This window comes from Pristiophorus japonicus, chromosome 5, assembly GCF_044704955.1.
Source record: "Pristiophorus japonicus isolate sPriJap1 chromosome 5, sPriJap1.hap1, whole genome shotgun sequence".
Lineage (NCBI taxonomy): Eukaryota > Metazoa > Chordata > Chondrichthyes > Pristiophoridae > Pristiophorus > Pristiophorus japonicus.
In genome coordinates, this window is record NC_091981.1 from 3,452,624 (window position 1) to 3,524,712 (window position 72,089).

Consider the following 72,089-nt stretch of genomic DNA (forward strand, 5'->3'; position numbering starts at 1 on the left):
AGCAATGTGATAATGACCAGATAATCTGTTTTAGTGATGATGATTGAGGGATAAATATTGGCCCCAGGACACCGGGGAGAACTCCTCTGCTCTTCTTCAAAATAGTGCCATGGGATCTTTTACGTCCAGCTGAGAGCAGACGGGGCCTCAGTTTAATGTCTCATCCGAAAGAGCTGGAATTACACACATGTGCTTCCACAGAGAATTTGGCAACTCTGAATCATGTTTGGATAGTAACACTGGATCAAAACTGGAAACATTACACGGGATTCTGTAAAAACGGGATGTACATAGAAACATAGAAATTTACAGCGCAGAAGGAGGCCATTTCAGCCCATTGTGTCCGCGCCGGCCGACAAAGAGTCACACGGCCCTCGGTCAGCAGCCCTGAAGGTTACATATAAACCCATGAACAACGACGGAAAGATAAAGAGCACCCGGCCCAACCAGTCTGCCTCACACAACTGCAACACCCCTTACACTGAAACATTCTACACTCCACCACAACCGGAGCCATGTGATCTCCTGGGAGAGGCAAAAACCAGATAAAAACCCAGGCCAATTTAAGGAGAAAAAATCTGGAAAAATTCCTCTCCCACCCATCCAGGCGATCGACACTAGCCCAGGAGATCACCCTGGCCGTATTCGATTCCCTGCAGTACTTAACATTATATCTGCTCCGTCCAACAAAAGGTCATCCAGTCTAATCCCAATTACCAGCTCTAGGTCTGTAACCTGCAGGTTACTGCACTTTAAGTGCACATCCAACCATCTCTTAAAAGTGGTGAGGGTTTCTGCATCCACCACTCTTCCAGGCAGCGAGTTCCAGATCCCCACAACCCTCTGCGTAAAGAAGCCCCCCCTCAAATCCCCTCTAAACCTTCCACCAACCACCTTAAAACTATGCCCCCTCGTAAGAGACTCCTCCACCAATGGAAATAGACCCTCACTATCCACTGTGTCCAGGCCCCTCAATTTTTTGTACACCTCAATGAGGTCTCCTCTCACCCTCCTCTGTTCCACTGAGAACAAACCCAGCCTATCCAATCTGTCCTCATAACTAAGATTCTCCATTCCAGGCAACATCCTAGTAAATCTCCTCTGCACCCTCTCTAGTGCAATCACGTCCTTCCTATAATACGGCGACCAGAACTGCACGCAGTACTCCAGCTGTGGCCTGACCAAAGTATTATACAATTTAAGCATAACCTCCCTGCTCTTATATTCTATGCTTCAGTCAATAAAGGCAAGCATTCCGTATGCCTTCTTAACCACCTTATCCACATGGCCTGCTACTTTCAGGGATCTGTGGACAAGCACTCCAAGGTCCCTTTGTTCATCTACACTATTAAGTGGCCTACCGCTTAATGTGTATACCCTTTCCTTATTAGCCCTCTCAAAGTCATCACCTCACACTTCTCTGAATTAAATTCCATTTGCCACTGCTCTGCCGACCTGACCAGTAGATTGATAACCTCCTGCAGCCCATGACTTTCCTCTTCATTATCAACCACACAGCCAATTTTTGGGTCGTCTACAAACATCTTAATCATACTCCCTATATTCAAATCTAAATCATTGATATATACCACAAAAAGCAAGGGACCCAATACTGAGCCCTGCGGAACCCCACTGGAAACATCCTTCCAGTCACAAAAACATCCACCAATCATTACCCTTTGCTTCTTACCTCTAAGCCAATTTTGGTTCCAACTTGCCACTTTGCCCTATATCCCATGGGCTTTAACCTTCATGACCAGACTACCATGTGGAACCTTATCAAAAGCGTTGCTAAGTCCATATATACTATATCGTACGCACTACCCTCATCGACCCTCTTGGTTACCTCCTCAAAAATTTCAATCAGGTTAGCCAAACACGATCTTCCCTTAACAAATCCGTGCTGACTGTCCCTAATTAATCCTTGCCTTTCCAAATGTAGATTTATCTTGTCTTTCAGGATTTTTTCCAATAATTTTCCCACCACTGAGGTTAGGCTGACAGGCCTGTAATTACTCGGCCTATCCCTTTCTCCCTTCTTAAACAAGGGTACCACATTAGCAGTCCTTCAATCCTCCGGCACCATGCCCAGATCCAAAGAGGACTGGAAAATGATAGTCAAGGCCTCTGCTATTTCCTCTTTTACTTCGCTCAACAGCCTGGGATGCATTTCATCTGGGTCTGGGGACTTATCTACTTTCAAAGCTTCTAAACCCCTTAATACTTCTTCTCTCACTATATTTATTTCATCCAGAATATCACACTCCTCCTCGATAGCAGTATCTGCATTGCCCCTTTCCTTTGTGAAAACAGATACAAAGTATTCATTAAGAACCCGACCAACATCTTCCGCCTCCATACAAAGATTACCCTCATGGTCTCTAATAGGCCCTACCCTATCTTTAGTTACCCTCTTACTCTTAATATATTTATAGAACATCTTAGGGTTTACCTTAATTTTACTGGCCAAGAATTTTTCATGCTCTCTCTTAGCATTCCTAATATCCTTTTTAATTTTGCCTCTTAACTTTCTATATTCCTCTAAAGATTCAATAGTATTTAGCCGTTTCGTAATCCTCCCCTGTAAGTCCCTAGATATCCAGGGGGCTCTAGAATTATTTTACCCAGCCTTTTTCTTTAAGGGCATATGTTTGGCTTGAGCCTTCCAGATCTCCTCCTTGAATGCCTCCCACTGTTCCGACACTTATTTACCCACAAGTAGCTGTTTCCAGTCCACTGTGGCCAAATCACTCCTTAACTTAGCAAAATTAGTTTTACCCAATTCGGAACTTTTATTACAGGCCTATCCTTGTCCTTATCCATAACCAACTTGAACCTGACTGAATTATGATCACTGGACCCAAGTGCTCTCCCACTGATGCCCCTCCCCAAAACTAAATCCAAGACAGCCCCCTCTCGTGTTGGGCTTGCTACATACTGACTAAAAAAGTTCTCTTGAATGCATTTCAAGAATTCCGCACCCTCTATACCCTTCACACTAAATTTGTCCCAATCAATATTTAGATAGATAAAATCCCCTACTATTACTACCCAATGGCTTTTGGACTTCACAGCAATTTGCCTACATATTTGCTCCTTTATCTCCCTCCCACTGTTTGGGGCTCTATAATATATGCTCAGCAATGTGATTGCCCCTTTTTTTCAATTCGACCCATATGGCCTCATTTGATGATCCCTGTAACACATCATCCCTCCTCACCGCTGTAATAGTTTCTTTAATCAATACCGCGATCCCTCCCCCCCATCCTTTTTACCCCCCTCTCTATCCTGTCTAAAAATCCTGTAGCCAGGAATATTGACTTGCCAAACCTGCCCCTCTTTCAGCCATGTTTCTGTAATGGCTATAATGTCATACTCCCAAGTGTCTACCTGTGCTCTTAGCTAATCCGCTTTATTTGCTATACTCCTTGTGTTAAAGTATATACCATTCAGCACAGGAAGACCTCCTTGCTTACTACACACTAACCCTTGATTCCTCTGTGTTACAGATTCGCTTTCTAGATTCTTGCTATCCAATTTCTGCTTTACTTCCTTCCCTTTTGAATTTGTTCTCAGGTTCCCATCCCCCTGCCAAGCTAGTTTAAACTCTCCCCAACAGCACTAGCAAAACTCCCTGTGAGGATATTGGTCCCGGTGCTGTTGATGTGCAACCTGTCCAGTTTGTACAGGTCCCATCTCCCCCAGGAGCGGTCCCAATGCCTCAACAATTTAAAGCCCTTCCTCCTACACCAACTTTCCAGCCACATGTTCATCCTCTCTATCCTTCTATTCTTGTACTCATTAGCACATGGCACCAGTAGTAATCCAGAAATTATTATCTTTGAGGTCCTACCCTTTAATTTTCTTCCTAGTTCCCTGAATTCTTCCTGTAGGCCCTCATCCCTCATTTTACCTGTGTCGTTGGTCCCGATGTGGACCATGATCTCTAGCTGTTTACCCTCTCCCCACCAGGATGCCCTGCGTCCGCTCTGTGACATCCTTGACCCTGGCACCAGGGAGGCTGCAGAAATGCCTGTCTGTTCCCCTAACTATAGAATCCCCTATCACGAGGGCTCTTTTGTTCTTTGTCCCTCCCCCCTGTGCAGCCGAGCCACCCGTGGTGCCTTGGAATTGGCTCTGGCTGCACTCCCCAGAGGCACCATCGTCCTCACCGATACTCAGATGTGAATATCGTTTTGAAAGCGAGATGGACTCACGGGGGCACTCCTGCACTACCTGCCTAGCGTTCTTACTGCATCTGGTGGTCACCCACTTCCCCCTCTGCCTGCACACCTTTAAGCTGCGGGGTGACCACCTCCTGAAACGCGCTGTCCACGTAGCTCTCGGCCTCGCGGATGCACCGTATTGACTCCAGCCGCCGCTCAAACTCCGAAACAGGGAGCTCGAGCAGTTGAAGCTGGAGACACCTCCTGCGCACAGGGTTATCTAGGCTGCGCGAAGCGTCTAGGACCTCCCACATGCTGCAGGATGTGCACGCCACGGGACTGAGCTGCACTGCCATCCCTCTAGTTAGACTTATCTAGTTTAAAATCTTTTATATAAAAACATTTATCGGTAAATGAGCAAGAATATCGATCAACAGGCGGGAGCTGAAATAGTTTGGGAGTAGCCAAAGCATTGGCTTGGCTCAAAGTTCACTCTTGGCATAGAATCATAGAACAGTACAGCACAGGAAACCATTCGGCCCATCTGTGCCCACTCTTTCCCCATATCCCTGCAATTTATTCTCCTTCAAATATTTATTCAATTCTCTTTTGAAGGTGACTATTGAATCTGTATCCACCACCCTATCAGGCAGTGCCTTCCAAATCCTAACCATTCGTTGAGTAAGAAAATATTTCCTCACAATGCCTCTGGTTCTTTTGCCAAATCACCCTAAATCAGCCACAGGAAATAGTTTCTCTTTATTTACTCTATCTAGACCCCTCATGATTTTTAACACCTCTACGAAATCTCCTCTTGGCCTTCTCTTCTCCAAGAACAACCCCAGCTTCTCCAGTCGCTCCACATAACTGTATTCCCTCATCCCTGGAACCATTCTAGTAAATCTGCCAGATGCTGTTCCTCCACTTAGGGCGGTCTTGGGCCAGAGATTCCCAGGTGCCGGTGGGGATGTTACACTTTATCAAGGAAGCTTTGAGAGTGTCCTTGAAGCGTTTCTCCTGCCCACATCCGGCTCGCTTACCGTGTAGGAGTTCCAAGTAGAGCGCTTGCTTTGGGAGTCCCATGTCGGGCATGTGGACAATGTGGCCCGCCCAACGGAGCTGGTCGAGTGTGGTCAGTGCTTCGATGCTGGCCTGAGCGAGAACACTGACCCCGCCACACATCACTGCTCCTCAGTCATCAAAATCCATGGCTTGGCCTTGGACAACATGGACCATTTTCCATACTGCGGGAGTCTACCATCAGCAAGGGCAGACATCGATGACAAGGTCCACCACCTCCAGTGCGCCAGCACAGCCTTCGGTCGCCTGAGGAAGAGTGTTTGAAGACCAGGACCTCAAATCTGGCACCAAGCTTATGGTCTCCAGGCCAGTAGCGATACCTGCCCTCCTATATGGTTCAGTGACGTGGACTATATACAGCAGACACCTCAAAGCGCTGGAGCAGTAACACCAGCGCTGCCTCTGCAAGATCCTGCAAATCTACTGGGAGGACAACTGTACAGGGCTTTGGTGAGACCACATCAGTACTGTGCAGTCCTGGTCTCCATATCTCAGGAAGGACATACATATGCCTTAGAGACGGTGCAACGAAGGTTCACTAGATTGATCCCTGGGATGAGAGAGTTGACCTATGAGATCGAGTATACTCTCAAGAATGAGAGATGATCTCACTGAAGCGTAAGATTCTGAGGGGGATTGACAGGGTAGATGCTGAGAGGATGTTTCCCCCGGGCTGGGGAGTCTCGAACCAGGGGTCACAGTCTCAGGATAAGAGGTCGGCCATTTAACACTGAGATGAGGAGCAATTTCTTCACTCAGAGGGTTGTGGATATTTGGAATTCTCTGCCCCAGAGGGCTGTGGATGCTCAGCCGTTGAGTAGATTCAGATTTTTGAACTCTTCGGGAATTAAAGGATCGGGCGGGAAAATGGAGCTGAGGTCGAAGATCAGCCATGATCTTACTGAATGGTGGAGCAGGCTCGAGGGGCCGAATGGCCAGCTCCTGCTCCTAATTCTTATGTTTTTTTATAGCACATTATCACAGGGAAATTTTCATGATGTTGTTTGACATGTGTGAAGACTGCGTTCTTTGTTGACTATCTCCTTACTGTGTGTGTTACGAAGAGTATCAGCGAGAACTGAATGGCCTGAGATTTGAGGAGTCAGCAGGAAAGCAAAGGCGTTTGCTCCTGGCCCCGTGGTAAGCTTCCCACAAAGATCTCGCGATCTGTGTCGAGAACCTTCAATTCAATCCAACCGAGTTTAGTGGGGACTTCCTTGTACGAGCTGCCGTGACGTCAACAAGCTGTCTAAGCAGCTAATCACAACGCAGAATTCTCAGACCACGAACCAGGAAGTGAGTAAGCTGTTAAAATTCTAACCTTTTAAAAATGTTAAGAGCGCAAAACAAAGACTGGGACTCTTACACGGGGAGAAGGCAAACCTGGAATAAAGATGTACAAACTTTAAATATAATTTTTAAGTTTCTTAAAAATGTTAATTATTAAAATGGATCAATTTGACACTGCACAAAATTTAAATGAGTGTTTCGAGGCCACAACCTTTGTTTAGCAGTCAGTACACTGTTAAAATTCCAAGTACACTGAATCCCTTTGGGTCTAACTTTTAGTGGGGAATGTAACAGCGGGGTGAGCGCGGAGGAGCCGAAGGTTTCGGCAGTTTCCCCGATTACCCGTGTGTGGGGGAGGGGCACAGCGCGGCCAGTGTCAGATCTGTGAATGACGGGACCGCAACTTCAGGATTTCCACATGCGCCTGCTTCAGTGCTGCATCATTCTAAGATTCAATTAAAGGGTTTCAGCTAAAATTGAATGTGGACACCGCTGCAGGACCCAATGTCATTTAGCCCAGGGAGGCGTGGGAAATGGGGAGATCCCGAGAGCCACTGGCTTTCACATTCAATGGTACATTGCGATCCAGGTTGGGCCCATGGATTGGAGGGTGGTTCGTGCACCCTTTTAAAAAAAGGCAGGAAATTAGAACCTGGAAATTACAGACTTCAGTTTTGGGCACTGACCCGCAAAGGAGACTATATTGGCCAGTGTCAGCCGTGGCTCAGTAGGCAGTACACACATCTCTGAGTCAAAAGGTTGTGGGTTCAAGTCCCACTTCAGAAACTTGAGCACAAAAATCTAGGCTGACACTCCACTGAAATGCTGAGGGAGTGCCGCACTTTCGGAGGGGCGGTACTGAGGGAGTGCCGCACTGTCGGAGGGGCAGTACTGAGGGAGTGCCGCACTGTCAGAGGGGCAGTACTGAGGGAGCGCCGCACTGTCGGAAGGGCAGTACTGAGGGAGTGCCGCACTGTCGGAGGGGCAGTACTGAGGGAGTGCCGCACTGTCGGAGGGGCAGTACTGAGGGAGTGCCGCACTGTCGGAGGGGCAGTACTGAGGGAGTGCCGCACTGTCGGAGGGGCAGTACTGAGGGAGTGCCGCACTGTCGGAGCGGCAGTACTGACGGAGCGCCGCACTGTCGGAGCGGCAGTACTGAGGGAGCGCCGCACTGTCGGAGGGGCAGTACTGAGGGAGCGCCGCACTGTCGGAGGGGCAGTACTGAGGGAGTGCCGCACTGTCGGAGGGGCAGTACTGAGGGAGTGCCGCACTGTCGGAGCGGCAGTACTGACGGAGCGCCACACTGTTGGGAGGTGCCATCTTTCAGCTGAGATGTTAAACCAAGGTCCTATCTGCCCTCACAGGTGGATGCAAAAGATTTCGAAGAAGAGCAGGGGAGTTATCCCTAGTGGCCTGGGGCCAATCTTTATCCTTCACTCAACATAACAAAAAAAATTATCTGGTCATCACAGTGCTGTTTGTCAGAACATCTTTGCAGGTCGGGGCTATAAAAAGAGCTTGGAGACACTGCAGCTTCCAGCGCGAGCTGCTCCAGGTGTGCGATGGCTTCGAGGATGGCGAATGGGTGACGTCATCACGACCCAGATTACCATTGTGGGCAGGAACATCGGCGGTGCCCTGGTATAGCAGAGGAGCGGGAAGGTTGTGGCGGACTTGGGACGAGTGATCGGGGTGGAGGAGTGATGGGTGATTGTGGCGGAAATGCAGCGAGTGTTTATGGCGGAGGAGCGGAGAGAGTGTGGTGAATGAGTACGGGCCCAAGGGCAGTATGGGCCAGCCCACACTGCGATATGTGCGCACACTAGGTCCGTGAAAATCTCCAGTCATCCTGGTTAATCCTTGCCACTCCGTGTGACATGGTTTGCAACTGTCACCACATTAAATTCCAGACAGGCATATTCCACCCCCTCAATTGGAGCTCAAGACCGGAACATCGGGTCCTTCATTGAAACTCATGTGGAAGCAAATCATCCTCGTTCGAGAGACTGCCTCTGATGATGTTTGTCAGTGGTCATGAAAGGTGCTATATAAATGCAAGTATTTCTTTCTTGGAGCAGGTACAGTGCAGACTGATACCAACGCTTCAATGTCAGCCATGACTAAGTAGGCAGCACTCACCCAAGTCAGAAGGTTGTGGGTTCAAGTCCCACTCCGGAGACTTGAGCTCACAAATCTAGGCTGACACTCCCAGTGCAGTGCTGAGGGAGCACTGCACTGTCAGATGAGATATCAAACTGGTGCCGCCTGCTCTCAGGTGGATGTGAAAGATCCCACGGCACTAAAGAGCAGCAGGGGAGTTATCCCCAGCGTCCTGGGGCCAATCTTTATCCTTCAATCAATATCACCAGAAGATTATCGAGTCATTATCGTTGTTTGTGGGAGCTTGTTGTGCACAAATTGGCTGCCGCGTTTCCCACATTACAACAGTGTCAGTGTGAGCTGCGAGGATGCTCTGAGGCTGCAGAGTGACTTGGATAGGTTAGCTGAGTGGGCAAATGCATGGCAGATGGTATAATGTGGATAAATGTGAGGTTATCCATTTTGGTGGTAAAAGAGAGACAGACTTTTTAATCTGAATGGTGACAGATTAGGAAAAGGGGAGGTGCAACGAGACCTGGGTGTCATGGTACATCAGTCATTGAAGGTTGGCATGCAGGTACAGCAGGCGGTTAAGAAAGCAAATGGAATGTTGGCCTTCATAGCGAGGGGATTTGAGTACAGGGGTAGGGAGGTGTTACTACAGTTGTACAGGGCCTTGGTGAGGCCACACCTGGAGTATTGTGTACAGTTTTGGTCTCCTAACTTGAGGAAGGACGTTCTTGCTATTGAGGGACTGCAGCAAAGGTTCACCAGACTGATTCCCGGGATGGCGGGACTGACATATCAAGAAAGACTGGATCAACTGGACTTGTATTCACTGGAGTTCAGAAGAATGAGAGGGGATCTCATAGAAACGTTTGAAATTCTGACGGATTTAGACAGGTTAGATGCAGGAAGAATGTTCCCAATGTTGGGGAAGTCCAGAACCAGGGGTCATAGTCTAAGGATAAGGGGCAAGCCATTTAGGACCGAGATGAGGAGAAACTTCTTCACCCAGAGAGTGGTGAACCTGTGGAATTCTCTACCACAGAAAGTTGTTGAGGCCAATTCACTAAATATATTCAAAAAGGAGTTAGATGTAGTCCTTACTACTAGGGGGATCAAGGGGTATGGCAAGAAAGCAGGAATGGGGTACTAAAGTTGCATGTGCAGCCATGAACTCATTGAATGGCGGTGCAGGCTAAAAGGGCCGAATGGCCTACTCCTGCACCTATTTTCTATGTTTCAACTGAATTGTTCTCAAGAGATCAGGAAAGCACATATTGGTACATGGAAGTGTGATACTATCCAGTGAATCCTGCTCAAAGTGTAGACACAGATGTTATTGTAAAGCAAGGATCAGGTTTACAATAACCATCTTTCAATCAAATGATCAATAAAATATACTCACGTTAACCAAAGTTTCCCTCCACGTCTCACATTATCCTGACTTGGAAATAAACCACCGTTCCTTCATCGTCGCTAGGTCAAAACCCTGGAACTCCCTAACAGCACTGTGGGAGCACCTTCACCACACGGAGTTTTTAAAATATTCTTTGAGATGTGGGCGTCGCTGGCAAGGCCAGCATTTATTGCTCATTCCTAATTGCCCTCGAGAAGGCCTTGAGTCGCCGCCTTCAACTGCTACAGTCCATGTGGTGAAGGTCTTTGTAGCGGTTTAATACAACTCAGTGTCTTGCTAGACCATTTCAGAGTCAACCATTTTGCTGTGAGTCTGAGTTGCATAAGCGTACAGACCGGGTAAAGACAGCAGATTTCCTTCCCTAAAGGGCATTAAGTGAACCAAACGACAATCCAACAATTTTCAGTCACCATTACTTAATAAACTGAATTGAAATTCTCCAGCTGCATGTGGGATTTGAACTTGTGTCTCAGGGTCATTAGTCCTGTAACATAACCACTATGCTACCATACCTTTGACTGCAGCGGTTCAAGGCGGCATCTCACCACCACCGTCTCCCAGGCAATTAGGGACAGACAATAAATGCCGGCCTGGCCAGTGTCGCTCACATCCCAGAATGAATAAAAAATATATATAAATGAACGTTGCTATTGGAAGCAACCGATGGGAGGCTGGAAAGCTGGGGAATTTCATGCAGTTAGTCAGTAGCCTGCCCTTATTGAAAAAAGACTGAACATTTGACTTCAGTTACCATCTCATTTCCTTAACATTGTAAAATTGCTGAGATGTTGGCTGCAAGACAATGTTTGAGAAAGTTTAATAACCTAGACCAAGTCTGGCTTGTTTCAGGGAGACTAGCCCAACATATGTGGATCTAATTTAATTTATAATTGGGAAAAGTGTGTGGCACACTCAGATGAATGTCTGTGACATAGAAGCTGGCATTATTGCTGGACAGAAATAGATTTTGGCCTGTACTCCACTCATTCAGCATTTTTCTTATTTGGTGGTACACACAAACAAGTCGTGTCCGAGGATGCCCACTGGATCCATCCTCAGCTTGTTTCTAGTGGTGCCAAGAGTCCTCACATCTACCCATCTCCCTTCATGAATTTGAACTTTTTCATTAAACAGTAGAGAAGAAATTTTGACGCTCATCATTTAGATACTTTGGGTATTAGTAGAATGGATACAGAACAGCAGCTATCATGTGTGTCTGACTCTCATGCTGGAGCCCAAATCAGCAGGGAGTGGTGGGGGGTGGGAAGAGAGCAAAACAGAACTCAAACGATTGTGAATGAGAACTATGGCCCCTCTACTCTTCCTTATCCCCCAATCCCTGCCCTCTGATCTGGAGACCGACCAATTGTTGTGGCCCCTACTGCTGATAGGACAGACATCAACTACAAACCAAGAATCCATTGCTTCTCATTCTCCCCGGGAAGGTAGATGATTCAATGAACATCACAACCCTATTAGTGCCTGACACAAAGGACCATTTTCATGTCCCAGAGCCTCAGACTCTTCAGCCATGACAGGAATGTCCCAAGTGCAGCTCATGGGTCAAAGTCCACAGCACATGCAACTCGATCAGATTTCCACTCGTCACGGACTCTCTCATCTGAATTTTATGGGCCTGGAGATTTGAAGAGGTCTGTCTTAGCTCGGCTACCTTATTAGTAGCGAAAATTTCAAGTCACAATACCAAGATCAGTCCTGAGCAGCAACTTAAGAGTGATTGGAAACATGGCGTTAAGACCCTATACGTGGCCCATGTGGCTTCAGTCACACTAGGAGAGCCCTGAATTAGGGCATCGTAGCTGTCTTGATCCGTAGACATCCACATGCAAGTCTTTTGAGTCAAAGAGCCGGCAGGAGCAGAAATTCCTGCTTTGTCCCTCTTACTATCAAGTGCCAAGGCCAACAGCAGCACCCGAGCGGAAGCCAGTAAACCCAATGCCAAGATAGTTACATGTTGCCATTACAAACCAGAACATTTGAGAGTACAGGTTTAACAAGGAATCGACTCGATGCTTGTAAATATTTTGCTCAAGGAAAACCAGCTGACATTAACAATTACAATCAAGTAAAAAATGAATTTAATGTGATGGGCTTTTAAATATATCGAAGAATGTTTGCGAAAATCATGCAGCCAGTGCCCCTTTAAACAGGGCGCCAGTAAAAGATTCAGAACATAAATGAATCATCCTATGAAAAGTTGATGGGAATTTCCAACCATTTTTTATTCAATCAACTTATACATACTTGAAATTATGTAAGAGGAGACAAAATTCGTTAAACTACATATAAACTTAATATTGGTGCTCTAGTAATTAAGTCACTCACACAATAAATGAAATAAGTCCAGTTTAATTCTGTTTCTATAACCGCATATTTCCATGAAGCGTCCGCGTTGCAGGATACAATAGCTGTTGAGGGGAGGGGTGGAGGAGTGTCCTCTCGTTAAACTATTACAACCATTGCAGAAATGACACGTTCTACTTAGCCCTCCCAAAAAATCCCTAGGATGAAGCAATATTGATCAAACACATCTCATTTCACCTGCTTGCATTTTTCAGCGTATTAAAAGTAACTGCAAGTGGACTTTTGTCTAATTTCACATTTTTTATACAAAAGCTACACACAGTGTCACACTTCAGAATACAATTAAATCGATTATGAATTAGTGCTCTACACAATTACTTCAGGTTTCCTTTAAAAATCAGGAACGGCTATAGCATTGCCACTATAACTTAACACTACAGGACTATGTTAAAAGGAATATCATTGACTGGTCTACTCTACTTCAAAGCAAGCTACATCAGTACCATTACAGAGATTTTAAAAAAAATAATAAAAAAAGTTAACAGGCAAGGCTAGAGTTTTTAATAAGTTCCATCTCTTGATCCAATCTTGAACGTTCTTCGAAAGTAAGCAGCCATTTCCAAATCCATTCTCTGATACTCCGACCAAAAGGACCAGAACAAAATACTTTGACTGTTCCCATAGGAAACTCAGCTTTTTGTTAGTGTCAGGCACTTTCTGAGATACTAGCCCACCCCTCGAGCCCTCTCAGCAATTCTACAGGCCAATCACAATGCAAGTTCATTCAGACAGTACAACTGCAAAAAGAAAAGAAAACATTCTTAACTACAACAAAAAGTTAACAAGTTTAAAAATGTCCATTTAGTTAAACTTTGCCGAAAGATGCAAGCTTAAATTTGTAATGGTATAGCAATGGTGCAAAGTTAGTTAATATAATTAATAACTCTCCACCTGTTTAAATGATGTCCGTACCTATTATGCAGGTTATATTTACAAGTCTGTATCAAACCAGGCCAGCTGATTACTGTCGCCTGGGGGAAGCCCATCCATCAAGTCCTGGGCGTGTCCAAGGTCTGGCAGTCCGTCAACTGGGTACTCAGCACCAGGGTGGTGCCCACCCATATCGTGCTCCATCATCGGGTCAATGCCCATGGTGTCTTGCCCGTATCCGCCCGGGTGGTAAGAGCGAAAGCTAGGATCTAAATTCACCGAACGGTAGGGTAAGCAACAAAAAAAAAATGGGGAAATGGGTTAAGTGGGGGAGGGTATAGAAAGGGGAATAAAAGCAGTGAGAACAAATGTGAGGCAACAAATAAAACAGCAACTAGCAAAGTGTGAGAACACATTTCATATCCCCCCCCACCCCCAACTTTTGGCAGCCGTGCCAAGTTATAAAGCTTGAAAGGCCAAGGCAACGTTCATTACTCAACAGTTACTGCATTGTTCCAACAGAACGGACTTTTATTTTCTAAAGTGGCTGCACAGACACAAAGCATATTGTCAGCAGCATACCGGTGATTCAATAAACCATATCAGCTATACACGGAGGAGGCATGCAAGGTGAACGAGTCAAAGACCCACAATTATTCTTCAAATAGAAATCTGAAAACTGCTGTAGAAAAAGTCGAACGGACTTTGCTTAAGTCAGTAACCTCTCAAGCAGTTAGTCATTTCTGAAACTATTAGTTTCAAGTTCAAGGCTTTGCAGATTTATTAGGAATCTCGGGCTAGGAATCCACATTTGTGAAGATTAAACTTTTATTGAAAAAATAAGTCAGCGTCTTTCAAAAAAGATACAGCCATCTGCTCATGAACACCAATATCATTTCTTAAAAAAAAATAAGTTCTGCCCTTCTATCTTTCTTTAAAAAAAAGGAAGATTTAAAATTGAGGTTTCTAATGCAAGACTGGTAAGTCTTTCAGATTTCAGTTTTACCTAAATTATTCTATTTAGATTCTGCTATCAGATTACACATTGCCATTTTCATCTCACATTTTGCTCTCTAATTTCTCTTTTTTCATCCGCCGCCCTTAACTGCCCATGTGTCAGCTGAACTCAGTCTCTGCCCTTAAATGTTTTTAAAATGACCCTACTCCATCCACAGCATTTCTCCAATTTGGCTCCTATCTCCCACAATTTAGTACATTAAAAAATATTGCAGCCACCTGGAATCAGATCACCAATCTTCTAGCCTGGCAACACTGACCAAGACTACAATCTCTAAAAGGCTGCTGTAAAAAAAAACTAATCTTGTTCAAATAAAACTAATAATTTAAAGAATGCATATTGATAAATCAGCAGCATTTCTAGCAGCATAATTCTGCTGTCTTTAAACACAGAAAAACACTAAAGCTGTACACTGTTTTTCACAGGGCCAACAACCCCAGTATTGAAGCACTGACCACACTCGATTAGCTCTGTTGGGCGGACTACATCGTCCGCATGCTTGACACGAGATTCCCAAAGCAAGCGCTCTACTCGGAACTCCTACACGGCAAGCGAGCCCAAGGTGGGCAGAGGAAACGTTAGAAGGACACCCTCAAAGCCTCCTTGATAAAGTGCAACATCCCCGACACCTGGGAGTCCCTGGCCAAAGACCACCCTAAGTGGAGGAAGTGCATCCGGGAAGGCGCTGATCACCTCGAGTCTCATCGCCGAGAGCATGCAGAAAACCAAGCACAGACAACGGAAGGAGCGTGCGGTAAACCTGTCCCACCCACCCTTACCCTCAACCACTGTCTGTCCCACCTGTGACAGAGACTGTAATTCCCACATTGGACTGTTCAGTCACCTGAGAACTCACTCTTAGGAGTGGAAGCAAGTCTTCCTCGATTTCGAGGGACGGCCTATGATGATGGATCCAGGATTGGTCAAAAAAAAAAAATCCATGCATTTAAGTGCTGGGTCCTGCAAAATAAGGGGCAGTATGTACAGCTCCGCTCCCAGGATGTAACCTTGCTAGTGTTACGCTGAGTTAGAAACGCCAGACTACAAGGCTGCAAGCTTCCATCTCTGACCACTAGCGGGACTCTGCATTGGGAGTGAAGCCTCGCAAAATTACCCGCGGTGCGGCTCTTGATCTGCCATTGTTTCCTGGGCGTGGCGGTACATTTCATTTGGTTTTAAACTAAAATCGGCAGCCTGAGTGAGGTGCTGGCGTTATCTTCACGGTTGAACTGCAGGCCACACGAGTTTAGACATAACCACTTCGGGAAGAGGAGGAGGGAAAAGAGAAATTTCTAGCTGTGCTAGATTGAGATGGTCAGGCAGCTCATGCCAGTGTAGTAAATGGACAGATAGCAATTTGCTCAATTCCATTTCTCTGCACTGCCTGAATACCAACATTTCTAGTTATTGTTACGGGAACCAAACCCGGTATCAAAGAAACACCAACTGCTAGGACAAAGACGTACCATCCGGACGGTATCCAAGAGGTTCACCTTGGCCTCCCATGTCAATTCCAAGATCTCCGGTCTGTTTAAAGCAAAGTTTTGAAAAAGCCCATTATATTTGCCATTTCAGATAGAAACATAGAAAATAGGTGCAGGAGCAGGCCATTCAGCCCTTCTAGCCTGCACCGCCATTCAATGAGTTCATGGCTGAACATGAAACTTCAGTACCCCCTTCCTGCTTTCTCGCCATAACCCTTGATCCCCCGAGTAGTAAGGACTTCATCTAACTCCCTTTTGAATATATTTAGTGAATTGGCCTCAACTACTTTCTGTGGTAGAGAATTCCACAGGTTCACCACTCTCTGGGTGAAGAAGTTTCTCCTCATCTCGGTCCTAAATGGCTTACCCCTTATCCTCAGACTGTGACCCCTGGTTCTGGACTTCCCCAACATTGGGAACATTCTTTCTGCATCTAACCTGTCTAAACCCGTCAGAATTTTAAACGTTTCTATGAGGTCCCCTCTCATTCTTCTGAACTCCAGTGAATACAAGCCCAATTGATCCAATCTTTCTTGATAGGTCAGTCCCGCCATCCCGGGAATCAGTCTGGTGAACCTTCGCTGCACTCCCTCAATAGCAAGAATGTCCTTCCTCAAGTTAGGAGACCAAAACTGTACACAATACTCCAGGTGTGGCCTCACCAAGGCCCTGTACAACTGTAGCAACACCTCCCTGCCCCTGTATTCAAATCCCCTCGCTATGAAGGCCAACATGCCATTTGCTTTCTTAACCGCCTGCTGTACCTGCATGCCAACCTTCAATGACTGATGTACCATGACACCCAGGTCTCGTTGCACCTTCCCTTTTCCTAATCTGTCACCATTCAGATAATAGTCTGTCTCTCTGTTTTTACCACCAAAGTGGATAACCTCACATTTATCCACATTATACTTCATCTGCCATGCATTTGCCCACTCACCTAACCTATCCAAGTCACTCTGCAGCCTAATAGCATCCTCCTCGCAGCTCACACTGCCACCCAACTTAGTATCATCCGCAAATTTGGAGATACTGCATTTAATCCCCTCGTCTAAATCATTAATGTACAATGTAAACAGCTGGGGCCCCAGCACAGAACCTTGCGGCACTCCACTAGTCACTGCCTGCCATTCTGAAAAGTACCCGTTTACTCCTACTCTTTGCTTCCTGTCTGACAACCAGTTCTCAATCCACGTCAGCACACTACCCCCAATCCCATGTGCTTTAACTTTGCACATTAATCTCTTGTGTGGGACCTTGTCGAAAGCCTTCTGAAAGTCCAAATATACCACATCAACTGGTTCTCCTTTGTCCACTTTACTGGAAACATCCTCAAAAAATTCCAGAAGATTTGTCAAGCATGATTTCCCTTTCACAAATCCATGCTGACTTGGACCTATCATGTCACCATTTTCCAGATGCACTGCTATGACATCCTTAATAATTGATTCCATCATTTTACCCACTACTGAGGTCAGGCTGACCGGTCTATAATTCCCTGTTTTCTCTCTCCCTCCTTTTTTAAAAAGTGGGGTTACATTGGCTACCCTCCACTCCATAGGAACTGATCCAGAGTCAATGGAATGTTGGAAAATGACTGTCAATGCATCCGCTATTTCCAAGGCCACCTCCTTAAGTACTCTAGGATGCAGGCCATCAGGCCCTGGGGATTTATCTGCCTTCAATCCCATCAATTTCCCCAACACAATTTCCCGACTAATAAAGATTTCCCTCAGTTCCTCTTCCTTACTAGACCCTCTGACCCCTTTTATATCCGGAAGGTTGTTTGTATCCTCCTTAGTGAATACCGAACCAAAGTACTTGTTCAATTGATCCGCCATTTCTTTGTTCCCCGTTATGACTTCCCCTGATTCTGACTGCAGGGGACCTACGTTTGTCTTCACCAACCTTTTTCTCTTTACATACCTATAGAAACTTTTGCAATCCGCCTTAATGTTCCCTGCAAGCTTCTTCTCGTACTCCATTTTCCCTGTCCTAATCAAACCCTTTGTCCTCCTCTGCTGAGTTCTAAATTTCTCCCAGTCCCCAGGTTCGCTGCTATTTCTGGCCAATTTGTATGCCACTTCCTTGGCTTTAATACTATCCCTGATTTCCCTAGATAGCCACGGTTGAGCCACCTTCCCCTTTTTATTTTTACGCCAGACAGGAATGTACAATTGTTGTACTTCATCCATGCGGTCTCTAAATGTCTGCCATTGCCCATCCACAGTCAACCCCCTAAGTATCATTCGCCAATCTATCCTAGCCAATTCTCGCCTCATACCTTCAAAGTTACCCTTCTTTAAGTTCTGGACCATGGTCTCTGAATTTACTGTTTCATTCTCCATCCTAATGCAGAATTCCACCATATTATGGTCACTCTTCCCCAAGGGGCCTCGCACAATGAGATTGCTAATTAATCCTCTCTCATTACACAACACCCAGTCCAAGATGGCCTCCCCCCTAGTTGGTTCCTCAACATATTGGTCTAGAAAACCATCCCTTATGCACTCCAGGAAATCCTCCTCCACCGTATTGCTTCCAGTTTGGCTAGCCCAATCTATGTGCATATTAAAGTCACCCATTATAACTGCTACACCTTTATTGCATGCACCCCTAATTTCCTGTTTGATGCCCTCCCCAACATCCCTATTACTGTTTGGAGGTCTGTACACAACTCCTACTAACGTTTTTTGCCCTTTGGTGTTCTGCAGCTCTACCCATATAGATTCCACATCATCCAAGCTAATGTCTTTCCTAACTATTGCATTAATCTCCTCTTTAACCAGCAATGCTACCCCACCTCCTTTTCCTTTTATTCTATCCTTCCTGAATGTTGAATACCCCTGAATGTTGAGTTCCCAGCCCTGATCATCCTGGAGCCACGTCTCCGTAATCCCAATCACATCATATTTGTTAACATCTATTTGCACAATTAATTCATCCACCTTATTGCGGATACTCCTTGCATTAAGACACAAAGCCTTCAGGCTTGTTTTATTAACACCCTTTGTCCTTTTAGAATTTTGCTGTACAGTGGCCCTTTTTGTTCTTTGCCTTGGGTTTCTCTGCCCTACACTTTTCCTCATCTCCTTTCTGTCTTTTGCTTTTGGCTCCTTTTTGTTTCCCTCTGTCTCCCTGCATTGGTTCCCATCCCCCTGCCATATTAGTTTAAATCCTCCCCAACAGCACTAGCAAACACTCCCCCGAGGACATTGGTTCCAGTCCTGCCCAGGTGCAGACCGTCCGGTTTGTACTGGTCCCACCTCCCCCAGAACCGGTCCCAATGCCCCAGGAATTTGAATCCCTCCCCAAGCTTTTCTGTGCACACTCTCTCCTACAGATCAGCAGGAAAATAACCATTTCATAACATGGTAACTTTAATACCACAAAGCTAAATATTCTTCAGTAAAACGGGCGCAAGGTCTAGCGTGCAGTGTGTCCCTGCGAGCTCACCTCGTTCCACGCCATCGGCTCAGTCCTGAACAGGGAGCTCGTAAGCTCAACAGAGAGGCGCTTCTTATAATCCTGCGGTTTGTCTTCAGACATACGGAACAGCACTGCCGCTGCATAGGTAGCTGGAAAAACACAAATTGGACTTCATTACGGTTCATACTTTTATTCCATTCGACATATTCAACACAAGCCCCAAGTGTTAGTTCCAAAAAGATCTTAACACACACACACTCTTGGGAACAATCTGAACAAACACAAAGAAACCAGGGACAATGTGCATCCTGTGCAATAGGGAACCGCCAAAAATGAAAAGCAAGACACCCAATTTGGACCATAAAAACAAATATGATGGTTGGTAGGTTACTGCCTTGGGCTTGTACTGAAGAGCACCATGAATTTTATTTCCGTGCCATCAGTTTAGTCTATTGATGGTCACATAGAACAGTACAGCACAGGAGGCCATTCGGCCCATCGAGTCTGCGCCCGCTCTTTCGAAGAGCAATCCCGCCAGTCAGCCCCCCCCCCCGCTCTTTCCCCATGTCCCTGCAATTTTTTTCTCCTAAGTATTTATCCAATTCTCTTTCAAAGGCTGCTATTGATTCTGTCTCCACCACCCTATCAGGCAGCTCACTCCAAATCCTAACCGCTCTGCGTAAAGATGTTTTTCCTCATGTTGCTGCTGATTCTTTTGCCAATCACCTTAAATCCGTGCCCTCTGGTTATCGACCCCTCCGCCCGTAGGAACAGTTTCCCTTCATTTACTCTATCTAAACCCTTCATGATTTTAAAAACTTGTACAATGCCCATATCGACATCATTCAGAGAAATACGCTACGGTCCATCTCAACACTTTGTCAGCCCCACCCCAAGGTAACAAATTCACATTAAATTTGTGGGATTTTTGGTGTTTTGCAGATATTTTAGATGGTCTCCTTAATGGGCTTCAATCATTCCTTCTCAGACAGGCTTTGTTATACCATTAAATGTCTCAAGTCTCATTAACCACACAGCCATTTCTCCACAACCCAAGCTTGCTGTTTCACTATACTCACCGACACCCTCGTTTCTGGAGTGCAGCAGCTCTGTGAGAGGAGCTGTGGCTCCTTCAGCCTCGATAGCTTCAGCTGCTTCCTTATCCTGAGCCAGTTCACACAGCACACCAGCAGCAACCCGCTGGATATTCTCAATCGGAGAGTACAGCAGCTGCGGGAGAAAAGATCATAACTAAGCCCACGTGGGTTTTACATTTTATTAGAAAGCTCCAAGTGCATCCGGGAGGGCGCTGAGCACCTCGAGTCTCGTCGCCGAGAGCATGCAGAAATCAAGCGCGGGCAACGGAAGGAGCGTGCGGCAAACCAGTCCCACCCACCCTTTCCCTCAACCACTGTCTGTCCCACTTGTGACAGGTACTGTGGCTCTCGCACTGGGACTGTTCAGCCACCTAAGGACTCATTTTAAGAGTGAAAGCAAGTCTTCCTCGATTCCGAGGGACTGCCTATGACGATGATGATGATGACATCACTAATCATCAAGCGGCTCACGGACCCCTTTTTGCAGTAGGTGCTGAAGATTGTTTAAATGTGGTAGAAATGGTGACATCAGAAACCATTTCTAGCCATAAAGGTGCTGCCAGCTACAAGCAATTTCTTGCGATCTCGGTCTTTCCCAGAGATACAAGCACGCAACGTGTGACTGTCAATTTAACGCGATAGGCTGAAGGGGGGGGATCTTTTTGCACTAGAAAAACGCAGATTTCAGATTTGATGTCTCATCCATCTTTCGGATGAGACATTAAACCAAGGCTCAGTCTGTTCTCTCAGATGGACACAAAAGATCCCACAGCACTATTCGAAGAAGTCATCCTCAGTGTCCTGGCTAATATTTATCCTTCAAATAACATCACTAAAGTATAGATTACCTACTCATGATCACATTATTGTTTGTGGGAGCTTGCAGTGCACAAATTGGCCGCCACCTTTCCTACATTACAACAGTGACTAGATTTCAAAAGTACTTCATTGGCTGCAAAGCGCTTTGGGCCGCCCGAGGTCATGAAAGGTGCTATATAAATGCAAGCCTTTCTTTCCCAATTTCGGGGTTAGGGAAAATGAAGGGTTCATGCATACAAGCATAGCACTAGGGTAGATGTTTGTTGACACTTGGAATAAGTTACTGACTCATCTGATGAGTGCAGATTCACTGCAACAGTTCAAAAAAGTGCTGGAGCTCCTTGTGGCTGATATCCATTTTTAAAGGGTAATTGGGATGTTGGGTATGTACCTCATGGCACTGGAACAAACTGGCTTTGATCACCTTATATTCCAGGATTGCTGGTGGGAGGGAACATAGTTACAGGAGGAGGCTATTCAGCCCCTCGAGCCTGTCCGCCATTCAATGAGAGAATGGCTGATCTCCATTATACCCGGATCTGTGACCTAACTCCATATCCTTTGCCCCATATCCCCAAATATCTTTGGATAACAAAAATCGATCAAACTCAAATTTAAAATGAACTGATCTAGCATCAATTGCCATTTGCGGTAGTGTGTTCCAGGGAACACAGGCTCAGCTTAGCTACGTCATAGGTGTTTTGGGCAGGCTTGACAGAACAGCCGGTCAGTCTTTTACTGTCCATATCCCCAAGTACTAATGGGCAATTAGAAGATCGATACAAATTGTAACTAAATACATTTAACACGAGTCAGACATGGCAACTGCCCAAAGATTCAACCAGTTTATCCATACATAAGCTTTGCCATATAGACCAAGAGAAGTCATGAGTTCAATCGTCAGCCAAGCAGCTAGTTAGGAAAGGGGGAATGTAATGGGCCAAGGTACTCAACTCCTGACTGTCCTGCAGCAACACCCACTGGAGGAGTTGAAAGAAAGATTTGCATTTATATAGTGCCTTTCACGACCACTGGACGACCCAAAACGCTTTACAGCCAATGAAGTACTTTGTCAAGTGTAATACAGTGGGACATCAATAGAGGACAAAATCATGGGTCAGCTAGCATATGCATATCCTGTAACGGCCACTTGGGCAAGTGCCAGAGGGCGGCACCATCGCTAATCCAGGGAAGAGAGTAGGACAAGAAAACATGCAAAAGGAGGGAGAGAGAAAACAGGGAATTATAGACCGGTCAGCCTGACATCAGTCGTGGGTAAAATGATGGAATCAATTATTAAGGATGTCATAGCAGTGCATCTGGAAAATGGTGACATGATAGGTCCAAGTCAGCATGGATTTGTGAAAGGGAAATCATGCTTGACAAATCTTCTGGAATTTTTTGAGGATGTTTCCAGTAAAGTGGACAAAGGAGAACCAGTTGATGTGGTATATTTGGACTTTCAGAAGGCTTTCGACAAGGTCCCACACAAGAGATTAATGTGCAAAGTTAAAGCACATGGGATTGGGGGTAGTGTGCTGACGTGGATTGAGAACTGGTTGTCAGACAGGAAGCAAAGAGTAGGAGTAAATGGGTACTTTTCAGAATGGCAGGCAGTGACTAGTGGAGTGCCGCAAGGTTCTGTGCTGGGGCCCCAGCTGTTTACATTGTACATTAATGATTTAGACGAGGGGATTAAATGCAGTATCTCCAAATTTGCGGATGATACTAAGTTGGGTGGCAGTGTGAGCTGCGAGGAGGATGCTGTGAGGCTGCAGAGTGACTTGGATAGGTTAGGTGAGTGGGCAAATGCATGGCAGATGAAGTATAATGTGGATAAATGTGAGGTTATCCACTTTGGTGGTAAAAACAGAGAGACAGACTATTATCTGAATGGTGACAGATTAGGAAAAGGGAAGGTGCAACGAGACCTGGGTGTCATGGTACATCAGTCATTGAAGGTTAGCATGCAGGTACAGCAGGCGGTTAAGAAAGCAAATGGCATGTTGGCCTTCATAGCGAGGGGATTTGAATACAGGGGCAGGGAGGTGTTGCTACAGTTGTACAGGGCCTTGGTGAGGCCACACCTGGAGTATTGTGTACAGTTTTGGTCTCCTAACTTGAGGAAGGACATTCTTGCTATTGAGGGAGTGCAGCGAAGGTTCACCAGACTGATTCCCGGGATGGCGGGACTGACCTATCAAGAAAGATTGGATCAACTGGGCTTGTATTCACTGGAGTTCAGAAGAAACGTTTAAAATTCTGACGGGTTTAGACAGGTTAGATGCAGAAAGAATGTTCCCAATGTTGGGGAAGTCCAGAACCAGGGGTCACAGTCTGAGGATAAGGGGTAAGCCATTTAGGACCGAGATGAGGAGAAACTTCTTCACCCAGAGAGTGGTGAACCTGTGGAATTCTCTACCACAGAAAGTAGTTGAGGCCAATTCACTAAATATATTCAAAAGGGAGTTAGATGAAGTCCTTACTACTCGGGGGATCAAGGGTTATGGCGAGAAAGCAGGAAGGGGGTACTGAAGTTTCATGTTCAGCCATGAACTCATTGAATGGCGGTGCAGGCTCGAAGGGCTGAATGGCCTGCCCCTGCACCTATTTTCTATGTTTCTATGTTAAAATACACAAAAAATTACCTGGACAAACAGCGGAATGGTATTAAGTCCTCTAATGACAATCCTGTTGTGAACATCACGTGCAAGAATATGAAGGGCCCCAGTGCAGCCTTCCACAATCTCCTCCATTCGTACTCCCTCCTACCAAACAAAAATCACACAGGGGTTTAAACGCGGATTCCACAATATTTTTTGGAATATCCCATTACACATGCTCCAGGACAGGCTTACCACGAACTGCTGCTGTGTGCCTCCCATTGACGTGCGGCGCTGGGTGTCTTGGTGTGCTCTGACCAATAGTTGGACCAGCCTTGGAATGGCACCTTGCTCACGGAGTGGGGCATGGTTCGCTGGGCACAACGCCAGGTTACGGATGAGACCAACAGTAGCCTAAAGAGAGACCAAAGCCAAGGAAGACATTAAGTTCACAAACATGGTTAAGCGTGTGTGTGTGCTCAAGACTGATAATCTCATAAAATCTTCAGTATTAATTCAATAATACACTATTGTTTCAAGCACCACATCTCCAAAAGGTACAGCTTGTTATTTTCCGTCTCTAGCTGAAATTATGTAATAAATATGACGGCTGTGGGTCGTAACAAAAAAAAAACATTTAACTTTTATTATGGAACGTATGATGGAAACTGTCTCCTATTTCATGAAGAATCTCAGCTGAAGACTTGTTTGAAGTTACAATCGACTTTTTGCTATAAAAAAAACTTACTTCTATAACACGAGAAAAAATGGCTAAAGAACTGCTGGATCCAACCCCTTTCAGTCTCTCTGAGAATATAGTGAAGCAACCATGCAGGAAACCCCAGGTTTCAATCCATGCTCACCTGATCTTTGCTGGGCTGAGTGTCGGGGCCCTATATTTGGCTTCAGAGTCCGCAGGTTATGGGGACGTTTAAAGGCCTGGGACCACCATTAGTATTACAAATGAGCGATCATGCTGCTCAGGCACACGCAGACGCCGAGTGAGGAAAGGATCAGGTTCCGTTATAAATTCCTCGGCAGGTCAGATAGTCTAATACTTGCTGTCCTTACAAGTAGCGTTCCCTCTCGGCTGCCCAGCTGTCTGCCGGTCCCGCGATCCCCAGGACTGGCTTTTCCAGCGGTAAATTTTATGCACGCGCAAAACTTTGAATGGGCCGCGCACACCCTCAAAAAAAAGTTAGGGGGCAAGAATCTGCATATCTACGGACAGCAGTCATCCACACTACAAAAAAATTAGTATGCTACTTAGTCAACTTGGGACAAACGCAATGCCTTTTTTTAAATGAGGGGAAGAAAGGGGGACATGGGCTGCTGAAGTAGCATTTCCCAACTTCAAGCAGCAAACTTGGATTAAGAACGACAGTCCTCAGCAAGTCTAATACTTGCTAAGCGCTCTACTCGGAACTCCTTCATGGCAAGCGAGCCCCAGGTGGACAGAGGAAACGTTACAAGGACACCCTCAAAGCCTCCCTGATAAAGTGCAACATCCCCACTGACACCTGGGGGTCCCTGGCAAAAGACCACCCTAAGTGGAGGAAGTGCATCCGGGAGGGCGCTGAGCACCTCGAGTTTCATCGCCGAGAGTATGCAGAAACCAAGCGCAGGCAGCGGAAGGAGCGTGCGGTAAACCTTTCCCACCCTTTCCCTCAACGACCATCTGTCCCACCTGTTACAGGTACTATGTATTGGACTGTTGAGCCACTTAAGGACTCATTTTAAGAGTGGAGGCAAGTCTTCTTCGATTCCGAGGGACTGCCTATGATGATGATACTGTCCTTACAAGCAATGTTCCCCCTAGGCTGTGCAGCTGTCTGCCAATCCCACGATGCCAAGGACTGACTTTCCTAGCTGTGAATCTCAGTTCAAAAGGAAAACATGTTCTAGGGCATTACCTTAATCAGCGGCCAGTGGGACGGAGGGTGCAGGAGCTTAACCACTACAGGCAGCCCGTAGTGGAGACGTACAGCGTTTTGGGCCATCTCGGCATCTTGATGCCGGCTTGTCAAATGACGAAGGGCACAAATGGCGGGTTCGGTGATGTCCTCTCGGTCACCGGCTCGGAGGACGGTGCGCACCAGAGCCTCGATGCCACCAACCTGGCACACCATCATCTTGTTCTTGTAGTTATTGCAGGTCAGGTTAGAGAGGATCCCTGCCGCGCACGTCACAACATTAATATCGTCTGACCCCAGGAGCTGAACAAGGGTTCCCAGAAGACCTTCCATTCCCTCCTAGAAATCACAACACAAAACAGTATTTAAAAAATGCTTGAATTAATTTAGCAGGAATTCCCATCGCATGCGTGAACCATTACATAATGTAAACAAAACTGAGCAAAACAGCGGACGTCAAAATACTAAGCCAGTCCCTTTATATAGAGGATCCCCGATCCAATCATAACCAGTTCTGTTATCTGGTTTTAATGCTCTGAACAGCATGACTAATCCACTGCCAAATTTACCGTGGACAACAGCACATTTTTAGAAATCTAATTACTTGTGCAAAAAAAAAATGCATTAGTACACAGCCTATTTAAAAGCGGTCAACCATTCAGTTTAAAGAATTGTTACGTGGCTGAATAATCTGCATTTAGCACAGTGTATTCTCATGTTGGGTTTATCCCTGCACTTAAGTTAACAAACCTGCTTAGTAGCGGCATCGGACAGATTTCTCAGGGTCCAGAGACAGTTCTGAACAAGTCGCTGACTTGGGTCTGTGAGGTGCAGTCCAAGCGCCTGCATGCCACCTGAAAAGGAGCAGGAAAACCGTTTACAGGTTAACCAAAGTTCCCGGAAATCATAACATAGGAAATAGCAGGAAAACCGTTTACAGGTTAACCAAACTTCCTGGAAATCATAACATAGGAAACAGGAGCAGGAGTAAGCCATACTGCCCCTCGAGCCTGCTCCGCTATTTTATACTATCTGATCATAGACTCAGGTCCACTTCCCTGCCGGCTCTCCATAACTCCTTATCCCCCCCCAGCGGTTAAGAAACTATTTCTGTCTTAAAATTTATTCAATGACCCAGCTTCCACAGCTCTCTGAGGCAGAGAATTCCACAGATTTACAACCCTCAGAAGAAATTCCTCCTCATCTCAGTTTTAAATGGGTGGCCCCTTATTCTAAGATTATACCCCCTTGTTCTAGTCTCCCCCATCAGTGGAAACATTTTCTCTGCATCCACCTTATCGAGCCCCCACATAATCTTAAACGTTTCGATAAAATCACCTCTCAATCTTCTGAATTCCAATGACTAGAGGCCCAACCTACTCAACCTTTCCTCATCGGTTAACTCCCTTATCTCCGGAATCAACCTCCAAAGTATATCCTTTCGTAAAGATGGAAACCAAAACGGTACGCAGTATTCCGTGTGTGGCCTTGCAGATTTCCTTCCCTAAAGGCCTAGGGCAGGAACTCACCAGCTTCCACAATGGCGGGTTTGTTACTGGAGCAGACCGACAGCACTTTGAGCACACGGCTGGTTGTCCACAGCAACTTCTCGTAAGTGTAGGTCCTCATGATGTTCACAAGTGCCTGGGGCCCACCACTTGCCAGAATGATCAGCTGCAGAACAAACAGTCCTTTTAGTACAATTCAGGCTGACCCAGCTGCTTGTGTTATATATATATTTTTTTTCAATCACTCACTTTGCTTTCTTGGTTGCCATACGCCAATATCTGAAGGCAATCTGTTGTGATGGCCAGAAACTTGACATTGGTCTTGTTTAGCAAGGCGACCATTTTCTGCAGCCCACCAGCCAGACGCACTGCCATCTTCGCTCCTTCCTGGTGCAGCAACAGGTTGTGGAGAGTGGTTATGGCATAGAACAGAACAGAATCCACTGGCGACCTACAAAATTGTATGAAAATTATCCAGTCTGGTAAATATTCATCTAAATGCCATGAAATCAAGCATGAAGAAAATATTGGACTCTTCTATTAAAAGTATTGAAAAATACCCTATGAAAAGTTTTGTAAATTGACTTTTTTAAAATCCATTCACAGGATGTGGACATCGCTGGCAAGGCCTGCATTTATTGCCTGTCCCCAATTACCCTCGAGAAGGTGGTGGTGAGCCGCCTTATACAACTGAGTGGCTTTATTGCCCATTTCAGAGGGCAGTTAAGAGTCGACCACATTGCTGTGGGTCTGGAGTCACATATCGGCCAGACTGGGTAAGGGCGGCAGATTTCCTTCCCTAAAGGGACATCAGTGAACCAGATGGGTTTTTACAACAATCCTGTAGTTTACAACAATTATGGTCATGGTCACCATTACTGACACTGGCTTTTTATTCCGGATTTATTTAATTGAATTTAAATTCCCCAGCTGCCGTGGTGGGATTTGAACTTGTGTTTCCAGATCATTAGTCCAGGCCTCCGGATTACTGGCCCAGTAACGTAACCGCTATGCTACCGTACCCAGTTTATTTTCCTACTGAAGACTCAACCCATCATAAAACCAAGGTATCTAACATAACTAGAAAAATCAGCCACAAAGAGGTGCAGATCAAACAAACTGGTGGGGTGATTCTCTCTCTCCGCCGCCCCCCCCGCCCCGGTGCAGTAGCACGTGGCCTCTGCACATTAGTATGGAGGATCCCAGGCACATACCAGCAGTGGACCATTTCCACTGTGTAGTGCAATGGAGTTGCAAAGTTTAGTAGTGCTGTTGACAAATTTAGAATCGTCACCTGAGGGGACTAGAGGAACTTTGATAACACAGCAAACAATGTTCCCCTAAGTTTATTTTGTGGGATGTGTGGCCCCTTTAAGGGGCTGTGACCCATCCACAGTTCGCGCAAGTGGAAACTTTTATCACTGGAAAAGCCGGTCGCAGGCTGTGCGGGACCAGCAGAGAGCTGCGTGGAGGGAACACTGACAGTAAACCAAGAACTCAAAACAGTCGAAGAACACGCTAGGAAAAACTGCCACTGTCATAGTCAGGAGTCTTAACACCCACCCAAGCATTTTGACCAGGGCAGGAATGCCTCCGGATTTGAAGATAGCCAGCAAGCCTTCACGATGATGAGACAGGTTATGCAGAGTTCCAGCAGTGCAGCGTGCAGTCTCTACATCATTGGTATTCTGCATGGTACGGACGATAGCAGATACCATCTGAGGAGAACGCATAATGGCATGGCGGGAGGCTTCTTTTTTTGACAGCTGATGAACCATCACTGCAGCTTTGTTTACCACAACCTAGAACAGAAGCGGCGAAGAGAAAAGAAAATCAGTATACATACAGCAGAAATGGAGAGACCATGGCTATAAGCTTTACAATCCCATTATAGTTAATTATACAAGTTTACAAAAACAGTAGCAGCTTTCACCTCAATTAAAATTGCTAGTCAATAAATCCAGTGGTTGTGCATAAGAAATAGGAGGAGTCGGCCATCTGGCCCCTCGAGCCTGCTCCATCATACCTGATCTGATCCTGGCCTCAATTCCACTTCTCTGCCCGTTCCCCATAACTCTCAACTCCCTTATCATTCAAAAATCTGTCTATCTCCACCTTAAATATATTCAATGACGCAGCCTCCACAGCTCTCTGGGGTAGAGAATTCCCAAGATTCACGACTTAAGAAATTCCTACTCATCTTCATTTTAAATGGGCGACCCCTTATTCTGAAACTATGCCCTCAGCTCTAGATTCCCTCATGAGGGGAAACATCCTCTCTGCATCTACCTTGTTGAGCCCCCTCAAAATCTTATATTTCAATAAGATCACCTCTTCTAAACGCCAATGAGTAGAGGGCCCAACCCGCTCAACCTTTCCTCATAAGACAACCCCTTCACCTCAGGAATCAACCTCGTGATCCGTCTCTGACGCTAAATTAGTTCGATTGATAAATCTTGACAGTGACAAAGGACGATCGCTGAAGCCGACAACCAGTAACGCACATCAGAGAGGTTCCTCTACCTGGTCCTCGTCGTTGAGCAGTTTGGTCAGTTCTGGGATGGCACGAGTTGCCAGCTCCGCATCATCCTGATAGTTGATGAGGTTCACAACAGCGTGCTTCAGCATCTGTGAGGGCTCAGCCAGACGCTGCACGTTGGTTGGGTGAGCTGCATCAAATTGGGTCGACGGGATCTGCATGCCTTCATCCAGTGTTTCAGGAAACATAGCAGCACGAACGCGCTGAGCTCTAGTCATAGCATACTGGCCATCAATATCTGCTAAGCAGGGTAGAAGAAATGATTCAGGCCAAATGCAGAGATAAAAAGCATATAGCTAAATACAACGGTCTATTCATGAATGTTACTATGTTCAAGACTATATTTAGACTGCAATAGTGAATGAAAAGTATCACAGGTGGAGTCATTCCTCTACATATGTAAAACATCAGCCAGCACCTTAATGATTTCACAGCACAAGGCTATTAACTGCTAAAGTATTGCAATTTACCATCGGAGTCCAAATACAGAGTGGGTATAAAATTTTAAAAGCACTTAAAATCAGACACTTACCAGTTACTTGCTCTGGTGTGAAAGACTGGGAGAAACCTTGCTCCCATTCGTATAGCACATGACTGGTATCCACTTCTTCCTCCTCTGGGTTGCCCTTCCCGCTCAGTGAAGGAGCTGTAGTCGTGGCCCCAGAGTGAATGCCTGAATCCAAGTACGACTGCTGCTGCCAGTGACTGACCTGGGCTTTACGATCCGGCTCCATGGCCATGTCCAGCTCCATCAAATCAGCTGTTGCCCAGGGGGAAGAAAAAGGGAGATGTAAAGGGAGATGTAAAGTGAGCTTTTAAGATGCATTAATTTAGTCAACAGCATGCAGTCCCTGGTTCTTGCCTATCCGCCCATAAGCAGATGGAGCATCTCCAGCAATGACCTTTATACCCTGTCACTGCCTGTATTGACAAGACTGCTTGTCTGACAGCAGTCTTTGATAAGCCACAATTTCCTCCAAGATTGGAAGATGGGAAGATTGAAGCCATTGTCTTTGGCCCCGCTACAAATTCCGTTCACTTAATTCAACCCCCATCCCTGGCCACAGTCTGGAGCTAAACCAAACTGCTCACGAGCCTGATAACTTCCAAGCCCACATATTCCATTGCACAGACCTCCCAACTTCCCACTCCCTGGCATTGCCCAGCGCGTTTCCCCACCCCCCCCTCCCCTCGCCATCGATGCCTTTATCACTTCCAGACTCTGCTATTCCAATGCTCTCCTTCACAGCCTCTTATTTTCCACCCAGCATAAACTTCAGCCCGCATCCTGTCCCGCTCATCCATCACACCTTGCTGCCCAACTATAGATCCCAATCCCCCGCATCCCCCAATTTAAAATTCTCAACCAATAAGTCTTGCCTCTCCCCATTTGTGTAACCTCTTTTGGCTCTACAACCCCCTCTACAAACTCTGCCTTTTATGCTACCCCCTTCCATTGCCCCACTGTTGGCTGTGCCTTCAGCCGCCTGGGCCCCCCGCTCTGGAATTACCTCACTCTCCTTCTCCAAGGTCCTCCTTAAAACCCACCTCATTGAAAAAGCTTTTCTCCGATTATGGTTCTGCTATAAATGTAAGTTCTGATTTTCTTCTATTTTGGAAAATGGGGCACTAAAGATATTAGATTGTTGTATTTCTCATTTTAACAAGTTGTATTTATATAGCATCTTTAACATAGTAAAACATCCCAAGGCGATTCAGGAGCGTAATCAAATTATATATCTTGACACCAAGCCACAAAAGGAGTTATTTGGGCAGATGCTTGGTCAACAAGGTAGGTTTTAAGGAGCGACTTAAAGGAAAGAGGGGGAGGGAATGCTAGAGTTTAGGGCCATGGCAACTTAAAGCAATGGTTGAGTGATTAAAATCAGGGACGCTCAAGAGGCCAGAATTAGAGGCACGCAGGTATCTTGCCGGGGGGGGAGGGGGGGGTTGTGGAGCTGGAGATTGCAGAGATAGGGAGGGGTGATGCCATGGAGGGATTTGAAAACATGGATGAGAATCAAGGCGTTGGCCCAAGGCCATCTACACCACTTTCCCTGGACAAACCGCTTCCACATCTTCAAATAACATCACTAAAGCCGACACTACAAGGGATACCAATAGCTAAGCATCCCCCCCTGCATAATGAACTGAGTGTGGCACATTGTGATACTCTCCCAAGTGGGCATTCGTAGCAGTCCCATGAAACCTGTAAATCTAACACTGTAAAAAGCCAATGAATCTACTCCTCTTGCCCCAGATTCCTCTCCACGGATTAGAGGTCGGGAATGACTGCATGCGCCCGAAGCTGTATGACAAAATACTGAACAGAGACATTGGGTCTCAATTTAATTGAGAGAAAAACTTTCAACATTTGAGTAAAGTAACATTTTAGCTGTGTAACTTTTAACGTGCAACACTTGCGAAGATCAGTAAGCATTTTGAATGTAGGTGGGGTGCACAGACTGAAGCAACGTTTCTGCCTAGTCTGACCCAGTTTCCCAGGCAGCACAGCATTCTGACACACTCCAGGCTGCATCAGATCAGCCTAAAGATATTAATAACTACTCACCAGGGGGGGACATTATGCAAAAATAGAAATGTTCACTTTATATACACCAATAGTCACATGCAAACCTCAATGTGCTTTCTGCTGGATGAGTCAAGACCCACAGAGATAGGCTAAACATCTGGGGACAGATCAGCTGCTAAGGGAACAGCACTTAAGTTCCATACCTGAGGTAGTCATTGCTTCAGTTCAATTCAGCCTTAATGGTTGTTTAATCTCCAACACCTGAAATAAATAGAAGATAACCGATTAAACTCCAATAACATTAGCATTATACAATACTAAAGTCGTGAACTATATGCACAGCTAGGGTACAAACCAATCAATTATCACTTCAGGATACTATTCCATATCACCATCTTTTTTGCGTTTTAAGCTACATCAAGGAGAAATTCAGGAAACCATTCTTGAATATTTACCATTACTATAATGCACACAAATTGGTGTAAAGTTGCATTAGCAGCACTGCGCATGTTATGTCCTACAAATTATATTTTGATGCAAGTATATTAAAACTCCTGCCAATTCCACGGTCTAGAAGACTATACTTTGGGCAAAATGCCAAATTTGAGATTACCACATGCAGCAGGACGTCATCATCTTATTTCAAGCTCCAAAGTATACAATGGGGCCCCATAAGTCTCATCGCCGAGAGCATGCAGAAATCAAGCACAGGCAGCGGAAAGAGCGTGCTGCAAACCAGTCCCACCCACCCTTTCCTTCAACCACTGTCTGTCCCACCTGTGACAGAGACTGTAATTCCTGTATTGGACTGTTCAGCCACCTAAGGACTCATTTTTAGAGTGGAAGCAAGTCTTCTTCGATTCTGAGGGACTGCCTATAAGACTACTGTGCAGGAGCAGACATTCCCTTTATTCAATTCTTCTAAACTACTGTAATGTGAATTTGATGGTTGAGGTTTTGAAGCTACTACACAGTGCAGCATTTAGAATACATTGCTAAATGTACATCTTTATCAATGTAGCATAAATTTAAAAAACAAAGCTTTTGCTTACACAAGATATGTTCTGGAGGGGAAACTAGTGCAGTCTCAATGAAGACGCAGCATAATGCTTTGAAACAAATTTAGAATGCACTGCAGTCCCAGATTCCTACAAGGCAATAGAATTACAGAGCAGATCCAAGAACCGTCAAACTCCAGCAAAGCACGAAACTAGTCAGGCAGTGTGGGTGGATCCCACGTGTTATATCATTTGCTATTTGCCCGTCAAAGACTTGTATTTATATAGCACCTTTCACGACCACCGGACATCCCAAAGCACTTTACAGCCAATGAAGTACTTTTGGAGTGCAGTCACTGTTGTAATGTGGGAAACATAGCAGCCAATTTGCACACAGCAAGCTCCCACAAAGAGAAATGTGATAATGACCAGATAATCTGTTTTACTGATGTTGATTGAGGGATAAATATTGGCCCCCGAGACACCGGGGAGAACTCCCCTGCTCTGCTTTGAAATAGTGCCGTGGGATCTTTTACGTCCATCCGAGAGAGCAGACGGGGCCCGGGGTTTGGCACCTCATCCGAAAGACGGCACCTCCAACAGTGCAGCGGCTCCCTCAGCATTGCAGTGAAGTGCCAGCCTAGATTTTTGTGGTCAAGTCCCTGGTGTGATACTTCAACCCACAACCTTCTGACTCAGAGTGTTGCCCAGAGCCATGGCTGACAAAGGATGTATGGATAATGTTTCTCCTATTCCTGATCAGAATTACATTTGTAACTGCATCAAAGTAGCAGTGCAGCTACCAGACAGAGGGAGATACTAAACCAAAGTACATGCGTTTCAGCTGCATTTCCAATATAAAATGACAGAGCAGGAAACCGAAACCAGAAGTAGCCAATAAAATGGGCCCCGTCTGTCTCCATACACACAGAAAGCTATTTTTACTCCCATTAGTGTACAGATCTTCATTTCCTCTTTCTGTCCTTACTCCAACTGCCAAAGTACATGCACTTTGCTGAATTGCAAAAAAATGTATTTTAAATGGATCCCATTGCTGTAGAATCCACCCCACAATATAAAACAGGTTCGCTTCTACACCCACTCGATTCCGGACCAGCTCTGGAAACAGTTCTCCAATATAAACACCATTAGGATTCAGTTCCACACTCATAGTCCATGAGCAATTTCAGTCTAGCCATGCCAGCAGGCATTCTACTCAAACCAGCTAATAACAGGAAAAATTGTTGTTTTGCTTCAGTTCCCATACAATAGCATGCAGGCTGTATGATTTTAGTTGTCCCAAAGATTGCCCAGAAAATGTGAAACTAAAATTTCAAATAAAACCAGGTATGCAAAAACTACAGCCTGCATTAATCGGAGCAGAGATTGCCATTGCTGCTGAATGCACACCTCGAATTGCATGGATACCCATGGCAGATTAAGCTAGCTCTTGCATCAACAGTGAAGTCCAATCGAGGCTTGTTTTTTCTGAGGCAGGGAGGAAAATGAGAACAAAAGATTAGGCTCCAGTTAAATGCAGAGCCCACCGCCAACACAAATGGGTTTATGATGACGCTCCCAACAATTCATTTGCTCCCTTTAGCGAAACTTTAAGTAGCTTTACCTGCCTATCTCCAACAGCAATCTGTACCATGGTGAAACAAACGTGAACTATATTTCAGCATGAGCAAAGTGTAAAATCCACCATATTACACAACCCCAAACTCGGAGTAGGTTTGAAGTTCAGAGGCACTGCATTATTACTGGATATTTTTCTTTCGCAGTGTCACAGGACAAAGAATGAGGCAGCTGGAAGCAGTCACAAATCTGACTGGTCACTGCTTGGAGCATGCTCAAACTGACCTCGATTTAGCTGTGCGTGATAACTAGTTTGTTTTGCCTTAACTTGATGAAAGTTGACTTCAGTGACACAAGCTCTCCTTTACAGGAGCGCTCTGCTTTATTTTATGACAATCTTGCAGCACCTCACGACCACCTTCAAGAGCAATAAACACTGACCATGCCAGCAATGCCCACATCCCATGAACGAATAAGAAAAATGTCTATTGAAGGATTGTTCTAACAGAGCCAAGCAAAATTCTGAGTGTAAAAAGTCAGCTGTTTTACTCATAAGCTTACCTCTCTTCATATGGTCAATTCTTAAAAATAAAATGAAATCCATGCTTCCCCTTCAACAGAGACTGCCCGATATAGAAACACCAACAGAACAGCAGCCACTATGCTGAAGAAACTTGGCATTAGCTGTTTCAACAGTTGCAACTCCTCCCACGATGCCATTATTCACCAGTATAATGAATAACTTCAAGGTTCCAGAGCTTGAAACAGCACATGGGACAAAAAGTCAGCAACATCACTGTTTAAAAATAAATAGATTGAAGACTTGGATCTGTTTAAGAGGCAGTCAGACCATCATGGTAAATTTTAAAACGGAGCCGGAAGGCTTGCAGCAGTGGCAGGAGTTCCAGAGGCCATTGGGGGTGGGGGGGTGGGGGAAGAAAGACAGATAATCGTACTTTAAATGGTGCAAATAGCTACTTGCACTATCCGGAATAGCCGTGCGCTTAATAGGGACGAAGTAACATTTGTGGCATCTGCAAATGGTCAGCGCCATTTGTCCGATATAGGCGGCTGACCGAGAACAAGGGACTGTACTCAAATCCCTCGTGTGTTATTCACCTAGATTCAAAGAACCAACAAGAAACATATACTTACAACACGAGCATTAGGCACCATGTAGCACATGGTCAGATTTTAATATTGATCAATATGCACATGCGTCACATACCGAGCTGCTTTCACCCCATCAAACATTGCTTTTCTCTTTCGAAGCTGTGAACACCAGAGGGGGGCCAATAATCTCCTCCTCCTCCTCCTCCTCCTCTCCCCACCCACCCATTTTGTCCAAGCAACTACTTTTCACGAGAGCCTTCGCAGCAAACATTAGCAGGCTACACAATCCAAGAGGCACATTCCTCATGCACACTTTTCAGAAACTTTCTCTGGGTGGTGATCTAAAATAGAACCCTGGCTGATTTTCCCTTTAACTAGCCCGGACAACAGTAGGGCTAGGCATGCCACCAGCTGGAATTAGATTAAGTAAGTAGACTAGGAAACAATGCCTCCTGGTTCTCACATAGCTCAGTAAGACACCGAGCAAGCTTACTGATCTCAATTCAATTGGCATTAAACCCGAGTTGCCCCTGGAGGGAGCAGGACAAATGCAATAAGCTGCAACATGCAAATGTCTGCAATATAAGACTCATTATTTCAAATCTTCCCAACAAAACGACAGCACAACCTGGAATGGGGATGGGGGAGGACGTAGGAGAGGAAGGAGACTTGTCCGTTGGAGACATTAACCTATCTTTACACCTTTACCTGTACTTCCAGTGTATTTTATTTTCATGTCAATGGGAAGAAACACTACTACCCGAGAACAGCTATTAATTGAATATTTATTGAAAAATGGCCAGCATCGAGGTATTGACAGCCACGGGAAGACCCACTTTCCACACTCGCTTATCTCGGCCGACACAGATCTTATTGGAAGTAAATCCGTGGCAACACTACATTTCAGGAGACTTTTCCCATTTCTTTCATAGTGGTGTTGTGATGATGTCATTAAATTCCCTCAAGCCTATTCCGCCATGGCTGTATCTTAATTCATCTACCCGCCTTGGTTCTGTAACCTTTTAGATCATGCAGAGCAACAATATCAGTCTGAGTTTTGACACCCCAGCCTCAACAGCATTTTGAAGGAAGAGTTTTCCAGATTTTGACTTGCTGTAAGCAACACTACAAGCTAGCTCCAAAACAAGTACGAATGCCTCCGTTAGTTTGTGTGATTGAGACCCAGGCTGCAATGTAAATGCAGCTTAAATTTTACAGCATTATTCTCAACTGGAGTTAAACTTGTTTTTGGTTTCAGATACCTTTTTCCAAACAATCCATAAAGATTACACTCAATGTTCCCTTTATTTTTTTTTCCGGGTGTGCGTTTCTTCCTATTTAAATGCGGCTGAGCTGGCTGTGTGGGAACTGCAGAATGCTGTGCGACTACGCGGCTTAAAGGGAACATTGATGCCACTGGGGCGTTCACAGTGCAATCAAACAGAAAACCCAATTTACAAGAGCCCTTTTAAAAAAAACATTTGGCCGCAACCAGATATGGTACCATAGTGGTGATGTTACTGGAACAGTAATCCCGAGGCCCAGACTAATGATCCAGAGGCACGAGTTCAAATCCCACCACGGCAGCTGGGGAATTTGCATTCAGTTAATTAATAAATCTGGAATTAAAAAGCCAGTGTCAGTAATGGTGACCGTGAAACTACCGGATTGTTGTAAAAACCCATCTGGGTCACTAATGTCCTTTAGGGAAGGAAATCTGCCGCCCTTACCCGGTCTGGGCCGGTATGTGACTCCAGACCCACAGCAATGTGGTTGGCTCTTAACTGGCCTCTGAAATGGCAGGTCACCACCACCGTCTCAATGGGCAATAACTGCTGGCTTAGCCAGTGATGCCCACATCCCATGAACGAATAAATTTAAAAATAAAGGAATTTAACAAAACAAAAAGAACAAAGTCATAATATTACTGGTATCTGTAAGACATTCCATTTCTTGCGGTGCTCACCAGTCACGGAAGGCCTGAAGCGTACCGGTGGACACCGCATCCGCTCTATGGCCACATGGGTGCAGACAAGCCTGTGGAAGAGAGCAGGCTCACAGTCCTGCTTTTGATTAGATACTTCTAGACTTAACATCGAGTTCAACAATTTCAGACCATAACCTCTGCCGTTATTTTTTCACATGGCAGCTGTTAATTCTGCCATTCCCATTTACACCTCTTCTGGACTCACCATTTGTTCCTTTACTTGTCCCATTGCCATCTCCTTTTGCCTCGCAACATCATACCCTTTGTCACTTAATCTCTCCTGCCTTCCACCCTATCACAGACCTTCCCTTTTGTTCTTTCCTCCCCTGCATTTGCTTAAAATGTTACAGCTCTAACTTTTGCCAGTTCTGATAAAAGGTCATCGACCTGAAACGTCAACTCGGTTTCTCTCTCCACAGATGTTGCCTGACCTGCTGAGTGTTTCCAGCACTTTATTTTTATGTCAGTCCATCCTGCTGGGTATATATTTTTTTAAACCAGTTTCTGTTTTTATTGCATCCTTTCTGCCCACTCAATTAGCTGTAATCAGTCGTACCCATTCAGGAAGCAACTGCAGTTTAACGCACACCAACTTCTTCTGCCATTCTGCTTATGAAGAACAGATGAGCACTCAACAAGGCAAGGCACATCAGCAGGGTAGGAGTTAAATCCGAACAAAAGCTCAACAGGAAATGAATGCAAATATTCATTAACCATGGCACTCGCTGATGTCTGCCCCTGCGCAGGACAAAGGAACACATTAAATCATGATTAACAAGGATGTCCCGGAGGCCCATCATTTCACACCACATTTTAACCTAACACACAGACCAGCAGCCTGACACCAGCCTCAGACACATCAACCTGGGACTGTTGGAACTCACTTATGAAACGGTGAGATCCTTCGGGGACTGGAGAGAATAGAAAATGTTTTCTGGGTTTATAGGCAAAGATGTGGGACCAGAATATCTAGTATTTCAAAACTTCAGCTTTTAAAATGGGTTGTATATTTTGTTACACCCACGCAAATACAGCCACCTCCCAATGAATTTGCATGGCTCTACATCTTGGCAATCTGATTAGGAGGGCTGATTTTAGACGTGTGATCAGACATTGCTGAGCCAAGCCCTAGAAGCACGAAGTGTAAAAACACCTCCAGGATAGAACAGTCGATGTGAAGCTGACCGATCTGAGTTAGAATAGCAGTAGAGGGGGCTATAATTCAGTGTCCATGTCGAGAAGAGGGAACACAAATAAAGCCAGTGTTCCCACCCAAATTACCATGCGGCATGAACGTTATTATGTGGTCTCCCTGCAAGGTACAGATCAGGCTGCCACAGTGCAATAAAATAAGCTGCCAACTTCCACCGTCAAATCTTACAGCCACTTGGGAACCATTCAGCATAAACCCGAGACGTTCCAAGTTTATTACGCATCTTTACAAGACTTTTAATGATGGGCAGGGAAGTAGAGGAAGAAGGGTTTGGGAAAGGAGCTGTAAAGACTAGGATCAAGGCATCGAAAAGCTTTGCCAGAGGTGGACCGGGCTGGGGAAGAGTGTGGCTGTGGCAAGACTCTGGAGGATTTTAAATTAATACTGTCCATTGTTAATTCGGGGGAAAGTGTGTGCGTGTGTGGGGTGGGGGTGGGAGAAAGAGGTCTGGGGCTGCTGCAGTGTAGATCAGCAGGAGATAGATGCGTCAGAGCATTGGATGATTGAATTCATGGAGGGGAGATCAGGAGACCAGGAACGATAACGGAAGTCAAGACATGAGCAAGAGATTCAGTGACCGTGGGGCATGGCAGTCGTAGCAGAGATGGGTAATGTTGTGGTGGTAGAGGATAGGAATTCAGTTCTGGGTTGAAGAATTTCTTGGGGTGTCAACCAGTGTCTCAGTGGGTAGCACCCTCACCCAAGTAAGAAGGTTGTGGGGGTTCAAGTGCCATTCCAGAGACTTGAGCACAAAAGTCTAGGCTGACCCTCCCAGTAGTACTGAAGGAGTGCTGCACTGTCAGTGGTGCCTTCGGATGAGATGTTAAACCGAGGCCCCATTTGCTCTCAGGTGGATGTAAAAGATCCCAGCACTATTTCAAAAAAGTGAGTTATTCCTGGTGTCCTGGGGCCAATATTTATCCCTCAATCAACATCACTAAATCCAGATTATCTGGTCATTATCACATTGTTGTCTGTGGGAGCTTGCTGTGTGCAAATTGGCTGCATGTTTCCTACATTACAACAGTGACTACACGCGAAGTATTTCATCAGCTGTAAAGTGCTTTGGGTTGTCTGCCGGTCGTGAAAGGTGTTATATAAATGCAAGTCTTTCTTTAGTTGCAGTCTGGTTCAGAGTAGCCAGGATGGAGTCATCATAGGCAGTCCCTCAGAATCGAGGAAGACCTGCTTCCACTCCAAAAGTGAGTTCTCAGGTGACTGAACAGTCCAATACAGGAATTACAGTCTCTGTCACAGGTGGGACAGACAGCGGTTGAAGGAAAGGTTGGGTGGGGAGTCTGATTTGCCGCACGCTCCTTCCGCTGCCTGCGTTTGTTTTCTGCATGCTCTTGGCAATGAGACTCAAGGTGCTCAGCGCCCTCCCAGATGCTCTTCCTCCACTTAGGGTGGTCTTTGGCCAGGGATTCCCAGGTGTTGGTGGGGATGCTGCATTTTCTCAAGGAGGCTTTGAGGGTGTCCTTGAAACGTTTCCTCTGACCACCTGGGCCTCGCTTGCCGTGTAGGAGTTCAGAGTAGCCAGGATGGAGTATGTGTCATGGGTATGCAGTTTTTTTGGCAGGGGCCGAAATGGTAGCTTTGGCCTTCAGTGTCAGAGGATATAGTTGGCAAATGTGTCTTATTGAGCAGAAACCAGACTGAAGCGATTTCAACAGGAAGTTGTGGGAGGGATGAACTTGCAACGGAGAGGTGACACTCATATGTTCCAAAGACCTTTGGACAAGAAAGATCGATTAGAGAGTGCAGTTGTTGGAGGGGGCAGGCAGAATAAGGATGGGCTTTTGAGAAGGAAGCTGATGACCATTTTAAAAGGAACCTATATAATGTCAGAGGGGCCCAGCAACAATACTAGCAAAATTATAGTTGAGTGAAATGAGGAACCATCAGGCCCAGACAAGGGATCTCAGATTAGCTTGGGAAGTGAATAAAAGTGGACAAGATCAGGTTCAGTATGAATAAGGGATTGTGAGGTGGTCGGAGACTTTGGGGAGGGGGAAGAGGAGAGCAGCCTGGAGTTAGAAGGAAAGATACACTTGAGAACATGATCTCAGTCTTAGTTGTGGATACCAGATGCACACTATGTCTGTGGTCCTCAGACTTAAGTGCAAAACGGTGGGCACTGTAAGCAGGATTAACGACTAGGTTGGGGGACTTGATGGGGAAAGCAGAGTGGGGAGCTATGGGACAACTTGTACAGTTGTAGTCAGACAGGCTGGGGGCAGAGGAAGGGGAGTTGGGCACAAATTGGTGAAGGAGCCGAAGGGATAATTTTCCCACTGGCAAAAGGCAAGGATAATGGGAGTTGTAGGGCAAGGTTAAGGGAGGACAGCAAAACCAAAATGTGAAAGGAAAATTAACATGGCTGAAGTCACTAGGGATGATTAATCACAGGACACAAGCTGGAAAAAACATTTCACCATGGGACTTGGGGTGATGACAGTGACAAGGACTTTAAATAAAAGGTGGAAGAGATGGAAATAAGTGAGATTTCCAAAAGGAGATTTGAAAAGCACACTGCCCCACAGCAATTTGAGCTCAGAACCAACTATAAATTTGTCTGTTATTCAAATCACAAGAACTACACCAAGTAGCTCATCTCCAAAGCAAAATCACTGTTTAGCGAAGTCATTTCTGCTTTCAGTTCGTACAAAGCACTTACTGAACTCTCTAGATTTCTACCACAACTGATTTAGCTCACCAACACAGGATGCAATACAGACACACAAGACTTCCTACCACAGACCACAGGAAGAAATGCTGTTTACACCTCAATAAGTCTAACAGATTAATGTGCAGTGGCAGACTAAAACAGTGGACATGTATTTTACCTACCGTTAAGTAAATAAATTACTGCCCATGACAAAACCACAGAAAAGTGACAACCAGTTAACACTGCCCGATTTTCCTTACTTCAAATTTAGGTAGTAGGCGAATCGGAAGGAACCATTAAAATGCTCATTGTTCTTCACTCTTCCAAGTGCCATCAAGCACCTAAAAGAGCAGAGTTCTTCAGACAAAATAGGCCAAAAACACGAATTCTAGCTTCTACATCTCATCGGCAGAGATTCCACAGAAAATCTGTACCACCAAAAAAGGTAATGAGACAGGATTTTAGAAGACAGGGAGTCAGTTATATAATTCCATCTATATTTTGTCTGCACCCCATTCATGCTGGGGCACAGTTTGCACAGGTGTTTGAAACACTGGTACCTTACTCAGCCATTCTTACTGCAAGTCCAGACACCAAGAGCTGGCAAGCTTTCAACCGTGGCCAAGACCAATCCTGTCTACTTCCAACATCCAGAATTTGCACCTTCCAGCAGGCATTGCTACTCAATTTCCCTCCCCATACCAAAGGTCCTGATGAAAATTGTAGTCCTCCCACTGCCATTCAAAGATCAGCTAACTCAGTATGGACCAGGAATTGAATGAAGTGGGGATTTCCCAACTTCTCCTGGCTCTGTCACCAGCTTCAAAAGTTAGTCCAATATTCCTAATAATCCACACTTGAGAAACCAAGATGTATTTCACATGGGATATACAGCACAGAAACATTGGGCCCAACCAGTCCATGCTGGTGTTTATGCTCCACTCGAGCCTCCTCCCGTCTTTCCTCATCTAAATCTATCAGCATAACCCTCTGTTCCCTTCTCCCCCATTGGCTTGTCCAGCCTCCCCTTAAATACATCGATACTATTCACTTCAACCACTCCCTGTGGCAACGAGTTCCACATTCTCACCACTCTCTGGGTAAAGAAGTTTCTTCTGAATTCCCCATCAGATTTCTACTTTGAAAAACAGCAGTTAATAACCTGAATTTATGCGCTATTTGGGCACAGTTTATGTATTGCTTACCACATGGCCCTTGTGGCAAATCTATACTTTCAAAAAGACAGATCTAATTACTACGCACACCCGTCTTGGTTCAGCACATTAAAGCGGACTAGAACATTAAATTAAAGCAATTAAAACACAGTTAGACCAAAAGATTTGCTTCAGGACCTTACTTTTGAAGCTCAACCAAAGCCACAAAGGATGATTTCGGGTTTGGCATTTTACAAACATATCCAGTCAATTGGTAATTTCATCGCACATTAGACACTAAACCGTAATTCACAAAAAACTCAATAGCAGACCACTTTAACGTAAGTAACATTGATAAAAGATTGCCTTACATTCCTTATTTAATCCCTCGTTCAGCGCCACCCCTCCCCCCACCCCCCCCAACACAAAACTGCCATCATGCAATTCCCTCCCTAAAGATGCTATACACTCAGAAAAATCTGAAATAATTGAAAACACTGAATACAAGGATTGAGGTTCTCAAAGTTGACAAATGTTGAGATTGTTACATTTCGGTACTTAAGTACATAATGACACAAGCTCAAAAGTTCTCAATTTCAAAATGACTAATCACGCTGACCTCACTATCACCACAAGAACACGGTTTATACCAGCTATCACTATCCCGCCACCTCTGCTGATAGAGCCAGCCCACACCCTCTTTAGCCCTGGGACATTTCTCTTCACTTGGCTTTTTAAAGGTGATCAGGTTTGGATCTCGCCAGTCACCGAAACCATGTATCTGGTTTCACTTTGAGCAGTTGTGAATTCTGCAGCATAAAATCCCTTCACACCCATATGAGTCACCCTTCCCAAGACCAATTTATAGATTTAATTTCATGAACTCTAGTCACTCCCTCAGCAACAAATGTTAGTCAGCCATTCAAAATCACTGCCTACTTAGGCGGTCTTAGTCATAACTCCTACTCTTTGCTGCAGCTATGTATTCAAATTATATAAAAAGATGAAAAGCTTAGTTTCCAAAAGAAACTCCCAGCTAAAATGAGGTCTTACTTAAGAATATGCTAACACTATACTGATACTTCAGATTTCACCAATATCAAAAAAAAGTCACTACTATACTGAGTTAACTTTGACAAGTATTTGCTACAAGTACTCCGGCTTTCTGTACCGAACAATCACAAGTGCTCTAAAATTTGGGAATTCACCCCATCAACTCTCAGAAGGAAATGGCACAAGAGAGTTAGTTACATGCACAATAGTCTCAGGCCCACATCAGTCATCCTCAGGAAAGGAGGACATAGGAACTCCTGAGTTAAGCGTCCACTCGGTTTCCTGAAGGAATGAAACACCTAGTTAGTACTGACAACAGCAAACCTGTATGTCAATACCAGTCAGAAAATAGCCCCTTCACATTACAGCACTGCTGCCAAGATGGGAAAACCGAACAGACAAATATAAATGCAGGCTCTTTAACCAGATACAAACAATGTTCGACAACAGTACAACTGAAGTACAACTTACCCTGTGACACGGGCTTTTCTGTTACAGTAGAAAGTGAACTACTGTATTTCCAGAGTCACGCTACAATAGTCAAATCACTACTGTGGCAATGAATGAAAATCTAGACTAATGCAAACTGCACTTCTTCCAAGGTTCTTTGTTGCTTAGGCAAATATTTCAAAACTACGTCAAAAAGTGCTGTGCAGTCTACAAATGTAGCCAATCAGGTTACAGGAAACCAATTAATCTGAATCACATACTATGCTTGCAGCTCAGCCATGCCAAAGCAAGCCCAACTCGGGCCCCAGTGACCCAAAGATGAACTCTTGACAAAAAAAAAATACCAGATTAATTTCATTTTAGATGGTTTACTTTAGAATTTTGGGAAACGTTTCAGTTCAAACGGATTTCATATGAATGCACTATCCAATGCAAACCCCATAAAAACAAAGTCTTTTACAAACAGACATTGCACAAGTCAGTATATTTAATCTTGCCAAATACAGCTGGAGATCTACCATTAATGTGTGTTTTAGGTTCAATCCTACAAAAACGGCATCAGTTAGGCTATGGCTGCTGAACTGTTTTATGAAAGCAAAACCAAGGTTGATTATTATTGCATTTAGTGAATAAGTTAGGGCTCGCAAAATTAATCTCCGCTAACTTCTGCGATCAATGCACTAATTTTTGTGACAATATTTTTAACACGACAATAGCGCAAATTACGGTGATTTACAAAAACGGTCTCCTGTCAAACACTACCTAACGTTCGTGTTTCCAAGTTAAAAATATAAAATGATTTGATTCTACCCATTAATTAATCCTTTGATGCATGCAGTTGTTGTTACTGCTTCCCAGACATCCAACCCCTGGTGGAGGATGATGCAGGAACAGATGATAGGGAAATCAAAATGGAGGCCGCCAGTCAGGGAGCAACCTGATTTTTTGGGGGCGGGGGGGGGCGGAGGAGAAAGAGGTGGTATCTTTCCTGGTCAGGATGTCTGACAGAAAGATGCCTGGTCAGGTGAGGTGGGGCAGAGAGGCTGAATGTGGCAAAGTAGGGCAGAGAGCCATCCTTAAATAAGGGTGAGAGAGTGGAAAAAAAATACTGATGTCAAGCAAATAAAAAAATGAAATGCAGTTAACATGGACCAATATTCCAGAGAGAGCAATCAGAAGAAAAAAGGTAATTGTAAACTGAAGTATTACAGAGCAAAGCACTAAAAGGAGGACTTAAGTTTATTTTTTTTTTTAAATGGTTCATTGGATAGAAAGGTTACAGGTACTTGTATCTACAGGCAAACTGACTGCACAATAAACAGTTCAGTGAGAGTTTTTCTATAATACCATGTAATTAAAAATCAGTAACAAAACAAACTTGGATGCAGCAAATGCGATTAAAACCAATATTTACAGATTAACATTTTTATTCACGAGATTCTTTTTTTTTTAAATGTGTTTGGTAGCCCATTTGGGTATTTAGGGGAGAATGAAATGGTACATTGTATCACCTATCTATAATAGCAAGCTGTGGAAGTATTCACATAGTTTTCAAATGTGTAACAAGAATGATTTACTGCAGGTGCAAGAATTGCTCAACCCGCACAAATACACAATGCGAGCTCCTGTCCAATGCTGCATCAAAGCAATTGCAACATTGCCTGATTGGCAAGATGAGTTTTAAAAGGTTGGCTTGATTAATTAGTCTCATACTGATATACACAACCAGTTGTTGGAACCCCTGAAAACACACTTTTTTTTTAAAAAGTTACATTTTTAGTGTAGAGTCAGCAGTCATATAACTTACTAGGCCACAGCACAATGTCGAGCTGTCTATTACTCAGCATTGCTGACTCCATGTTATGCTAGACAAATACTCGTCTTAAACCCGTACCTGAAGTACAAGAGACTTAATTATGCCATCAGCAATCGCGAGACAGGCCTCCACAAACCCAGAGCGGAACAATACACACTGATCTCATTTCCTTAAGTGACAAGTGATATGACTACAATGCAAAAATAAACACCCAACAAGACTGGAATCGCAGTAACAAGCTGTACATTGCCCCGGCTAGGGAGAAGGCGTGGTACAGAAAGACCACAAGAAGGGAAATCAAAGTTAAAACAAACTGCTAAAGGGAAGAAAGAAAATCAGCAAAAGGATCTAGCAAATGAATGTGAATTAAACAGCTTTTCTTCCAAAGTCTCGTCCATTTTCCTTTCTTCCTCCTCCAAATTAATTACCATGGTTAAAATACTCAAACCACTTTAAGGAGTAGAGACACCCAGACTGAAATAGCATTATGGCGTTCTACTTTAAAAAAAGCCTTTTTTTTCCCAATACAAGACATCACAAAATTTCAACAATTGGAATAATTTCCTTTCCTCCTGAAGGCATTTATTCATCCTGGGCACGATTCTTCGAACAAGTGGCCATTCTTTACTCATCAACCCAGAGAGCTTGTAGGTTATGTCACTACAGGAATGATCCTGCCCTTGCCCAATATCCACACACACATTTCTAGCAGTAACAAGAGCAGGAAAGTCTAGCCCATTTTTTTCTAGATGCTTGGCCTGGGGATGGGCTGATGCCCGCTAACTCAGCAGACGAGGAATTAAAGTCAGACTTCCTTGGTCTCAGTTCCACACTGGATGTGCATTTCTCAACAGAGCCATCAGAGAAGCAGATCAATTTGTTTCAAGGGATTGAAAATAAATGCTAGGTTAGCACTTACAAAACCATCAGAAGTACCACTACAGATCTTATCTCTAACCTCTGCCAACCCTGCGAGATATCTGCACTCCTCCAATTCTGGTCTCTTGTGCATCCCTGCTTTTAAATCGCTCAACCATTAGCGGTCGTTCAGTTGCCGAGGCCCTAAGCTCTGGAATTCCCTCCCTAAACCTCTGTACCTCTCTTTCCTCCTTTAAGACACTCCTTAAAACCTACCTCCTTTTGGCCATCTGCCCCAATATCTCCTCATGGCTTGGTATCAAATTTTGTTTGATAACGATCCTGTGAAGCACCTTGGGACATTTTACTAAGTTGATATATATAATATAAAAACAAAATACTGTAGTGACCTACAACGATCAGCGACAGGTCGGGGCCATAAAAGGAGCGACGATCTGGTGCAGGAGGGCGATTGGATTGGATGTCACGATAACCCAGTGATGTCAATGATTGGAGCGTGGGCAGGTACAGCAAGAGCGGCGAGGTCGGGGCGAAAGATTGCACAGCGATGTGATCGGGGCCCAGAGACAGCACGGGCCAGCCCACATTGCGATATGTGTGCGCACTAGGTCTGTGCAGCAGAGCTGGTTTCCAGTCGTCCTGGTTAACTCTTGCCACTGGACCAAGACCTAGCTCTGTCAAGCCCGTGTGGTGGTTGGTGTGCAATGGCCACCACACGTTAAAAAAAATCCACGCACAGGCATCTTTCACCCTTCAGGATGTAGTTCAGGATCAGGAATATTAGGTCCTTCATTGAAACACCCATGAACTCATTGAACACATCCCCTTTTTGGCATGGAAGCAAATCATCCTCGATTCGAAGGACCACCTAAGATGATGATTGCTAAACACTCCTGATGGATGGAAAATATTTCATACAGATGAATCTGTTATATTAGGCTTTAATTGTACTTTTCATGCCACAGGTCACTTTATTGGAATGACTGGATGGTTCAATGGTCCTTTAAATTTGAGACCTGGGTTTGATTTCTGACCTGAACGATTCTTTCTCTTCCCCCTACTTTAGCAGCAATGACCAGACTTGTGAACATGGTTCCAAATCACAAAACATTCAATTTGCAATTTACTGCAACTCAGATGCAGCATGGTTTGTGGGAAATAGAGAAGTTATTTGTCCAATAGGAATGCTATTCAGAGTTATCGTTACTGTGCATCTGCCAGGTTAGAGCTGACCTGGGTGTGCTCAACAACAATATTGGATTCCCAAAGCAGAATTATGCTGCAATCACTGCAGTGACATCGCTGACCTCATGTACAGTTGAAAAACAAGCGACTGTATACCCCCTTAGTTGACAGTTAGCACAAAATGGCAAACATGTAGTAACATGGTAGGTTAGTATTATTAAAAATTAGCAATGCATCCAGTCACCATCTAGAAATGAGTCTGCCCACAGAACACATCATGCCAGTTAAACCAGAAATTGACTCGAGAAAGTTTGCAATACAGTTTTGCATATTCCCCATGAACTGAGTTTAGCCCGACAGCATACATACAAAAAAAGGCACCAAAACATATCGGGTATATTTAAGCAGCCATATTAAACATAGGCATGGGTACCCATCATGCTTGCAATCATTTGTCGGGGGATATTTTCAGCTTTACTTTGTTCTTTGCTACTCTGGAAAAGAAAATCTCAATAATTATCTGTGTCAGACATTGTGGTCGGCGCTACTCCACAGCAGCCGACTAGACATGCTTTTATAGGACAAGATAGATTTTTCCTCTGCATCTCTTTCCCACCCCACACACCACTCCTCCCTAAAACCACAAGGATATGCCAACGCTTCTGCACAGGGAGGAACATTATGACATATCACCCAACAGCTGGTTTCAGAGTATCAGAAGTACCACAGCACAGACATGTCCAACCTACAGCCCCTGAACCACAAGAGGCCCTCGTGCCCCAGACAACTTAGTTCCATTTGTTCTGAAACATTTATTTTCTGGTTCTCCTGACTCAATTTTGAAGTCCTAAACATTTGGAACGGGCTATTTCCAGTTCAATTGCCTCACTGGTGTTAAATTCTAAAATCAGAACAACCAAGAGCTGTTGGAATTGGCAAATTAATGGAACCATGAATTTAAACTTTGTAGTCCTTGAGGTTCCATGCTATGCACCCAAGGAGCCAACCAAGACAAAAGCTTGGACACCCAGCAGAGGTCATCCGCCTGCCAATGTGGAGGAGGAAAATATCTGGAGTAAACACCAATCAAGGTTATCACCAATACATGTATCCAATGCTCTGCAGTCAAAGAAATTACAAGCGAGTGCAATGGGCCGAATGGCAGCCTCCTGCACTGTATCATTCTATGGGTATACTGATCAATTAAGTCAATCACACCTGTAAGAGTATCCCAAATGAAGCTTCATTCATCACAATTGATGATCTGGGCATTTACAGGCATGTTATTTTGGTTCAGCACAACATGCAACTTTCCAGCGACTGGCAACCATGTCTCCCTCAGCAACTGGAGTCAGCCAGCAGACAAGAACCAACATCCTGCTTTAACACTACTGCGTTTCCCAGTCTTTAGAGCAGTTGAGAGCTATTCATTTGGGTCCCCCCACCACTCCCAACAAAGCAATTACGATGTACTACAAAAATAAAAATGTTTGGTATCCGACTATTTGCACCAGCTTCCAAAGCTAGCTGTCGTTACTCCTCCTTCACGCATATGGAACTCATTTGACCAACTTCAAAGGACCGGCAGTCACCACACACACCTCACCCAAACTGCTCTGCAGCTGCATGCCTTCCCATATGCCATACTGATTGCATTTCCAGAACCACGACTTTAAAGACAATCTTTTGCTGGTGTTGGCACCAGTTAGAAATTCTTTTAAATAAAGTAGGCATTGTGCAGAGACCAACGCTACAGCTTTTTATACATTGCAATGCAGAGAACCATTATTAAAATGAACCATGAAAGACGGTCATGGAGGAACTTGAAATCTATTTTTTTTTAAACTCTACTGTAAGGCAGCTCAGACTACAAAACGCAGCACATCGGAGCCCGATTCTATATATTTATTTTAAGTAATGCAGGAAAATCAAAGACGAAAAAGTGCACCAGGATTGAAATTAAATATTGAACATTGAGAATCGCTCCAATCGTGAAGTGAACACCATTCTTGCAGTTTCTCCAAAAGATCAAAAAGTTCAGCTTACAGTGAAGCCCATTGTCTCGGAATCGCTGCTCTAGATACAAGCAAAACATTCAGCTATCCTGTTTACACTACACCACACAGGGCTCCTGAAAACTAATCTAATTGCAATTAATTTGTTCAAATAATGAATTCTGGCACATACACACAGACTTCTTTTTACGTAACAGAGAAAAACAACAGTAAATGCTGGTTCATCGGCATCCGACAAGGAAATGTGTTAATGCTTTAGACACGTTCACTTAGCGTGATGCTCCTGTTCTGACAAAGGCCATCTACCTGAAACATTACACCTTCTTTGCATTTTTCAGATGCTGAAAGACTGGCTGTATAGTTACAGCATTGTTTTCTTTCTATTTGACTGATACCAATTCTCAGCCCCATAATCCAGATTCACATTAATATATTTCACGTTAAATACCATATAGCAGCCATGCACCATATTTTACATTGCTGACACATGCAAACAAGCTACTTTCCCATTACAAAGGGAAGCCAGGATGTAAAGCAAGCAAAATGCAGCCAATCTGCAAACCATTTACACTCCCCACCATCTCAAATGGGATCCTACTCAAAAACGCCACAGAGCCGCCTGACAATAAATGTTGGTCACTTACGCTGGTACAGCCAAATACTTTAATTTAGGCAAACACCATTACATCTTCCAAATATCGCAAAATACTTCAGTGAACCCTTTGGAACAGTTACAATGCCAACCCTTTAGAAAAAATGTTTTACTAGCTACAGAACATTCAGCACATTACAAAGGAATGAAATGAATATAAATACAGAACAGAGTTAATGGTGCAGCACCTGTGCAGAGAATCGGCAGGCTGAGGTTTCTGGTTTGGACTCGAGCGTTCTGATGACTGATCCAAATCTGAAGCATCAGTTTGTTGGTTCTCTCCACAAACGCTTGCTGACTTGGATGAGCATTTTCAGTTTTGAGCCTTTTTGCTTATAACCATATAAATACAAATTTGTGTTTGTTTTTTTTAAATGTAGAGAAATAGGGCAGTCATTTGGCGTACAGCAAGACTCCACAAGCAGCAATATGAATCACCAGTTAATCCACTTCTGATGTTGGTTGAGGGAATGTTGCCTTGGCAGCTACCATCCACCACAACAACCATAGGAACAGGCAGATGGGTACTGTTTCAGCATTTTCTACTAGAGTTCTGAAAAATGTACCCCTCAGTACGACACTGCAGTGTCAGTCTGGATATATTCCACCAGTTACATTCTAAAGACCACCAATAAGAAGATAAAACAAAATCTTGTCTGACTAAATCATACATTTTATAGTTCCCCATCTTCAAACTCAGTTAAAAATATTTATCTTTCTGCATTTACAACACAGAACTGACCACATAAATCCAGAGATCAGGTCTATCTGACAGCAGGCTGGAATCTTTTGTGTCCAATAAAGTAAAAATGAGCTATTTGCTTTAGCAGTCTCAGCTTGCCTGGTTGGGTGCAGGAGTTAAGTGGTAGGTATAAAAGTACCTAACACATACAAGACTTTTTCGAACTCCCTCCCTTCCCTAACTGCCCTTCCCCAAAGCCATTTGCTATTGCCGGCTGAGACTTATCAGAAGGTGTTTAGATTTTGTGAAAAACAACAGGCATGGTTAATCACTAACTGAACTCCAGTACAGCAACGTTTACTCTGTATTTAACAGAGCTCCTATAGCCCTTGTATTTCAGGCAGAAACACCAAAATATCTGAAACTCTGCTACACATTAACTGCCACTGTGAAAAACAAAGTAAAGAATTCTATTCATTTTTTTTTAAGCCATTGAACAATGTTCTTATTTAAGCAGAAGCTTGTTTTTTAAATATACAGTGCAGCTGTGTCTTAACATAAATTCACTCACATGCTAGTGGAAAATACATGACATGATACAGTACCAAGCATTTCCTACATTAAAACAGTGACTACACTTCAAAAAGTGCTTGGGGACATTCAGTGGTTGTGAAAGGCACTATAGAAATGCAAGTCTGTCTGACTGCCACACAGATTAAAACAGATCCACATGCCACTCAAGAATAGCTAACCTCAACTGGAGTAACAGCAACTTGCTTTCAGAGACCCTGCTTGCTATCCAACAGCCTACGCACAGGGAGTCAAGCTGCATTGTCAAATCCTTCTCTGCTCCTTCTATTGTTTAGCCTCTCAAACAGCCACTTGGGTACGGTACTGGGCAACATAGAATCACAGAGCACAGGAGGAGGTCATTCGGCCCATCGTGCCTGTGCTGGCTCTTTGAAAGAGCAATCCAATTACAGGTAACCCCACTCCCCTGCTCTTTCCCCATAGCCCCTGCAAATTTTTGCTTGAAGTATTTATCCAATTCTCTTTTGAAAGTTACTATTGAATCTTCTTCCATCGCCCTTTCAGGCAGCGTGTTCCAGATCACTACATTAAAACACTCGCACCTCCCCTCACCCCCAGTTTTTGCCAATGACCTTACATCTGTGTCCCCATCAACATATAGGCCAACTGGAGCCAGTGTTCAGGAAAGGAGAGAAAAGGGGATAAGCATCAGAATACTAACTTAACATCTTTCAATTCCTTGATGCTACCCAAACTTCTCCTGTTTGTTAGTGACGACAAAACAGTCACAATAAAACGTGATTTTCAAAACTGTACAAGATACACCAAAGGAATAAAAATCTGTGCAGCATCAAGTCTTCAGGTCAAACACGATATTAAAAGAACACAGCTTACACAATATTGATGACCATGCAGCTGAAGTCAAATAACTATTTTTGAATGGCGTACTTGCTTACATATTTAGTTTATATACATTTACTGGAAGCTCTTTCATTCAATCGAAAGTCCAAGACAGCCAAACAAGATGTGGTTTTAAATGACAAGCAATGGAAGTCAACATGCGTCACATTGCAACTCAGGTTAGCGATCAAAGAGCTTTTGGTATTACAGGTTCCTGTTGTCCAGTTTCTCGGCTACACACACACACACACCTTTTTACCAGCAACAGAAAAAACATTACATGACTGTGAAACATATATCCCAATTATTGACAGTGATCCATTCGCACCAACAGAACTTGGTTAGGCTAATATATATTCATAAGCATCGCCAAAATAAAGGCATTCTTTTCAATAATAGGATGAGACAAGACAGTCAGTAGCAGGTAACTGTTATCCAAGTTCCGATTCCTCAGAATCTCAGTGTCCCGAAACACAACAGTATACATTAAAAATTCATTATTACAAATTCTGAGATACGTTTATAATCACCTGGAACTACATGTAAAATAAATTAGCTACTAATAAGTCACTATAGATTGGACAATGAAAGTACCTATAAAGAAATACCAACATAGAAACTCAAGGCAAACGTAAACAGCTTTTAAGCTTAATCAATTGTTTACAAGTGAACGCCATACAAAACCAGATACTTAAAATGCTGACAGACCTTGAATCAACCACTGACCTTGTTACTAAAGGCAAATTTCAATTTAAATGGGGATGTTGGAATTTAAAAAAAATAAGTTTCAGGAATTGATTTCTGTGATTGCATCCATTTTCCAGAAAACTTGCACATTATAATGCAGTCAAGATACAAACAGTATTGCGCTAAAAAGCATTGTGTCACTGTTTATACAAGAAACAATTGGCCCAAACCGTTCCACGTTTTAATAATCTTAAATTAAATGCATATCCAAATTTAAGCCAAATTGTCTGGTGCAGCACATGATGCTCTCTCCCTTGCACTCAACTGCAAAGCAATAAAGCAAAGCACATCAAACTTCCCATTTATAGTTTATTAACAGTCACAAGGCTCTGGCTTCCACATGCCTCTCCTTTCCCAATTTCCGTTTCAAACTGGAACCAATGGCTCTTCAATAGAGGAAAACAAACTCGCAAACCATACAAACATTCAGAAACAAACTTCTCGTGTACACAGCATTGTATATTTGTAACTAGAGATTCGAAGACCCAAGATTTAAACATTGAATTCTCACATCTCAGATTGAAACCAATTTCTACAAATTTAGACGATTTTCGGGAAGGCCCTAAATACTAAAATTAGACACAAAACAACTCATAATTATTGCAGTCATGGTCAAATTAAACATCCATTTACTCGGAGCAAAAGATACCCGAAAAATATAAAATCCGAAAGAACACAAAAGAACCGCCCATATCAAGAGAAAGAATTAAAACTCCGAGAAAAAACACACTGCCTATCAAAATTTTGATATTTTGAAAGTTTAATCTCGCTTTTCTACATCAATTGTGGCTTGGACCCCAGCCCAAAACAGCTTTTTGTGCATTTGAAGCCGAATTCGTATCAGCTTATTTGCTCTTTTCCTTTTCAGGACAGAATGACCTCTTTACGCGCCCACTGCTTACACTATTTATCAGCAGAATATAAATCTATTGGCCTATCACTCAAACGATTTCATCCGTCAGCGAAAATCTTTTAAAATGCAAATCCCCGACTGCTCGATTACTCTCTACTCGTTTGATTGTTAATGAGGTAGTTTTGAAGTTTTGGCCCGCAGCAACAATCTCCTCTTCTAACTCCAGCCCGCTTAAGACCAAGGGAATAACTCAGCTCCTCTACTTTCCCCGGTATACCCGCTCCCCAACCAGGGTATACACACAAACCCCCTGCCCTCGGGTATATAGCCTCTCGCCCCGGGTATACACACAAACCCTCTCCCCCCGGGTATACACACAAACCCCTGCCCCCAGGTATATACCCTCCCCCCCCCGGGTATACACACAAACCCCCTGCCCCCAGGTATATACCCTCTCGCCCCCGGGTATACACACAAACCCCCCTGCCCTCGGGTATATACCCTCTCGCCCCGGGTATACACACAAACCCCCTGCTCCCGGGTATATACCCTCTCGCCCCCGGGTATACACACAAACCCCCTGCTCCCGGGTATATACCCTCTCGCCCCCGGGTATACACACAAACCTCCTGATCCCGGGAATATACCCTCTCGCCCCCGGGTATACACACAAACCTCCTGATCCCGGGAATATACCCTCCCCACCCCTCTGGGTATACACACAAACCCCCTACTCCCAGGTAAATACCGGCTTACCCACCCCGGGTATACACAACCCTCCCCACCCCCTCTGGGTATACACACAAGCCCCCTGCCCCCGGACATACACACAAACCCACTCCCCAGTCAGGGTATATACCCGCCCCCCAGCCCAGAGAACAACCCCGCTCCATTGTCACCCCCAGTATATACCTGTCACACCCCCCCCCCCCCCACCGGTCATATACACATCCCCAACCGGGTACACCCCCTCCCCCACACCACCACCTCAGGTATACACACACCCGCTTACCCTTCCCCCTCCAGCATATACACCCCCTCCCCCCCACATCGCCCCCTCATCTCTCTCCCCTCCTCCCCCACACGCTGTGTGCCACGTTACTCGACGATGAGCCGGTCCCCCTCCGGGGGCCCGGAACCGTTCTCCCCCCCGGGCCCCGCGCTTCCCCCCCCGGGCCCCGCGCTCACCCCCCTCACCCCCCCCCCCGGGCCCCGCGCTCCCCCCCCTCGGGCCCGCGCTCCCCCCTCACCCCCCCCCGGGCCCCGCGCTCACCCCCCTCACCCCCCCCGGACCCCGCGCTCCCCCCCTCACCCCCCCGGGCCCGCGCTCCCCCCCCGGCCCCGCTCTCTCTCTCACCCACCGCCGGCTGACGGACGGACGGACGCTCCCCACTCACGGGCTCCCCTCACACTCTCGGCGCCGCCCCGATGTTTTCCTGCTTCGGGCCTTGTCTCAGACTCCGGCGCGGTGGGTGGCTGAGTGTTGGGCGGGCTCTTTCCCTCTTTCCCTCCTTCTCTCCTTCGCTCTCTCTCCCTCACACGCGCTTTCTCTTTCTCTCCCTCCCCGCCACACCGACCAAAATGGCGCCCGCCAGCCGCGCCACCCCTTAAAGCGGCCGCCGCGCGGGGGTGCGCCTCCGCCAGCGACAAGTAGTGCGGCCGCTACCATTCCGACACCTGGCAGCGAAGAGAGGGGGGGAGCGGGCCCAACCAATCGCCTTCCCTTTTTTTCTTTTCACTCCTAAACAGGGCAGATGATCATCTGCGAGTTGAAGCTATATATGCAGAGAGGATTTGGGTTGGCTGTGTGTGTTTTTTTGTGTTTCTTTAAAGAGAAATTTCTATCTTTTTTTTGCACCCCCCCCCCACGCCTCTATCTTCTCCCCGTCCAAAGTCCCGGCACTCCGCGCAAGTATACGCTGGGGCGCTGCGGCCACAACACCTTGTCGAGCAGCTCAACAGGGCGCAATGCAACTTGTAAACTGCAGCCCCGGGCACAATGCAATTAGTAAACTGTAGCCTCGTGCATCATGCAACTTGTAAACTGCAGCCCAGGGCACAATTCAACTTGTAAACTGCAGCCCAGTACATCATGCAACTTGCAAACTGCAGCCCAGGGTACAAAGCAACTTGCAAACTACAGCCCAGTGCATCATGCAACTTGCAAACTGCAGCCCAGTGCATCATGCAACTTGCAAACTGCAGCCCAGTGCATCATGCAACTTGCAAATTGCAGCCCAGGGTACAAAGTATCTTGTAAACTGCAGCTCAGGACATCGTGCAACTTGTAAACTGCAGCCCAGGATACAATGCAACTTGTAAACTGTAGCCCAGGGTACAATGCAACTTGTAAACTGCAGCCCACTGCATCCTGCAACTTGTAAACTGCAGCCCAGGGTACAAAGCAACTTGCAAACTGCAGGCCATGCACAACAGGGCAAAAATCCTTGCGTTATTTGCACTTTTTTTTGCTCATTTCTCGGTTGGATTGTGTGTGTGATTTTCTGTTAAATTGGTACTTTAAACCTCTTCCACACACCTCCCCTCCCAGAAGTCTTTTTTGAGTTAGTTTAAAAAGTAAACAGTGAACTTCAAAGTCTTGAGTTTACTGCTTGTAACACAAAGGTGATAAGGATTGTGGAGTTGTGCAGAAAACTAAGCCCACACAATTCGTTTACATTTTGGGAAACTTGATAGTTCCTGGTTGCGTTTCAATATAAAGCGTAAATCCCATTGTACAGCCGTGTATGGATGAACAGTGAGTTCGCACTGAAATGCACGGAAATAGTCGTGTAAGAATTCAGTAAAAGGCATCCTGCACAGAGGAAGAATATTGCAGCAGGGCTGGAAACATATTTCTAGTGTTCAAATACTTGAGAAGTCACAGGCTGATTTGATTAATGAAAACAAAACCGATTTTTTTTTTTAAGAGTAGAACAATGCAATCCTTTATTTACAAATTTAATTTTGTACTCCCATGTCCTTCCCACACAGACTGCCTGACTGAAGCTGATAAGGAAACCAAACGTACAATAGTGAGTGACTTGTTTAGGTACTCCAGTGTTCATTGGTATGGTTGTATAAAAACTAGCTTCAAACTGCACAAAAATTCTACGGTAACAACAACAACAACAACTTGTATTTATATAGCGCCTTTAACACAGTAAAATATCCCAAGGTGCTTTATGGGAGTATTATGAGACAAAAAAAAATTGACACCGAGCCACAGAAGGAGATATTAAGGTAGATGACCAGATTGGTCAAAGAGGTAGGTTTTAAGGAGCATCTTAAAGGAGGAAAGAGAGGCGGAGAGGTTTAGGGAGGGAGTTCCAGAGCTTGGGGCCCAGGCAACAGAAGGCACAGCCACCAATGGTTGAGCGATTATAATCAGGGATGCTCAGGAGGGCAGAATTAGAGGAGCGCAGAGATCTCGGGGGGTTGTGGGGTTGGAGGAGATTACAGAGATAGGGAGGGGCGAGGGCATGGAGGGATTTGAAAACAAGGATGAGAATTTTGAAATCGAGGCGTTGCCGGACCGGGAGCCAATGTAGGCCAGCGAGCACAGGGGGTGATGGGTGAGCGGGACTCGGTGCGAATTCGGACACGGGGCACAGGGGGTGATGGGTGAGTGGGACTTGGTGCGAGTTAGGACATGGGTAGCAGAGCTTTGGATGAAAGTTTTGGTTTACTTAAATTGAACACAGTAACACTGAAATGGGGGCCCCATATGTAATATTTGAAACTTAGAACTCTGAATATGATTTTTTAATAATTTCACATTTATGAAAATAACATCTTGAAGGTTATTAATGGCCAATGTATACAATAATATTTCAAAGAAAGAACATGGATTTATATAGCGCCATTCACATCCTCCTCAGGACATCCAAAACACTCATCATCATCATAGGCAGTCCCTCGATGCGAGGATGACTTGCTTCCAGGCCAAAAAAGGATGAGTTCACAGGTGTTTCAATGAAGGACCTAATTTTCCAGATCCCGAACTACATCCTGAAGGGTGGAAGATGCCTGTGGGTGGATTTTTTTAACGTGGGGTGACCGTTGCACACCAGCCACCACACGGGCTTGACAGAGCGAGGTCTTGGTCCAGTGGCAAGGGTTAACCAGGACGACTGGAGACCTGCTCTGCTGCACGGACCTAGTATGCACACATATCGAGCTGGCCCGTGCTGCCCCTGGGCCCTCGCCTCTTCTGGGCCCTGAACTCACGCCTCTCCTGGGCCCCGATCACGTCCCTCTAACAATCTCTCGCCGCTCCTTCGCCCCGGCCTCGCCGCTCCTGCTGCACCTGCCCACGCTCCAATCACCGACCTGGACCTTGACGACGTCACTCTTCGCTGCCGTCGCCCTCCTGCACCAGCTCGCACCACGTTACACAGCCAATGAAGTACTATTTGAAGTGTAGTCACTGTTGTAAGGTAGCGAACGTGGCAGCCAATTTGTGTAGTGCATCTCCCACAAACAGAATTTCAATAAACTACGTTGTAAAACCAATTATGATATATTAATTCAGTGAATGGCTGACAGGTCAAAATAATAAAAGGTTAATTATGAGGAGTATGAGAGTTTAAGAATGAACCTGTGAGCTGCTGCATCTTTTGAATAAATGTCAGCTGGTGAACGAAAACATAAACCCACGTAGTTGTCAGCATATATCACAAATTTAACGGCATATTGAATAATCAATTATTCTCTTGATAAATGACAGAAATTGTAATTATTTCACTAAAGCAGTTCCAAACTGCAGTGATAAAGTATGAATTCTGTCAGAATTTACAGATCAGCTTTCGTGGCAAAGTACAGATTTTCATAAACAGAAACATATAATCCTTGCTGTCACTTTAAAGCGCCATTGTACGGCTGACTGCAAACATTGAGGCTGCTGAATGGCCAGCAGTGGTTTATGAGGCAGTAATTCAACTTGGGAGGTGAGATTATCGGAGTAATTGCGTGATCCCATGCTTCCGGCAACGTTTCGCACTTGAAGGGAGTTTGGGACGGGGACATGGCTGCAACACTGCACACAGGAACATAAGAAATAGGAGCAGGAGTCGGCCATTCGGCCCCTCGAGCCTGCTCCGCCATTCAATGAGATCATGGCTGATCTGATCCTGGCTTCAGCTCTTCATCATCATAGGCTGTCTCTCGGAATCGAGGAAGACTTGCTTCCACTCTAAAAGTGAGTTCTCAGGTGACTGAACAGTCCAATAAGGGAATTACAGTCTCTGTCACAGGTGGGACAGACAGTGGTTGAGGGAAGGGGAGGGTGGGACTGGTTTGCCGCACGCTCCTTCCGCTGCCTGCGCTTGGTTTCTGCATGCTCTCGCCGATGAGACTCGAGGTGCTCAGCGCCCTCCCGGATGCACTTCCTCCACTTAGGGCGGTCTTTGGCCAGGGACTCCCAGGTGTCGGTGGGAATATTGCATTTTATCAGGGAGGATTTGAGGGTATCCTTGTAACGTTTCCTCTGCCCACCTTGGGCTCACTTGCCATGTAGGAGTTCCAAGTAGAGCGCTTGCTTTGGGAGACTTGTGTCATGGATGCGAACAATGTGGCCTGCCCAGCGGAGCTGGTCGAGTGTGGTCAGTGCTTCGATGCTGGGGATGTTGGCCTGGTCGAGGACACTAATGTTGGTGCATCTGTCCTCCCAGAGGATTTGCAGGTTCCCTGCCCGCTCACCATCGCCCTTGACTCCCTTATCGTTCAAAGATCTGTCCATTTCCATCTTAAATATATTCAATGACCCAGCCTCCACAGCTCTCTGGGGCAGAGAATTCTACAGATTTACAACCCTCTGAGAGAAGAAATTCCTCCTCTGAATCTCTGAACCATGCTCCCATCGAGCGCAGCTCACCATTGGAGTGTGGGATCTTGACACAACCTGTCGTAAGCCATGAAAATGAATCTTAACAGGTTGGTTTCCAATTAGAATTTTTTTTGCAGCTTATTTATTTTTTTATTCGTTCGTGGGATGCGGACGTCACTTGCAAGGCCGGCATTTATTGCCCATCCCTAATTGCCCCTTGAGAAGGTGGTGGTGAGCCGCCTTCTTGAACCGCTGCAGTCCGTGTGGTGAAGGTGCTCCCTCAGTGCTGTTAGGGAGGGAGTTCCAGGATTGTGACCCAGCGACGATGAAGGAACAGCCGATATATTTCCAAGTCAGGATGGTGTGTGTTTATATTTTATTATTATTTCCTTCTCTTTCTCTGGGTCTCCTTACCTAAGGAAGGATATAATGCCATAGAAGGATTGCAACAAAGGTTCACCAGACTAATTCCAGGGATGGGGGGGATTGTCCTATGAGGAGAGATTGAGTAGACTAGGCCTATATTCTATAGAGTTTAGAGAATGAGAGGTGATCTCATTGAAACATACAAAATTCTTACAGGGCTTGGCAGGATAGATGCTGGGAGGATGTTTCCCCCGGGCTGGAGAGTCTAGAATCAGGGGTCACAGTCTCAGGATAAGGGGTCGGCCAATTAGGATTGAGATGAGGAAGAATTTCTTCACTCAGAGGGTGGTGAATCTTTGGAATTCACTACCTCAGAGGGCTGTGGATGCTGAATTGTCGAGTATATTCAAGACAGAGATCGATAGATTTTTTTGGATATTAAGGGAATCGAGGGATATGGGGATGGGGCAGGAAAGTGGAGTTGAGGTAGAAGATCAGCCATGATCTTATTGAATGGAGGAGCAGGCTAGAGGGGCCGAATGGCCGACTCCTGCTCCTAATTCTTATGTTCTCACCTCTTTGCTCCTGTAGTTTTCCACAATGCCACACGCTCTCTCTGGATGTGCTGGATGTTAGCTCCTGGGCATTGCCAATACCTGTACTACCCTTTCTCTGTTATGAGGTGTGTGACAACAAGGTAACTAGCCCTCTGATATTTCTTTTCAGAGGGAAGTGCTTGGACCTTGCTTGGCAGCTCCCAATGGAAGCATTGTCAAGATCTGGATCTCAACACGTGAGATAGTGAAGGAGTAAATTCAGACCCTAGCATTTCAAGGCAGAACCCAGCAGGTTGTGGGTTCAAATCCCTCTCCAGAAACTTGAGCACAAAAATCTAGGCTGACACTCGAGTGCAGTACTGAGGGAGTGCCGCACTGTCGGAGGGGCAGTACTGAGGGAGTGCTGCACTGTCGGAGGGACAGTACTAAGTGAGCACTGCACTGTCAGAGGGTCAATGCTGAGGGAGTGCTGCACTGTCGGAGATGCCATCCTTCAGATGAGATGTTAAACCGAGGCCCCGTCTGCACTCTCAGGTGGACGTTAAAGATCCCACGGCACTATTTCGAACAAGAACAGGGGAGTTCTCCCCAGTGTTCTTGGGCCAATATTTATCCCTCAATCAACATCAGTAAAACAGATTATCTGGTCATTATCACATTGCTGTTTTCGGGAGATTGCTGTGTGCAAATTGGCTGCTGCGTTTCCTACATTACAACAGTGACTACTCTCCAAAAAGTACTTCATTGGCTGTAAAGCGCTTTGGGATGTCCGGTGGTCGTGAAAGGCGCTATATAAATAAAAGTCTTTCTTTTCAGTGCTTCTGTCACTTAGTATTTCATATTTTATATATATAAATATGGATTTAATGTTTTGATAGTAGTTACCTCGTTTGATATGATGGGATACTGTTTAGTGATATAGGATTCAGAGACAAGGATGTATCTTGGACGGTATAGGATGCATGTGATCTAATGCATAGAACAACAACAACTTGTATTTATATAGCGCTTTTAACATTGTAAAATGGCCCCAGATGCTTCACAGGAGCATTATGAAACAAAAAGAATTTGGCACTGAGCCACATAAGGAGAAATTAGGGCAGGTGACCAAAAGTTTGGTCAAAGAGGTCGGTTTAAAAGGAGCGCCTTAAAGGAGGGTAAAGAGATAGAGCGATAGAGAGGTAGAGAGATTTAGGGAGGGAGTTCCAGAGCTTGGGGCCAAGGCAATAGTAGGCATGGCCACAAATAATTGAGCAATTATAATCAGGGATGCTCAAGAGGGCAGAATTAGAGGCGTGCAGATATCTCGGGGGGTTGCGGGGCTGGAGGAGATTACAGAGATAGGGAGGGGCGAGGGCCATGGAGGTATTTGAAAACAAGGATGAGAATTTTGCAATGGAGGCATTGCTTAACCGGCAGCCAATGTAGGTCAGCGAGCACAGGGGGTGATGGGTGAAAGGACCAGTGTATTAATTTACATCCAACTCTCCTTTCATTGAAGTCGCAATGCACAAAACATTTCTGCTGAACAGAGAAATTGTCATGCCTTACATTTTGAGCGACGTAAGAGACAGTGATCAGAAAGGAGCATCGCTGTACGTCTCAGAAAGTTGATCCTAACGATCGCTGGGTGCACAAAGGGACTTGGGGAAATTGGACACTGGAGCCAAAAGGCATGTTGCAGATTTCCCAACGTTCAGCCACACTGCAGCAACCCTAGCTCAACAAGGACCAGTGGGAGAGTCAAAGAAACACCTCAAGCATGGTACTCCGAATCGCAAGAGCAAAGCTCTCTAGTAAATTATATCTTCGAACAAACATAATCAATTGATTTCAAAACACATTGAGACATCTTGGGCCTGTGATCAGCTGATATAAGTGCAACTTATTTCTTCTTCTTTGAACCTGAGGATTTCTTTCTTATAATTAACAATAGAAATGTTTTTCTTCCTTTAAACCCCCCCCCGCCCAGCAGCTGTAGAATTTTTTTGGGAGGGGGAGGAGGGCAGAGAGGACCATTAATCACGTGAGATTGTGCCGGTGATTATTGCTAGAAGACTATTGATAATTATCAAATTGCAGATGTGTGAAAGGAGCAAATGAATCAGGTTTGTGTTGAAAAGATCGCCACAATAAATCAGAATGCTGAAGAACAGAAGCTGTGAAACGATAGTTATTTTCCTGCCAAGATGTTTCTACATCATTGTGAGGAAGTTGTAGCAGCTATGAAATAAATTGACATTTCTAAAAGAGTTTTTCCTTCATTCGGTTTTTTCACAGCGGGCATGTGTGAGTCAGAGTAAGATAGTTTATGTGGAAATAGAATTATTGATGCACGATGAATTTCACTAGTTCGTGCCCTGACTGGGTGTGATTTAAACATAAACCAATGAATAGTGCCCATATACAGAATTCTTATTGATGAAATGTGTATATTCTCTGGAAACTCACCAGTGTTCAAAGTCACATATTTTCATTTTAGAGTAATGTGAGTCTGTTACAATCCTTACTTACAATAACAGATGCACAATATCAATCATGTAACAGTAACCCGTCACTATAATACAGTGATTTTTCAACAGTAACGCACGCTGTTTATAACTCTTGCTGAACAGAATGCTGACTCTCTCAACATTGTTTCTTCCATTGCTCCCAAAGAAAGCTTGTATTTTGCATTAAGATACATTATGATTGGATCAAATTGCAGCAGTTAATTTAGGTTAATCCAGTGAAATGTTTTGTATTGGAATTTCTGCCCATCAATTCATATTAAATATGGTGAAATACAATTATTGCAAAACTGATTATTCATACATTTCATATTCAATTTGGGTAGATCTTGTTTAAGTACAGTGTAATCCTGAAACAAAATAACTAGATCTGTGCTGATTAGGTTTAAACTCCACTTTATGCTGATGACTGGGATAATAGTATCGACATTTTAACATCACTCAAGCATTTAATTTTTTTAGCACTACACGACTGCTGTGTCAGTACGGTAACTCTCCAGATATTGGGACTGTACCTTATACGGATGCATATTGTGGGCTTTTTCAAGAGCCATCGCAGTGAAATATTCCCCTTGCTATTTGTAGTGAAATTGTATCTGTGATCCTTTACGATTTTTCTATGGGCAGCACGGGGAGATTTTACTCTCAAGTTGAAAATATAGATGTGCAGCTGATGCTTGTGTTGCTAATACTCTATGAACAAATGCTGATTAAAAAAAAAACATATGCTTCCTTCCGTCTTAGGTAATATCAAAAAATTGTCTTTATATATTAACTCGGCCATTAACATCACAGCCCCACCCTGCTGCAGTGTTACAGAAATCTCCGAAGACACTAACATTCATTAGTCAAATAACTCCATTTTAAAACATCTAAAGTGTTTCTAAGACCACTGCGCTCGGAACAGAGTGCACAATCCGCACAAAAGGTGGCTTACCTCTCCGATCCCGTCTCCTTTATTTCTCCCTCACTCTTCTGCTGAAAGGTTCAAAGTGGTATCAGGCTTGTCATATATATATATATATATATTCTACAGCTCAAACCATTCTCACATTTGGAAAGATAACAGAATGCCTTTAGAACACGGGAAAAGAATATGTCTGACAAATGCTTTTGATCAAACTAATATTTAAAATTAAAATATAAGGCATGGACTATTTTTGCGTGTTATGTCTGAATAAAATTCTAAAAATGTACATAGACAGAAAACGTGCCTAATAAATACTCGCAAGAAAAATAAAGCTAGTTAACATGAATGAAAAGCACTAAAATGTGTTGACAAGGTCAAAACGTATCTCGCATATTTTATTCAAAATCAGGAAAAATTATATTTGCACAATAGAGAAAGTTCGAAAAAAAAATGCCAGTCTATGTGGCCTAATTAAACTGGGTAGGATATTAATTGTTTTTGGACTGCTTACTGTTATTTAAGGATAAAATAAGTTTTCCGCATCTCTACTTATTCCGTGAAGTAACTATTTTTACTCAGCATGGCAGCATAGATTCATGGACAGATGCAGAGTATACATTCATACGCATTTACACACACATCGAACTAAATGAACTACCCACATTCATGCAGTATATCCATATTGTATTGCTAAATACACATACGTATACACACCTATAAATTATTATTCATATTATACACACACACATTGCTTACTATTGAATGATTACAACTACCATTGAAAGACAAGTAATAAATAAATAATCAAACATCTTTCACAAATTGCACGATGACCACAATAATCTTATGCTTTATTGCGATACAATTGTACGCGCTGAATTGCTGCAGACAAACTAGTAGTTTTATGTATTTCTTAAGTCACTTAAGAAGCTACCCCTGGTGTTCTGTTGTGGTTCAAAAATCCTTTATTCCTGAAAAGCATGAATCATACTCTCATCGGGATGATTCTTGAAAAATCTTCCTTAATGTCGAGCGCAAAGGGACTTTATTTCATTAAGTATTGTTAAACCCTATATGTTTGTCCATTGTTGTCCAGAAGAACTCTCTGTACATAAATGTTTGTAGAAAGTCTTTGAATTGCTGGCTTTGTGACCTTCACATCGCGACTATTAATAAAATCCGCAGAGCTTCCTATTTAACTCTTTCAGCCCGGCAGTACTAGTTCTTGGCCAACACTGCCAAAAAAATAACGTTGGTTTTTTATTTTACTCCAGTCAGGTCATGTGTGAATTGGACCACATTTTGTGGTTCTATAAGAGTAAATATTGCAAACAGACAAAGAAACAGTTTCTGAAAGTTGTGCAACTGGAAACTTGCACGTTTAGAAAGCTGCCGAGCATTGATTGGGTAAAAAGCTCCCGTCTACACACAAAGAAGGAGACTGCGGCAGGCGACCAACGCCTTTATTCAGATAACCGAGAGCAGCCTTGGAAAAAGTAGCGTATGCGTCTATTATTCAGAAAGTGCTCGCGGGCTAGGCGCAAGTGATTAGAACATTGCGCATGCCGCCGATTCGAAATAAAACCGAGAAATAGCGTGTCAAGTGAGTCAACAAAGCAAAATAATAAGGTTTCGGATGGTGACAGGGGGTTAAGGCGTCTTTGAACGATTAACAGAAGTAAAGCGGGCAAGTTTCGTACTCTATTGTTTCGGGGGAAAAAATATTTTTTTTTTCTAGGTTGTCACCGAGTGCTGTAATTTTAAAGTTGTTAACGTCTGACTCTCACATTTCGAGACGGTTTGTGGCTTTAATCCTCGAGAAGATTGAAGCCATTCCACTCGCAAGGAAGATTAGATCCACAAAGGATTCTGGGACTGCAGATGTGGACTGCGACAAAAAGGTTTCAATGATTAGAACGAATATTTCAAAATCACACAAAAAATGGTCAAGAAAAACATTTCACTGCTGTCGCCCCCCCAGAAACCAAACGGCAATCCCGCAATTTATCGTCCTTTTTTTAACAAAATGCGTAGTTTTGTGTTTTTCAGGTCAATCCCAAAGTTAAGGCTCACTTACGAATCCAGAACACGCACTTGCATGAAATCGATAATTTCTGATCTTCTGGTTAGCAGGCGGCATGGTGAGCTATTGCGAGAGACTGCAGGCAACAGACACGTTCTTGTCAATCACAAAATGTATTTTGAACTAGCGAAAGTCTCCAGCATTTCTCTCAAGCAACAAACGCGTGTTTATAAAATCCCCGGCAATGGAAATGTGTGATTCATTCCATTCATCGATTCGAATTATCACACTTTCGGACGGAGAGAGAGGGGGCTGATCTGAATATAATCACATCTCTCTGGCTCTGTAGCCTCTATTTAGAGAAATTACGCAGCGGGTAAGTTCTTAAGAACATCCCTGCTGTGCAGAGTGAAAACCATGAACAAATCAAGGACAGAATTCATCTGTGTATATGTATTATCGACAATGAAAACCTCGCCTTTTTTCATTATATTGTGAATTCAGCACCATTCTTTTCCCACTCCCCTGCCCCCACCACCCCACCCCCCTCCAAAACCTTCGCCATCTTCCCTCTGTGCGCATATTAGAATAACATTCGCTCGGGCAGATTCAACCTGCGCCATCTTTGTTTCAATATTCTTTCACCCTCACTGTTGAAATCAGCAAAAGAGAAAACACAAATTTATCGAATAAAAGGGGAATCGGGAAGCCGGGCCACTTCACTGGCCCAATCTCTCCGGGTGAACAATTAAAAAAAAAAATGAACAAAGGGAAGAAAAAGGAAACACTACAATTTTTTTGAAGTCCTCTGGCAAATATAAGCTGGTGCAGACAATGCAGACTGATATATGCTTTTTGGAGTGGGTGAAACAGCAGCTGTAATCTAGTTAGGAGCGATAAGCTAATTAAAGTGGTAAAAACAAATTAATTTTCTGAAGCAGTTTGCTCTTTGAACTTCAGAGCCCAATACTTATTACGACGAAATATAAGTACAAATTTATTAATAACACACCGCAGCCAAACTGACACTAAGCTGTTGCATTCTGATTTTCGTTTGGGTAGTTTACGGTGCGTCAGCGCAGTAACCGACGTGTATTCGGGACAACAACAGACACCGCAGCCGGTAAATGGGGGAATGCGGTAACTGACTGCGTGTAGCCTTGCTGTGCTCGTGGCTGAGAGCAGAACCGATGCAACCCTTGCGGTACAACATGACACTCTTGACACAAAATGGGGGCTAGTTTGTGATAAAAAAAAATTCCACACGAGAGATTTTTTTCGAGAAAGATGACTGGTACTAAATCGACATGAAATCAAGCCGTTCAAAAAACAAAACTATTTAGCGAGCGGGTGAAACTGTGTTTCGGGGTTTGTTTGCTTTTAAAGCATCTCCTCGGCATTTTGTGCAAGCGATTGTGGTACAACTCGCTTCTTCGAAAAGACGTTCAGCCAGTTGGCAACCCCTGGTGCTTTCTCTGAACCTCTCTTTTTTTTTTCTCCGTGCTATTATCAGAAGATTAAGATCTTGGATGTGAGAGAGAGAGAGAAAAAAGCTTGTGGGACCGTGCAGCCCTGTCTCAGCGGGAAGAGCTTTAGGCACGGTTTGCCTGCCCAGACTGAGAATACATGAAAGGCTTCGGCTCTTGACGGGAGAAAGCTGGACTGGGGCAGAGATCCTGCTGCTCACCCGCTTGACATAAAGGGAGCCCAGCAGTTTGGCTTCCTTAGGTTTCAGTGACAGGCTTGCTATCCCTTCCCCCATGACTCTTCAGCAACCTGTAGATAAAATACCGTGCCAAGAACTCCCGGGAACACTGCCGCCCAGTTTAAACCCAACGGGAACTTGTGGCTCGCTTTGTAATGTCCACATTTATTAAAGAGACAATTTTGTTTGCGGTTAACATTTCAAACTATGTTAAAATAGAACAGCTTTATTTTTATGTCAGCGGTGGCTCAGTGGGCAGCACTCTCGCCTCTGAGTCAGAAGGTTGTGGGTTCAAGTCCCACTCCAGGGACTGGAGCACAAAAATCTAGGCTGACACTCCCAGTGCAGTACTGAGGGAGTGCCACACTGTCGTAGGGGCAGTACTGAGAGAGTGCTGCACTGTCGGAGGGGCAGTACTGAGGGAGTGCTGCACTGTCGGAGGGACAGTACTGAGGGAGTGCTGCACTGTCGGAGGGGCAATATTGAGAGTGCTGCACTGTCGGAGGGGCAGTACTGAGGGAGTGCTGCACTGTCGGAGGGGCAGTACTGAGAGAGTGCTGCACTGTCGGAGGGGCAGTACTGACAGAGCGCTGCACTGTCGGAGGGGTAGTACTCAGGGACTTCTGCACTGTCGGAGGGGCAGTGCTGAGGGAGTGCTGCACTATCGGAGGGGCAGTACTGAGGGAGTGCTGCATGTCGGAGGGGCAGTACTGAGGGAGTGCTGTACTGTCGGAGGGGCAATATTGAGAGCGCCGCACTGTCGGAGGGGCAGTGCTGAGAGAGTGCCGCACTGTCAGACGGGCAGTACTGAGGGAGCGTCGCACTGTTGGAGTGGCAGTACTGAGGGAGTGTCTCACTGTCGGAGGGGCAGTACTGTGGGAGAGCTGCACTGTCAGAGGTGCTGTCTTTTGGATGAGATGTTAAACCAAGGCCCCTGCTCTCTCAGGTGGATGTAAAAGATCCCATGGCACTATTTTGAAGAAGAGCAGGGGAGTTCTCCCCGGTGTCCCGGGCCAATATTAATCCCTCAATTAACATAACAAGAAACAGATTATCGGGCCATTATCACCTTGCTGAGTGTGGGAGCTTCCTGTGCACAAATTGTCTGCCGCTTTTACCACATTACAACAGTGATCACACTTCCAAAGTACGTCATTGGCTGTGAAGCGCTTTGAGACATCCGGTGGTCGTGAAAGGCGCTATAGAAATGCTTGCCACCACAAAAGAGGCAAGACTCTCACCCGGAGATAAGGGAGCGCTGGGCAGAAAATGAAAGGAGAAGGATAACAGGCGACTCAAACGTTTTCTGCGACCTTAAACGTTGTTTCTGTTGAGTCACGAACCTTGTGTGAAACCTTCTGAAAAGATTACAGTTGTGAGGTAAGTGAATGGGAATGTCGAGGGGTGTTGGTGGAAGTAATGCTGGAAACAGTCTCACAGTGTAGTAGTGAGTAAACTGATGACACATCACATGCCTGAACTCTCCGCTGATAACCGCACGTCAAAGGCAGCCGCTCTCTCTGATTGGACAGCGGCCTTGAAGGACCGTGTTAGATTCCCCACTGCATGACCTTGAGAGTTGAAGCACCTTGATAGGAAGGATGGGCCCTCGGTGGGTGGCACACTTTCGGAAGCTCGATGAACGTTTCTGCATTTCTGTGGCAGATTTGCCAAGTCCTGCTGCCCTTGAAAACCTCAAGGCCAACAAATAGATAAAGAAAGACTTGCATTTCTATAGCGCCTTTCACCACCACCGGACGTCACAAAGCGCTTGATAGCCAATGAAGTACTTTTGAAGTGTAGTCACTGTTGTAATGTGGGAAACGCGGCAGGCAAATTGCGCACAGCAAGCTCCCACACACAGCAATGCGATATAGACCAGATAATCTGTTTTAGTGATGTTGATTGAGGGATAAATATTGGCCCAGGACACCGGGGAGAACTCCCCTGCTCTTCTTCCAAATAGTGCCGTGGGATCTTTTACATCCACCTGAGAGAGCAGACAGGGCCTCGGTTTAACGTCTCATCTGGAATACGGCACCTCCGACAGTGCAGCGCTCCCTCAGTACTGCCCCTCCGATACTGCAGCGCTCCCTCAGTTCTGCCCCTCCGAAAGTGCAGCGCTCCCTCAGTACTGCCCCTCCGACAGTGCGGCACTCCCTCAGTTCTGCCCCTCCGACAGTGCGGCACTCCCTCGGTACTGCCCCTCCAATAGTGTGGCAATCCCTCAGTACTGCCCCTCCGACAGTGCGGCGCTCCCCCAGTACTGCCCCTCCAACAGTGCGGCGCTCCCTCAGTACTGCCCCTCGGACAGTGCGGTGCTCCCTCAGTACTGCCCCTCCGACAGTGCAGTGCTCCCTCAGTTCTGCCATTCCAACAGTGCAGCACTCCCTCAGTACTGCCATTCCGACAGTGCAGCGCTCCCTCAGTACTGCCCCTCCGACAGTGTGGCACTCCCTCAGTACTGCCATTCCGACAGTGCAGCGCTCCCTCAGTACTACCCCTCCGACAGTGCGGCACTCCCTCAGTACTGCCATTCCGACAGTGCAACGCTCCCTCAGTACTACCCCTCCGACAGTGCGGCACTCCCTCAGTACTACCCCTCCGACAGTGCGGCACTCCCTCAGCACTGCCACTCCGACAGTGCGGCGCTCCCTCAGTACTGCATTGGGAGTGTCAACCTAGATTTTTGTGCTCAAGTCGCTGTAGTGGGACTTGAACCCACCACCCTCTGACTCAGAGCCATAGTGCTGCCCACTGAGCCACAGCCGAATGTTGGTCCCATTGCTCACGGAGGTCCCAGACACCCCGTTGTCTGCTCACGAGCTGCAGCAAATTACAGGCAAAAAATACCCCGGGCTGAAGGACGAGGGAAAAAGTGTAACAAATGCAGCATGCCATGAGGTGCAGAATCTGGGCCATTAGTTACAGGTTAAATTCCCGTGGAAGATATTTTTCAATTTATTTTCCGACTGAAGGAGCTGTAAGCCAGGCAGCGTTTATCTGTGACTGCAAATCAATCAATGTTTTATTAAAGCAAGGCTCTCGATGCTTTCCTATTCTTTGCAGAAGCAGACCAAGGTGTGAAGCGTGGTCAATTTTGGCATCCACGCCAGCACCGGGGGGAGAAATTGGGTGGGCTCGTGCCCCTGGCGAGGGTGGGAACAGGGGCACAAAAGGGTATGAAGCCGGGAGCATCGGCATTCGCGCCGCTCGGCAAGTTCCGTGTGCCAGTCCCGTCGGCGCTGAGGAGTATCGCCCGGGAGTGCCACACGGTGTGCAACCCCCCCGGTATCGCCACGGATACAACATTTGGTTTGCGCTGCACCCATAGCGCCCCCTAGTGACCCCGCCAGACCCCGCCCAGGGCGCGAGGGGAAGGAACAACTGCATGCGGTAAGTGTGGGTGATATATATATTTTTTGTGATGTAAGTTTATTTGGGGTGAGTAATGTATCAG

The 72,089-nt window shown here is 45.1% G+C and overlaps 1 protein-coding gene across 3 annotated transcripts; it reads right to left on the bottom strand.

Moving 5' to 3' along the window:
• Nucleotides 1-12,413: 12,413 nt before the first annotated feature.
• Nucleotides 12,414-56,321, bottom strand: ctnnb1 (catenin (cadherin-associated protein), beta 1). Of its 3 annotated transcripts, none has more exons than XM_070880308.1 (16): nucleotides 56,093-56,321; nucleotides 32,461-32,518; nucleotides 30,257-30,484; nucleotides 29,709-29,962; nucleotides 28,749-28,987; nucleotides 27,435-27,636; nucleotides 27,207-27,351; nucleotides 26,428-26,531; nucleotides 25,678-26,016; nucleotides 24,020-24,178; nucleotides 23,810-23,929; nucleotides 20,325-20,475; nucleotides 19,273-19,394; nucleotides 15,799-15,859; nucleotides 13,357-13,583; nucleotides 12,414-13,181 (listed from the first exon to the last, which is right to left on the bottom strand). In XM_070880308.1, the coding sequence occupies exons 2-15, from the start codon at nucleotides 32,471-32,473 to the stop codon at nucleotides 13,375-13,377; spliced, it is 2,346 nt and encodes a 781-aa protein (XP_070736409.1). In that variant the 5' UTR covers nucleotides 32,474-32,518; nucleotides 56,093-56,321; the 3' UTR covers nucleotides 12,414-13,181; nucleotides 13,357-13,374. The 3 variants fall into 3 exon arrangements, with proteins under 3 accessions (XP_070736409.1, XP_070736407.1, XP_070736408.1); XM_070880306.1 differs by having other exon boundaries at nucleotides 29,709-29,965; XM_070880307.1 differs by having other exon boundaries at nucleotides 29,709-29,965; nucleotides 56,089-56,321.
• Nucleotides 56,322-72,089: the final 15,768 nt, after the last annotated feature.

Coding starts and splice junctions, on each gene's coding strand:
- ctnnb1 (XM_070880306.1), bottom strand. Junction 28,988..29,708: donor TGCTCAACGACGAGGACCAG/GTAGAGGAACCT, acceptor CTTCTGTTCTAG/GTTGTGGTAAACAAAGCTGC. Junction 26,532..27,206: donor ACCCGCCATTGTGGAAGCTG/GTGAGTTCCTGC, acceptor GCTCCTTTTCAG/GTGGCATGCAGGCGCTTGGA.